This window comes from Larimichthys crocea, chromosome XIX (assembly GCF_000972845.2).
Source record: "Larimichthys crocea isolate SSNF chromosome XIX, L_crocea_2.0, whole genome shotgun sequence".
NCBI classification, from domain to species: domain Eukaryota; kingdom Metazoa; phylum Chordata; class Actinopteri; family Sciaenidae; genus Larimichthys; species Larimichthys crocea.
The window spans coordinates 11462627-11534715 of record NC_040029.1 but is presented as its reverse complement, the minus strand read 5'-3'; the positions used below and the strand labels follow the sequence as shown (position 1 = coordinate 11534715).

Below are 72089 nucleotides of genomic sequence, written 5' to 3'. Positions count from 1 at the left end.
CTAACATGCACTGTTAACTGTTAGGCACCTCAGCGCTAACATGCTAATGTAACCATGCCAATGTTAACTGTTAGCACATCAGCGGCTAACACTGCTAATGCTAACATGCTAATGCTAACATGCTCATGTTAACTGTTAGCCCATCGCGCTAACATGCTACTGTTAACATGCTAATGCTAACATGCTAATGGTAAACATGCTAATGCTAAAATGTAATGTTAACATGGTAATGCTAACATGCTAATGTTAACTGCTAGTGCATCAGGCTAAACATGCTAATGCTAAAATGCCAATGGTAACTGCTAGCCCATCCAGTGTTAACAGGTAATGTTAACATGCTAATGTTAACATGCCATGTTAACTGTTAGCCCTATCAGCATTAACATGCTAATGTTTAACATGCTAATGCAACATGCTAATGCTAAAATGCGAACTGTTACAACATGCTAATGTTAACATGCTAATGTTAACATGCTAATGAATTTTAACTGTTAGCCCCATCAGCGTCTAACATGCTAATGCTTAACATGCGAATGCTAAAACAAAAATGCTACTGTTAACATGCTTAATGTTAACTGCCCTGCTAACTGTTAGACATCAGCGCTAAACAAGAATCTAATGCTAACATGCTAATGCTAACATGCTAATGTTAACGTTAGCCCATCAGCTATGCTAACATGCTAATGCTAACATGCTGAATTGTCTAACAGCTGCTACATTGTTAACATGACATGTTAAAAACTGTTTAGCCCCCAGCGCAACATGCTAATGCTAAAACTTGCGAATGTTAACATGTTAATGTTAACATGCTAATGCTAACATGCTAATGTTAACTGCTAGTCCATCATTGTTCATGCTAATGCTAACTGCTAACTGCTAGCTAAAAATGCTAATGTTAATTGCTAGCACGTAAGCGCTAGCTGCTCCTGTGTCTAATAAAACATGTTAAAAATGACTCTTTGAGGTGTGCTTTTTGAATACAGACCCCCAGCAACAGCCCACTCGTCACTCTCAAAATTTCTTTCTAGTACTGAATTTGCTGAGCAGTGTCAGTAATAATGTATGGGGACGACGGGGCCAGAGTCAGGCACACCAAAATTTCTTTAGAAATTTTTTCTAGTTATAATTATTTCTTACGCCCTTTTTTCGGTTCGCTACTCCTCCCAGGTTTTTTGTCGCACATACACAAAACGGGTATCGAAACGTGCGGCTCGGCCGGGACATGTGTGCTATGTCTTTTCTAAGGGTTTCGGCAAACGGTTTGCCAAAAATCAGAAAAACGAAGCCAAAAAAATGAATGGGTGTGTATTGCGAGAACTCTCCAGACCTAGAGTGCGTGATGTCATCGTTAGAGTGAGAGGGGAGAGAAAAAATCAGTGAAAAAATAAAACGGATTTCAACCCTGGCCTCAAATGCCAGCTACAGACATGATTATCCCCTCAAATGTAGGAAATTCGAGGTGATCGCAGTGATACACTGTTGAAGCTGTCTCCTATATAGTTTTGGCTCCATACAGGCTGATTGATCGACTACTCCGCCAACGCCTCATAGACTCCAATGTTAAAAAGGAGCGAAATTTTCTGGAGAAAGGCAGAAGTAACGTTTCTCCTTCTTGCTCCTGAGGGCACATTTCTTCATTATACGACACAAAACGAATATGTAAAACGATCAGGAAGGTCTCATCGTGCCTAGGGTAAGCCGGTTCAATGATTTGAATTACGTTTGGCCAAAAGTCCTTCCTTTTCGAGAGGAGTTCTCAGCATTTTCTCTCAGTCTCTAACTGACTTCTAACAGGTGCAGATCAGCTGTGCTGTGATTAGGTCCTGGTTGCTTGGCAACCTCAGCCTGCGTGAAGGAGAAGAGGGGGAGGGGCCACCAGAAGCCGACGGCAGCCATTTTAGTAGTTCTTGGCACTTAATTTGAACTGTCTGTCTAAATGGCAGACAGAGACAGCAGAGCAGCTAGCTCGTTAACCTGCTAATGATAATTACCATTAGCCACTGGAATTAAATACATGCTAATATTAACATGGTAATGCCAACATGGTAATGTTAATTGCTAGTGCTAGCGTTAACATGCTAATGCTAACATGCTAATGCTACATGCTAATGCTAACATGCTATGTTAACATGCTATGCTAACATGACAATGCTAACATGTTAATGTTAACTGTTAGCCCATCAGCGTTAACATGCTAATGCTAACATGCTAATGCTAACATGCTATGTACTGTTGCCCATCAGCGCTAACATGCTAATGTTAAAATGCGAATGCTAACATGCTAATGTTAACATGCTAATGCTAACATGCTAATGCTAACATGCTAATGTTAACTGTTAGCCCATCAGCGCTAACTGCTATGTTAACTGCGATGCTAACATGCTAATGTTTACATGCTAATGCTAACATGCTAATGCACTGCTCCCATCAGCGTTAACTGCTAATGTTAACATGTTAATGTTATCATGCTAATGTTAATTGTTAGCGCATCACCGTTAAAAATGCTAATGCTAACATGCTATGTTAACATGTTATGCTAACATAGTAATCATAACATGGTAATGCCAACATGTTAATGTTAACATGCTAAAGCTAACATGCCAATGCTAACATGCTAATGTTAACTGTTAGCCCATCAGCGCTAACATGCTAATGGTAACATGCCAATGTTAACTGTTAGCACATCAGCGCTAACATGCTAATGTTAACTGCTAGTGCATCAGCGCTAACATGCTAATGGTAAAATGCCAATGGTAACTGCTAGCCCATCAGTGTTAACATGCTAATGGTAACATGCTAATGCTAACATGCTAATGTTAACTGTTAGCCTATCAGCACATCAGCGCTAACATGCTAATGTTACCATGCTAATGTTAACTGTTAGCCCATCAGCGCTAACATGCTAATGCTAAAATGCGAATACTAACATGCTAATATTAACTAATGTTAATAGCTATTATTATTAGCTGTTATTAGCTAATGTTAACATGTTAATGTTATCATGCTAATGGTAATTGCTAGCGCATCACCGTAAAATGCTAATGCTAACATGCTAATGTTAACATGTTAATGGTAACATAGTAATGATACATGCTAGCCATCAGCGTTAACTGGTAATGCTAAATCTTAATGCTAACATGCTAATGCTAACATGCTAATGTTAACTGTTAGCCCATCAGCGCTAACATGCTAATGTTAACATGCTAATGTTAACATCCTAATGCTAACATGCTAATGATAACATGCGAATGCTAAAATGCAAAGGTTAACATGTTAATGCTAACATGCTAATGTTGACTGCTAGTGCATCAGCGCTAACATGGTAATGCTAAAATGCCAATGCTAACCGTTAGCCCATCACCGTTAACATGCTAATGATAACATGCTAATGTTAACATGCTAACATGCTAATGCTAACATGCTAATGTTAAAATGCTAATGCTAACATGCTAATGTTAACTGCTAGCCCATCAGCCGTTAACATGTTAATGCTAAACATGCCAATGCTAACATGCTAATGTAAACTGCTAATGCTAACATGCTAATGTGTAAACTGCTAGCCCATCAGCGTTAACATGCTAATGTAACATGATAATGCTAACATGCTAATGCTAACATGTTAATGCTAAAATGCTAATGTTAACATGTTAATGCTAACATGCTAATGTTAACTGCTAGTGCATCAGCGGTAACATGCTAATGCTAACAAGCTAATGCTAACATGCTAATGCTAACTGCTAGTCCACAGAACAGAATGGAAAAAGCATATGTGACACAAGCGCAGCGCCCGTCTCAAAAAAAAAATGACTGTTTGAGGCTGAATACAGACCCCCAGCAACAGCCCACCGTCACCCAAAAGCTTCTAGACGAATGCGAGCAGCAGGAAAGCGGGGACGACGGGGCCAGGCACGCACACCAAAACGAGAAAGGCAGGCTGTAGGGGGGGGGGGCGAAGCGCCCACACTAGACCTTACCATAAGCCGCCGTAGGTGTGGGCCCGCACTACGCTACAAATTGTGGGCCCACAAAAAAATAACCATCAGATCAGGCATCCAGCCACAGCTGCTATACTCCAACACTAAATCACAAAATTCAACTTTTCTGCAAATATTCCTATAAAATGCATACACAAACTCAAACATTCTACAAAAACTCACAAACTTCTACAATTTCAACAAGTTCACTACTCTACAGACTTCATTCAAATTTCAAATTGTACACAAATTCTTCAATTATTAAACTCGTATTTAACTTTTTTCAAAATCTTTTACCGTTTTTAAACTATCAAGGCTCAAATTTGAGCAGGTTTTTAGTCAAATTTCTGGGTTTATAATGGGTGTGTATTGCGAGAACTTTCCAGAGCTAGAGTGAGTGATGTCATCGCTACAGTGGAGAGGGGGGAGAAAAATCAGTGAAAAAATAAAATGGATTTCACTACCCTGGCCTCAAATGCCCCACTACAGACACGATTTCTACATAAAAACGTAGCAAAATTTGTTGTATCACTCACATTCGCCTGCCAAAGCTGTCAGACATATAGTTTTGGCTCCTGATGGGCTCTTTGATCGACTACTCCCGCCAACAGCCTCATATACTCCCATTTTAAAAAAGGAGGGAAATCTTCTCGATGAAGGCAGAAGTAACGTTTCTCTCTCTTGCTCCTACGGGCACATTTCTTCATTTATCGACACAAAACGAATATGTAAAACGATCAGGAAGGTCTCATCGTGCCTCAAGTTAAGCCGGTTCAATGATTGGAATTACGGTTTTGGTCAGAAGTCCTTCCTTTTCGAGAGGAGGTCTCAGCATTTTCTCTCAGTCTCTAACTGACATTCTAACAGGTGCAAACTTCTCCCCTGATTACAGTTGGTCCTGGTTGCTTGGCAACCTCAGCCTGCTTGAAGTAAGAGAGGGGGAGGGGCCACTAGAAGCCGAGGGGCAGCCTTTTAGCAGTTCTTGGCACTAATTCAACACATTTCAACAGAATCTTGTACTATTACACTTTTATTCAACTTTTTTTTTAGATTCAACTCATTTAGAACATTTCTACACACACACACACACACACACACACACACACACACACACAGTAACACAGACACACAGACAGACACACACACAGACACACGCACACACACACAGAGACACTGAGCAGACGCAAGCATGCACACACACACACACACACAGTAACACAGACACACAGACAGACACAGACACACGCACATACACACAGAGACACTGAGCAGACGCTCAGTAAACAGATCGACATTATCGTGTTCAAACAATAAAAATCTGCTGATCTACGATCAATACAGGCTAAGCTGCACACCTGGACAGGTGAGTCAGGACAGTCTCAGGACAGTCCTACAATCCTTCTACACTTTAAAATACTCCCTTTACTACAGACCTCAGTTAAACTCACAGGTCACCAAGATCTTGTACTATTATTTTACTAAATTCTACTATAATATTCTACAAAATATTAAACTTTTTCTACAAATATTTTACCATTTCAAATACATTATACAAACTTCAATCTATATACAGCCTACAATTTAAACTACCTCTCCTTCTACTACAGAGTTCAGTCAAACTACACAGTTCACCAAGATCTTGTACTATTACTATTACTCTCTACAATTCTACCTTTTCATCTGACTTTCTACAGTGTTACACAACATTGTATCACTTCATACTATTCTACTCTTTTCAACCAATTTCAACATTTTTAAGATATATCCCTTATGGCCTTTTCAAGCTTTATAGTATAGAGACAGCTGAAGAGCGACAGGAATGTGAGGGGGAGAGAGAGTGAAAGAGACAGGGAAAAGACATGCAGAAAAAGGTCAGCAGGTGGGCCTCTGGGGCCAGCGGCAGCAGAGGGCACCCACACCGCACTTTCCGCAGGAAATGCAGTTTTCTAGTTATTATTAATCTTACGCCCTTTTTTTGGTTCGCTACTCCTCCCCGAGTTTTTTGTCGCACATACACAAACGGGTATCGAAACGTGCGGCTCGCCGGACAGTGTGCTATGTCTTTTCTAAGGGTTTCGGCAAACGGTTTTGCCAAAAATCCAGAAAAACGAAGCCAAAAAAATGAATGGGTGTGTATTGCGAGAACTCTCCAGACCTAGAGTGCGTGATGTCATCGTTAGAGTGGAGAGGGGAGAGAAAAATCAGTGAAAAAATAAAACGGATTTCACTACCCTGGCCTCAAATGCCCAGCTACAGACATGATTATCCCCTTAAAATGTAGGAAAAATTCGAGGTGATCGCAGTGATAAACTGTTGAAGCTGTCTCCTATATAGTTTTGGCTCCATACAGGCTGATTGATCGACTACTCCCGCCAACAGCCTCATAGACTCCATGTGTAAAAAAGGAGCGAAATTTTCTGGAGAAAGGCAGAAGTAACGTTTCTCTCTCTTGCTCCTGAGGGCACATTTCTTCATTTATCGACACAAAACGAATATGTAAAACGATCAGGAAGGTCTCATCGTGCCTCAGGTTAGCCGGGTTCAATGATTGGAATTACGGTTTGGCCAAAAGTCCTTCCTTTTCGAGAGGAGTTCTCGCATTTTCTCTCAGTCTCTAACTGACATTCTAACAGGTGCAGATCAGCTGCTGCTGATTAGGTCCTTGTGCTTGGCAACCTCAGCCTGCGGAAGGAGAAGAGGGGGGGGGCCACCAGAGCCGAGCGGCAGCCATTTTAGTAGTTCTTGGCACTTAATTTGACATGTCGTCTAAAATGGCAGACGGACAGCAGAGCAGCTGCTCGTTAACATGCTAATGATAATTCCATAGCCACTAGGAATTAAATACATGCTAATTAACATGGTAATGCCAACATGGTAAGTTAATTGCTAGTGCATCAGCGTTAACATGCTAATGCTAACATGCTAATGCTAACATGTAATGTAACATGCTAATGTTACTGCTAATGCTAAATGCAATGCAAAGTTATGTAACTGTTAGCCATCAGCGTTACATGCTAATGCTAACATGCAATGCTAACATGCTAATGTTACACTGTTAGCCCATCAGCGCTAACTGCTAATGTAAATGCCGAATGCTAACATGCTAAGTTAACATGCTAATGTAACATGCTAATGCTAACATGCTAATGTTAACTGTTAGCCATCAGCGCTAACATGCTAATGTTAACATGCGAATGCTACATGCTAATGTTAAATGCTAATGCTAACATGCTAACATGCTAATGCTAGCCATCAGCGTTAACATGCTAATGTTAACTGTTAATGTTTATCCATGCTCATGTTAATTGTTAGCGCATCACCGTTAAAATGCTTTATGCTAACTGCTAATGTTAAATGTTACTGCTAACATAGTATCATAACATGGTAATGCCAACATGTTAATGTAACATGCTAAAGGCTCACATGCCAATGCTAACATGCTAATGTTAACTGTTAGCCCATCAGCGCTAACATGCTAATGGTAACATGCCAATGTTAACTGTTAGCACATCAGCGCTAACATGCTAATGCTAACATGCTAATGTTAACTGCTATGATCAGCGCTAACATGCTAATGGTAAAATGCAATGGTAACTGTGCCATCAGGTAACATTCTAATGAACATGCTAATGCTAACATGCTTAATGTTAACTGTAGCCATCAGCACATCAGAACAGCTAATGTTACCATGCTATGTTAACTGTTAGCCCATCAGCGCTAACATGCTAATGCAAAATGCGAATCTAACATGCAATTAAACATGCTAATGTTAACATGCTAATGTAACTGCTAAGCCCATCAGCGTTAACATGCTAATGTACATGCTAATGCTAACCTGTTAATGCTAACTGTTAATGCCTAAATGCTAATGTTAACATGTTAATGCTAAACTGCTAATGTACTGTAGCCATCAGTGTTAACATGCTAATCTAACATGCTAATGCTAACATGCTAAGCTAACGCTAGTCCATCATTGTTAACATGCTAATGCTAACAATGCTAATTGGCATTGCTAGCACGTAAGCGCTAGCTGCTCCTGTGTCTAAATAAACATGTTAAAAATGACTGTTTGAGGTGTGCTTTTTGAATACAGACCCCAGCAACAGCCCACTCGTCACTCTCAAAATTTCTTTTCTAGTACTGAATTTGCTGAGCAGATGTCGACGGGGCCAGAGTCAGGCACCACTCAAAATTTCTTTAGAATTTTTCTAGGTATACTTATTATTATTCTACGCCCTTTTTTCGGTTCGCTACTCCCCCAGAGTTTTTGTCGCACATACACACAAACGGGTATCGAAACGTGGGCTCGGCCGGGCAGTTGCTATGTCTTTTCTAAGGGTTTCGGCAAACGGTTTTGCCAAAAAATCCAGAAAAACGAAGCCAAAAAATGAATGGGTGTGTATGCGAGAACTCTCCAGACCTAGAGTGCGTGTGTCATCGTTAGAGTGGAGAGGGGAGAGAAAAATCAGTGAAAAAAATAAAACGGATTTCACTACCCTGGCCTCAAATGCCCAGCTACAGACATGATTATCCCCTAAATGTAGGAAATTCGAGGTGATCGCAGTGATACACTGTTGAAGCTGTCTCCTAATTTTTGGCTCCATACAGGCTGATTGATCGACTACTCCCGCCAACAGCCTCATAGACTCCAATGTTAAAAAGGAGCGAAAATTTCTCGGAGGAAAGGCAGAAGTAACGTTTCTCTCTCTTGCTCCTGAGGGCACATTTCTTCATTTATCGACACAAAACGAATATGTAAAAACGATCAGGAAGTCTCATCGTGCCTCCGGTTAAGCCCGTTCAATGATTGGAATTACGGTTTGGCCAAAAGTCCTTCCTTTCGAGAGGTTCTCCGCATTTTCTCTCAGTCTTAACTGCATTCTAACAGGTGCAGATCAGCTGCTGCTGATTAGGTCCTGGTTTTCTGGCAACCTCAGCCTGCGTGAAGGAGAAAGGGGGAGGGCCACCAGAAGCCGAGCGGCAGCCATTTTAGTGTTCTTGGCACTTATTTGAACTTGTCTGTCTAAAATGGCAGACAGAGACAGCAGAGCAGCTAGCTCGTTAACATGTAATGATAATTACCATAGCCACTAGGAATTAATACATGCTAATATTAACATGGTAATGCCAACATGGTAATGTTAATTGGCTAGTGCCTCAGCGTTAACATGTTAATGCTTAAATGCCTCAGCCTAACATGCTAATGCTTACAATGCTAATGTTAAATGCTACATCGTTAACATGACGCAATGCTGAACATGCTATGCTAATGTTATGTTACTGTTATGCGCCACAGCGTCTAACAAGCAATGTTGAATTGCGAATGTACCATTAGCAATGTTAGCAGCTATGCTAACAGTTACCCATTAGCTGTTAGCCTTCGCATGTCAGCATTAGCATGTTAACATTAGCATGTTAGCATTCGCATTTTAAACCATTAGCCTTTAGCGCTGATGGGCCTAACAGTTAACATTATGGCATGTTCATTTCGCATGTTAGCATTCGCATGTTACGCTGATGGCTACCAAGTTAACATTAACATGTTAGCCTTGTCATGTTAGCATAAGCATGGTTACCATTAGCATTTTAGCATTAGCATGTTAGCATTAAGCAGGTTTGACATTAACATGTTAATTGTCGTGTGATGCACTAGCAATTAAACATTACCATGTTGGCATTACCATGTTTAATATTAGCTTGTATTTTAATCTAGTGGCTAATGGTAATTATCATTAGCATTTGTTAACGAGCTAGCTATGCTCTCTGCTGTCTCTGTCTGCCATTTTAGACAGCAAGTTCAAATTTAGTGCCAAGAAACTACTACAATGGCTGGCCGCTCGGCTTCTGGTGGCCCCTCCCCCCTCTTCTCCTTCACGCAGGCTGAGGTTGCCAAGCAACCCGGACCTAATCAGCAGCGAGCTGATCTGCACCTGTTAGAATGTCGTTAGATACTGCGAGGAAAATGCTGAGACAACTCCCGCGAAATAGGAAGGACTTTTGGCCAAACGTAATTCCAATTCATTGAACCGGTTTTTTTCTTAACCTGCGGCACGATGAGACCTTTCCTGCTCGTTTTACGTATTCGTTTTGTGTCGATAAATGAAGACGAACTGTGCCTCGGAGCAAGAGAGAGAAACGTTACTTCTGCCTTTCTCCAGAAAAATTTCGCTCTTTTTTAACATTGGCGGTCTATGAGGCTCGTTGGGGGAAGTAGTTAGTCGATCAATCAGGCCTGTATGGAGCCAAAAACTATCTAGGAGACAGCCTTCAACAGTGTTATCACTGCGATCACCTCGAAATTTTCCTACATTTGCGGGGATAAATCAGTCTGTAGCGGGGCATTTGAGGGCCAGGGTAGTGAAAATCGTTTTATTTTTTCACTGATTTTTCTCTGCCCTCTCCACTCTAACCGATGTTACATACGCCACTCTAGGTCTGTGGAGAGTTTCGCAATAACACACCCATTCATTTTTTGGCTTCGTTTTTCTGGATTTTTGGCAAAAAAAACCGTTTGCCGCAACCCTTAGAAACGACATAGCACTACATGTCCCGGCGAGCCGGCACGTTTCGATACCCGTTTTGTGTATGTGCGTACATAAAACTCTGGGGTAGAGGTAGCGAACCGAAAAAACGGGCGTAAGAATAATAATAAGAAGTAAACTGGACAAATTTCTTAAAGAAAATTTGAGTGTGCCTGACTCTGTCCCCGTCGACACTGCTCAGCAAATTTAGTACTAGAAAAGAACTTTGAGAGTTGCCGCGTGGGCTGTTGACTGGGGGTCTGTTGTATCAAAAACGCACACCTCAAACAGTCATTTAACATGTTTATTTAGAACAGGAGCAGCTAGCGCTTACGTGCTAAGCAATTAGCATTCGATTTAGCATTAGCATGTTAACACTGATGGTTCTAGCAGTTAAGCATTCGCATGTTAGCATAGCATGTTAGTATAGCATGTTAACACTGATGGGCTAGCCGTTAACATTAGCATGTTAGCATAAACATGTTAACATTAGCATTTTAGCATAACATGTTCGCATTAAACATGTTAGCATTAGCATGGGGTTAACATTAACTGTTACGCTGTGGTCTAGCAGTTAACATTAGCATGTCACCATTAGCATATTAATAATTAGCATGTTTAGTATTCGCATTTTAGCATTAGCATGTTAGCGCTGATGATTGGGCAACAGTAACATTAGCATGGTAACATTAGCAATTTAGCGCTGATTGTGATTGATAGGCTAACAGTTAAACATTAGAATGTTAGCATTAGCATGTTACCATTAGCATGTTAACACTGATGGGCTAGCAGTTACCATGGCCCTTTTACTATTAGCATGTTAGCGTGATGCACTACAGTTAACATTAGCATGTTAGCCTTAGCATGTTAGCGCTGATTGGCTAACAGTTAACATTGGCAGTTACCTTGCATGGTATCGCTGATGGGCTAACAGTTAACATTAGCCATGTTAGCATTGGCATGTTAGCTTTAGCCATTAGTTAACATTAACATGTTGGCATTACCATGTTATGATTACTATGTTAAAGCATTAAACATCTTAACATTAGCATGTTAGCATTAGCATTTTAACTGTGATGCGCTAAACCCAATAACATTAGCATGATAAACATTTAACATGTTAACATTAGCATTTACCGCTATGGGCTAGCAGTTAGCTGTTAGCATGTTAGCCTTAGCATGTTAACATTAGCATGTTAGCATTCGCATGTTAACATTAGCATTGTTAGCGCTGAGGCTAACAGTTCACATTAGCATGTTAGCATTAGCATTTTAGCCTTAGCATGTTAACATTAGCATGTTAGCATTCGCCATTTTTAAATTAGCATGTTAGCGATGATGGTGCTAACAGTTAACATTAGCATGTTAGCATTAGCATGTTAGATTAGCATGTAACGCTGCTGAATGGGGGCTAAACAGTTAACCTTAACATGTTAGCCATTGGTATGTTAGCATTAGCATTTAACAATTAGCATTGTTACCATTAGCTTTAGCATTAGCATGTTAAGCATTAGCATGTGACGCTTGATTGCCCAACTAGCAATTAACATTACCATGTTGGCATTACCATTTTAATATTAGCATGTATTTAATTCCTTAGTGGCTAATGGTTAAATCTTATTCATTAAGCATGTTAACGAGCTAGCTGCTCTGCTGTCTCTGTCTTTGCCATTTTAGGGACAGACAAGTTCAAATTAAGTGCCAAGAAATTACTAAAAATGGCTGCGCTCGGCTTCTGGTGCCCTCCCCCTCTTCTCCTTCACCGGCGGCTGAGGTTGCCAAGCAAACCAGGACCTAATCACAGCAGCTGATCTGCACCTGTTAGAAGTCCAGTAGGATACTGAGAGAAAATGCTGAGGAACTCTTTCGAAGAAGGAAAGGAATTTTTGCCCCAAACCGTAAGTTCCAAATCATTGAACCGGCTTAACCTGAGGCACGATTGATTGAGACTTTCCTGATCGTTTTACATATTCGTTTTGTGTCGATAAATGAGAAATGTGCCCTCAGGAGCAAGAGAGAAAACGTTAACTTTGCCTTTCTCCAGAAAATTTCGCTCCTTTTTAACATTGGAGCATGAGGCTGTTGGCGGGAAGAGTAGTCGATCAATCATCGTATTGAGCCAAACTATATAGGAGACAGCTTCCAACAGGTTATCACTGCGATCACTCGAATTTTCCTACATTGGATGGTATAATCATTTTGTCTGTAGCTGGGCATTTGAGGGCCAGGGTTAGTGAAATCCGTTTATTTTTTTCACTGATTTTTCTTCTCCCCTCTTCCACCTCTAACGATGACATCCACGCACTCTAGGTCTGGAGAGTTCTCGCAATACACACCCATTCATTTTTTTTGGGCTCGTTTTTCGTATTTTTGGCAAAAACCGTTTGCCGAAACCCTTAAGAAAAAGAATAGTACACAGTCCGGCCGTAGCCGCACGTTCGATACCCGTTTTGTCTATGTTGCGACAAAAAACTCTGGAGGAAGTAAGCCGAACCAAAAAACGGGCGAAGATTAATAATAAAATTAACTAAGAACACAAACTGCATTTCCTTTTCGGAAAGTGCTGTGTGGTGCCCTCTGCTGCCGCTGGCCCCAGAGGCCCACCTGCTGACCTTTTTCTGCTGTCTTTCCCTGTCTCTTTCACTCTCTCTCCCCCTCACATTCCTGGTCGCCTCTTCAGCCTGTCTCATACTATAATGCTTGAAAAGGCATAAGGGATATATCTTAAAAATGTTGAAATTGGTTGAAGTTGAAAAGAGTAACTAGTATGAAGTGATACATGTACTGGTAACACGTAGAAAGTCAGATTGAAAAGGCTAGACTGTAGAGAGTAATAGTACTAGTACCCAAGATTCTTGGTGGGAACTGTGTAGTTTGACTGAAAACTCTGTAGTAGAAGGAGAGGTAGTTAGTTTCAAATTGTAGGTCTGTATATAGATCAGCTTGAAGTTTGTATAATGTATTTGAAATGTAAAATATTTGTAGGAAAAGTTTAATAATTTGTAGAATATTAATAGTAGAATTTAGTAAAATAATCAGTCAAGATCTTGGTGAATGTGTAGTGTTTAACTGAGGTCTGTAGTAAAGGAGAAGTATTTTAAAGTGTAGAAGGATTGTAGAGACTGTCTCGGACTGTCCTGAGACTCACCTGTCCAGGTGTGCAGCTAGCCTGTATGATCGTAGATCAGCAGATTTTATTGTTTGACACGATAATGTCGATTGTTTACTGAGCGTCTGCTCAGTGTCTCTGTGTGTATGTGGCTGTTGTCTGTGTCTGTCTGTGTGTCTGTCGTTACTGTGTGTGTGTGTGTGTGTGTGCGCTGCTTGCGTCTGCTCAGTGTCTCTGTGTGTGTGGGTGTTGTCTGTGTGTGTGTCTGTCGTGTGTGTCTGTGTTACTGTGTGTGTGTGTGTGTGTGTGTGTGTGTGTGTGGTGGTAGAGAAATGTTCTAAATGAGTTGAATCTAAAAAAAAAAGTTGATAAAAGTGTATAGTACAAGGATTCGTTGAAATGTGTTGAATTAGTGCCAAGAACTTCTAAAATGGCTGCCCCTCGGCTTCTGTGGCCCCTCCCCTCTCTTCTTCAAGCAGCTGAGGTTGCCAAGCAACCAGGCACCTAATCAGGAGAGTCTGCACCTGTTAGAATGTCAGTTAGAGACTGAGAGAAAATGCTGAGACTCCTCTCGAAAGGAAGGACTTGCCAAACCGTAATTCCAATCATTGAACCGGCTTAACTGGGCACGATGAGACCTTCCTGATCGTTTTACATATTCGTTTTGTGTCGATAAATGAAGAAATGTGCCCTCAGGAGCAAGAGAGAGAAACGTTACTTCTGCCTTTCCACGAGATTTCGCTCCTTTTTTAAAATGGGAGTATGTATAGGCTGTTGGCGGGAGGAGTAGTCGATCAAAAGCCATAGGAGCCAAAAACTATATGGGACAGCTTCACGAACTGTGAGTGACACAAATTTTCTACTTTTTAGAGATAATCTGTCTGTAGTGGGGCATTTGAGGCCAGGGTAGTGAAATCCTTTTATTTTTTCACTGATTTTTTCTCCCCCTCTCCACTTACGATGACATCACCACTCTAGTCTGGAAAGTTCTCGCAATACACACCCATTATAAAACCCAGAAATTTGACTAAAAACCTGCTCAAATTGAGCCTTGATAGTTTAAAAACGGTAAAAGATTTTGAAAAAAAGTTAAATACGAGTTTAATAATTGAAGAATTTGTGTACAATTTGAAATTTGAATGAAGTCTTGTAGTAGTAGTAGAACTGTTGAAATTGTAGAATGTTTGTAGAAGTTTTGTGAATGATTTGAAGTTTGTTGTAATGCATTTTAAATAGGAAAATATTTGCAGAAAAAGTTGAATAATTTGTAGAATATTAATAGTAGAATTGAGAAAAGTAATAGCAGCTGTGGCATGAATGAGCTGAATCTAGTGGTATAATTTTTATTTTTGTGGGACAAAATTTGTAGGAGTAGTAGCGGGACAAAAAACGTACGGAAGAAGAAAAATAATAATAAAGATGTAGGATAACAATAGTGTGGGAGCCCTTCAGGCACCCACACCAATAAGAACTAGAAAAATTTCTAAAGAAATTTTGAGTGTGCGTGACTCTGGCCCCGTCGTCCCCATGCCTTTTACTGACACTGCTCAGCAAATTCAGTACTAGAAAGACATTTTGAGAGTGACGAGTGGGCTGTTGCTGGGGGTCTGTATTCAAAAAGCACACCTCAAACAGTCATTTTTAACATGTTTATTTAGACACAGGAGCAGCTAGCGCTTACGTGCTAGCAATTAACATTAGCATTTTAACATTACCATGTTAACAATGATGGACTAGCAGTTAGCATTAGCATGTTAGCATTAGCTTGTTAGCATTAGCATGTTACCGCTGATGCACTAGCAGTTAACATTAGCATGTTAGCATTAACATGTTAACATTAGCATTTTAGCATTAACATGTTAGCATTAGCATGTTAGCATTATCATGTTAACATTAGCATGTTAACGCTGATGGGCTAGCAGTTAACATTAGCATGTTAGCATTAGCCAGTTAACATTAGCATGTTAGCATTGGCATGTTAGCATTAACATGTTAACGGCTGATGGGCTAGCAGTTAACATTAGCATGTTAGCATTAGCATTTTAACATTAGCATGTTAGCATTAGCATGTTAGCATGTTAACATTAGCATGTTATCATTAGCATGTTAACGGTGATGGGCTAACGGTTAGCATTGGCATTTTAGCATTACCATGTTAGCGCTGATGCACTAGCAGTCAAACATTAGCTTTTAGCATTAACATGTTAACCTTTGCATTTTAGCATTCGCATGTTATCATTAGCATGTTAGCATTAGGATGTTAACATTAGCATGTTAACATTAGCATGTTAGCGCTGATGGGCTAACAGTTAACATTAGCATGTTAGCATTAGCATGTTAGCATTAAGATGTTAGCATTACCATGTTAACGCTGATGCGCTAGCATGTTATCATTACTATGTTAGCATTAACATGTAACATTGCATGTTAGCATTGCATTTTACGGTGATGCGCTAGCAATTACCATTAGCATGATACATTGAACATGTTAACATTAGCTAATAACAGCTAATAATAATAGCTATTAACATTAGTTAATATTAGCATGTTAGTATTCGCATTTTAGCATTAGCATGTTAGCGCTGATGGGCTAACAGTTAACATTAGCATGGTAACATTAGCATGTTAGCGCTGATGTGCTGATAGGCTAACAGTTAACATTAGCATGTTAGCATTAGCATGTTACCATTAGCATGTTAACACTGATGGGCTAGCAGTTACCATTGGCATTTTACCATTAGCATGTTAGCGCTGATGCACTAGCAGTTAACATTAGCATGTTTGCGCTGATGTGCTAACAGTTAACATGGCATGTTACCATTAGCATGTTAGCGTGATGGGCTAACAGTTAACATTAGCATGTTAGCCTGGCATGTTAGCTTTAGCCTGTTACATTAACATGTTGGCATTACCATGTTATGATTACTATGTTAGCATTAACATGTTAACATTAGCATGTTAGCATTAGCATTTTAACGGTGATGCGCTAACAATTAACATTAGCATGATAACATTAACATGTTAACATTAGCATGTTAACGCTGATGGGCTAGCAGTTAGATTAGCCTGTTAGCATTAGCATGTTACATTAGCATGTTAGCATCGCATGTTAACTTAGCAGTTGCGCTGTGGGCTAACAGTTAACATTAGCATGTTAGCATTAGCATGTTCGATTGCATGTTACATTACATGTTAGCATTCGCATTTAACATAGCATGTTAGCGTGATGGGCTAACAGTTAACATTAGCATGTTAGCATTAGCATGTTGCATTAGCATGTTACGCTGATGGGCTAACAGTTAACATAACATGTGCATTGTCATGTTAGCATTAGCATGTTAACATTAGCATGTTAGCATTAGCATGTTAGCATTAGCATGTTAGCATTAGCATGTTAACGCTGATGCACTAGCAATTAACAATTACCATGTTGGCATTACCATGTTAATATTAGCATGTATTTAATTCCTAGTGGCTATGGTAATTATCATTAGCATGTTAACGAGCTAGCTGCTCTGCTGTCTCTGTCTGCCATTTTAGACAGACAAGTTCAAATTAAGTGCCAAGAACTACTAAAATGGCTGCCGCTCGGCTTCTGGTGGCCCCTCCCCCTCTTCTCCTTCACGCGGCTGAGGTTGCCAAGCACCAGGACCTAATCAGCAGCAGCTGATCTGCACCTGTTAGAATGTCAGTTAGAGACTGAGAGAAAATGTGAGAACTCCTCTCGAAAAGGAAGGACTTTTGGCCAAACCGTAATTCCTCATTGAACCGGCTTAACCTGAGGCACGATGAGCCTTCCTGATCGTTTTACATATTCGTTTTGTGTCGATAAATGAAGAAATGTGCCCTCAGAGAGCAAGAGAGAGAAACGTTACTTCTGCCTTTCTCCAGAAAATTTCGCTCCTTTTTTAACTTGGAGTCTATGAGGCTGTTGGCGGGAGTAGTCGATCAATCAGCCGCATGGAGCCAAAACTATATAGGAGACAGCTTCACAGGTTATCACTGCGATCATCGAATTTTCCTACTTTTAAGGGATAATCGGTCTGTAGTGGGCATTTGAGGCCAGGGTAGTGAAATCCGTTTTATTTTTTCACTGATTTTTCTCCCCCTCTCCACTCTAGCGATGAATCACGCACTCTAGCTCTGGAAAGTTCTCGCAATACACACCCATTCATTTTTTTGGCTTCGTTTTTCTGGATTTTTGGCAAAACCGTTTGCCGAAACCTTAGAAAAGACATAGCCACATGTCCCGGCCGAGCCGACGTTGATACCCGTTTTGTGTATGTGCGACAAAAACTCTGGGAGGAGAGCGAACCGAAAAAAGGGCGTAAGAATAATAAAGTAAAATAATAAGAATAAGCGGGTGGTAAATTAGTGTGCGCTTTGCCCGCACACTCAATAATAATAAGAATAAGCGCGGTGGATAACATATATGTGCGCTTTGCACGCACACTCAATAATAAGAATAAGCGCGGTGGATAACATATAGTGTGCGCTTTGCACGCACACTCAATTAGCCCATCAGGAGCCAAAACTATATGTCTGACAGCTTTGGCAGGCGAATGTGAGTGATACAACAAATTTTGCTACGTTTCTATGTATGAATCGTGTCTGTAGTGGGGCATTTGAGGCCACGGTAGTGAAATCCGTTTTATTTTTTCACTGATTGTTCTCTCCCCTCTCCACTCTAGCGAGTGAATCACTCACTTAGCTCTGGAAAGTTCTCGCAATACACACCCATTTCATTTTTTGGCTTCGTTTTTCTGGATTTTTGCAAAACCGTTTGCCGAAACTCTTAGAAAAGACATAGCCATCGATTCCCGGCCGAGTCCGGTCGTTTTGATACCCGTTTTGTGTATGTGCGACAAAAAACTCTGGGAGGAGAAGCGAAACCGAAAAAAACACGGAAGAAACGAAGAGAATAATAATAAGCCCGAGGATATAAAGAGTGTGCTCCTTCGGACACTCAATAATAATAATAAGCCCGAGAGATAATAAAGAGTGTGCTCCTTCAGGCACACTCAATAAAGCCCGAGAGGTTTTAAAGAGTGTGCTCTTTCAGGCACACTCAACTAGAAAAATTTCTAAAGAAATTTTGAGTGTGCCTGACTCTGGCCCCGTCGTCCCCATACATTATTACTGACACTGCTCAGCAAATTCACTACTAGAAAAGAAATTTTGAGAGTGACGAGTGGGCTGTTGCAGGGGGTCTGTATTCAAAAAGCATACCTCAAACAGTCATTTTTAACATGTTTATTTAGACACAGGAGCAGCTAGTGCTTACGTGCTAGCAATTAGCATTAGCAGTTTTAGCTAGCAGTTAGCATTAGCATTTGCATTTTAGCATTAGCATGTTAACGATGATGGACTAGCAGTTAACATTAGCATGTTAGCATTAGCATGTTAACATTAGCATTTTAGCGTTGATGGGATAGCAGTTAACATTAGCATGTTAGCATTAGCATGTTAGCATTAGCATGTTAACATTAGCATGTTAGCATTAGCATTTTAGCGCTGATGCGCTAGCAGTTAACATTAGCATGTTAACATTGGCATGTTAACATTAGCATTTTAGCATTACCATGTTAGCATTACCATGTTAGCATTAACATGTTAACATTAGCATGTTAGCGCTGATGTGCTAGCATGTTAGCATTAGCATGTTAGCATTAGCATGTTAGCATTAGCATGTTAGCATTAGCATGTAGCATTAGCATGTTAACTAAGCGCTAGCTTAACATTAGCAAACATTAGCATGTTCATTACATGTTAGCATGCATGTTAACATAGCATTAAGGGATGCGCTAGCTATTAGCATGTAACATTAACATGTTACATAGCATGTTAACGCTGATGCATAGCTTAACATTACATGTGGCATTACCATGTTAACATTAGCATTTTAATTCCTGTGGCTAATGGTAATTATCATTAGCATGTTAACGAGCTAGCTGCTCTGCTGTCTCTGTCTGCCATTTTAGACAGACAAGTTCAAATTAAGTGCCAAGAACTACAAAAATGGCCGCCGCTCAGCTTCTGTCTGCTGGCCCCTCCCCCCTCTCCTCCTTCAAGCAGGCTGAGGTTGCCAAGCAACCAGGACCTAATCAGCAGCAGCTAATCTGCACCTGTTAGAATTAACATGAGCATGTTAATTAGTCGCAGGTGCTGCATGCACTGTCTGTTGTTGTGGAGAAATTGCTGAAGTCAAAGGTCAATGGTGAGGTCAGGAGGGAAGAAAGTGTTCAGGAGCCTCTGATGTCTTATGCTGTATTATTTATTGACGCTTGGCCAAGGAGAACTAGACATACTCTCAAAGTGCACCTGAAGTGCTTGAGTCGGTCTCGCATTCTGATGAACTAATGCTGGTGGTCACACTTTAAACCCTCATAGATGACGCCACAAATACTTTACGCCCAAAACAGTCAAAGGGAATGCATTTACCCATGTTCGTGTTCACCTTCAACACATTCTAGTCTGGAGACACTGTTGTCTGTTAATGCTAATGGAACGTCAACAGTTAGCTATCTATTATGTCTAGGAATGCAGCAACAGGTCTCTTCGACCCTGGCCACCACAGTGTTGAGATATGGTGGCACCTAGTCAAAGACAAACAATTAATACTGCCGAGGACCACAAGGCTCACACGTGACCTCAAGTAACCTAAGGATAGAAAATTCCATAACAATCCCCTCTTATTGATCATAAGATCAATACTAACTACCGAATAATAATAATTACCAAATTTAGAGACCACCAGGGAGTACAGTCAGAATGGGATTGACACACACATTATAAAACATTCGTAATCACACAGAATTATTCAAAAGGCTGTCCATAAAAATCATCTTTCAAACAAAGCAGTTGGTTTAGATTAATTCATACAATCAGTGAAAAATCTTAAGAGCCCTCTTATGTACCCCATCATCCCATTCCCATGATGTGTGAGTTCCACTTTCAGGTCAACAAGGGCCTTTAAGCTAGCGAGGATCCCCTACAACACAAAGGTGTTAAAGAAGGTCATCAGGGAGGTCACAGATCATGTGCAAATATACCACTGGGAGAGGAGAAATATCAGATTTATTATTTCACCTAGTAGATAAAACCCTAGCAATTAGAAGGGGTTCCATAAAACAATTAATTTAACATTTTTAGAGCAAATTTCTTCTCTCTTTTTAAATCAATCACAACAATCATCGTTGAAATCAAGATATTGCAAAATCTTCAACCCATGTACATTATGTACAGTTGAGGGTCACCACCATGGAGAGGTTACTAGCACATACAATGCATGGTGGCGTGGAATCCATCTTCGTAGAAGATTTCCATGAACAGTCGTTATCCATCAGTTGCATATCATCATAACATAGTTGTAACTTTGAACTTTGAACATGTATTACATTACTGTGAAAACCATCATTGAAAATTGATTTTAAAACTGATTCATAAAATGGCAAAATGGCAAATGATTAAAAATCACATCTCTTAGAATACCAAACAACCAGTAAAGCCAGAATTATCACATAAAGTTAACCTAAAATGGAACACAGAAAACTGATTTTATCCCCGAAGATAGAAAATATTTCTTCTCAATTTTATTTATTTTTATTCATCCAATTAACCCCCTGTTGCTCCACAGACACCATACATTTATAGACCATAGGTCTCATCTCCACCAACTTCCCCAAGAATCAAATCAAATCAAATCAATTTTATTTGTATAGCCCAAAGTCACAAAGTACATTTGCCTCAGAGGGCTTTACAATCTGTACAGGGAGTGACACCCTCTGTCCTTAGACCCTCGGTTCGAGTGAGGAAAAACTTGCCCACAAAAACCCTTTTAACAGGGAAAAAATGTGGAAGAAACCTCAGGAAGAGCCACAGAGGAGGGATCCCTCTCCCAGGACGGACAGACGTGCAATGGATGTCATGTGTACAGGACAAATTAACACAAACATATTGTACAATTACAATGACTGACAATGACAATGAATCACAATGAATGATAATGATTACCGTCACAGATATGGTAACAATAAAGACAGTAATATTATATGTAGTGGACGTCGACAGCAGCAGCCACGATCCATCAGAACCTGCTGGACGACAGAGCACAGAAACTCCAGGGAAGAAGTTTAGTTAGTGACATGCATTAATGAGACATGTATGTTTACATATGGTTTACAGAGAGAGAGGGGGGGGGGGTTTCGGTAAGGGAGATGTGACTGCATCTTCAACCAATACCGTGCCTGGCTAGGCATAACCCTGGGTGGGGGGTGGAGTCCCCCGGCAGTCTAATCCTATGGCAGTGTCGGTGTCTGTGTCACTGTCACCATGCATGCTGCTTTGTTGTCTTCCACTATCTTCTCCACGGGCAACAGTACCTCGACCAATGGGATAAGTGTATGCTGTATTGTCGTACTCGTGTGTGAATATGCTGTCAGCTCATTGTTCACAGAGCAGGACAGGGCCTGGGAACAAGCTTACCGTAAATTTTCATATAAAGCGCCCTGTTATTCATTTTCCATTGGCGTTTTACTGACTATTTTTTGACTCATAAAGTCAAAGTGCGTCCCTTTTCAGCTTAATACGGGACGGGTGCTTTTGTTTCTAAATACGGGACGATTCCATTTTTCAAGGGACAGTTGGCAACCCTACTTGTGACCCTTCAAAAGATTACTCACTATCAAAGTATTCTCTCTGAGTTATTCTAACTTGTGTTATGCTTGAGGATTTCTAATCAGGGTCAATGTTTGTAATCTTGCAAGGCAGCTGGACTGGACCATGCCAGAAACTCTTAGTAGGCTTCAAACTATGCATTTGTGTATGAGCACAGTCAGCTGTGTCCAGTCCAATCAGCATCCTATGACAAACTGCTGTCAGCTATGGCATGAGCTATGGCCGTGGTTTATCACTAGGTGTGTGAGAAGCAATGAAAGTATAAAGAAAGGACAGCTTCTGTGCGACATTGCCTACAGGTTTCTGAAGAGCTGTTATGAAGCTCAGAATCTACTGCTATGTTGGTGGTCCTGCCTCTTTTCTAACTCCCAGCTAATCTAAAAATGGGCAAAGAGGTGGACCATCGGCAGACCTGAGGTGTGCAAACCAAACCAAAACTGTTTTTTGTACCAGGCTGTAAACATGTTTATTTCTGCTGTGAAGTTGGCCATTTGAACATGGGGAACTGCAGTTTTTGGAACTTCCACATTGGCTTCATTTGACACAAAGTGTTGCTGCTTAGTAACAAGTGGCTGCTCAAAAACAACAATGGTGGCTGCTAACGAGGTTAGTGTACATTCTGCTAGCATCACTATCAGAACTGTGTAACCAAATGCAGAATTTATGCACTGAAAGAAGATCAACAGCACTGCAGGCTTTTCTTAATTGTTTTTGCTCTTTTCCAATTTAGTAAAAGTTCGACCATCTTGATTGTTTGCCAGTGATAGATGGTGATTGATGGCTCACCCAATCTAAATAGTATTCTCAACTTTTCCTGTAGCTAATATAAATGTTTTTGTTCTAGTGACAATATCATCTCATATATTATGAGACTATGAGAGCAAGCCTCAAGCCAGTGTTAGTTGTCTTTCTGTTGTTCTTATATTTCAATGTTTGAAATCCATCCTTCTCTTCCTCCTCCTCATCATCCTCCTCTCCTACATCCTCCTCATCATTGTTCTCCTGCTCACTGTACTCATCATCCTGCAAGAGTGAGACAGGGTTATACTGATCACCAGAAGAGAGATAAAGTTTATCCATGTTCTTGTCACTTTTAATTCAAAATTCAAAGTAGTTTTCCTTGTGATCCAGCAGAGGGCACTCCACCAACAGCTTGATCTATTGCATGTCCTACTGCCCTATCAGTAAACTAAGCTAGTAAAGTTATTTTGTTTACTATGAAAATGGAGGACACTGGTGAACAAAGCCGTCCTGAGTGGACAATTATGAAACCAAAGCATCAGGAGAAGCATGAGCAGCAGCTTGTGGAAGTACTTTGGATTCCACACTGTAGAGGGCAAAGTTAGTAACAAAAAGAAGTCTGCTTGTTGACTTGTACTAAGCAGCCTAAACTCTTTAGCGACAACAAATCTGCGGATTCACCTGCTGGCTTGTCACCCAACTGAGGCAGCAGAGGCACAGAGGCAAGCAGAGCAACATTAAGTGTACATCTTCATTTTACTTCCTACTATTCAGCACACTTTTAGCAGGCCTCAAGTCAGAAGTAAAAATGTTGTCACTGATAAGAGAGCAAAGTTTATATGCAAGGACATACAGATATACTGCCCTACTGTGGTGAGAGCAAGAGTCTTTCCTTGTTTGTCCTTTAGTGTAGACTTTGTGTTTTTCCATGTCATACTGTCATACTGTGTGTTTATGTTAGCAGACAGCTCTGTGTTTGCTCTACATGACGGAGGAACAAGAGGAGCTCTTCTAAAGTTTTGCCGTTGGCAGCAGCATATTCTCCATTCTCTGCTTCTTCAGTTTGTTTCTTTTTCTTCTTCTTCTTCTTTCAGCTCCGCTTACTGGTCAGATCTCTCCAAGTTTCTCCAATCTCCTACTGGCAGGCTTAAACCTGACACAGTGGGACACTGCTGCAGTTAATTCAGAGTGGAGCCTTGCAGGTAAACTGACTCACAGACACACTAGTGCAAAGACTGTGTAATACTATGTTTTTTTCTTATGACAGAGCTGCTCAAACAACCCCAGGTGTCTAAACTTCAGTTAAATGGACCTTAGTGAGTTAGTGATCGACACACTATACTACATGCCTGCCACTATTATATGAAGGTATGCTCACAGGGCATCTTTGTTGTACCACTTGTCTAAATGGTACAGCATCCTACATAAACATAAGAATTCAGGAGGCATAGGGATACCCAATCCCTGTGACCCTGCTGCTTAAACTAAGTGACGAGGAGAACACAGATTATATTGATGCAAGTACAGAGTCATGTGCTGCCTCTTATTGAAATGAGACAAACAAAACAGAATGAACAATAACTGTCTAAGCATCCCTCAGCAGAACCAGAAGGTCCAAGAAGGACAGCAGGTCGGAAAACCATATCAAACAAACAAACTAACTAATAAACACAACAGAAGATTATTGCCATCATTTACAGCTACATCCTGGATAATAGCTAACTATGTCAGTCTGTACAATCATGGATTAGCAGCTCATGACGTTTCACGATTACATGATGTCCGATTCAAAAAACTTAATTTGAATATTCATTTAGTATTCTAGAGCCAAACAATGTAAGAACACACACACAACAACTTAAGAACATAAGCTGTGACTTAAAGCTTATTCTCAAATAACAGTCAATATTTGATAGTTTAAATCAAACAAACAGCAGTGTTTTATTGTTCCACTTTATTCTATCATTTCAAGCATCCTTCATACAAATGTCACTTTCACTCAGACTGCTTCATTGACGCTCTACATCAGGGATGTCCAAAGTATGGCCTGGGGGCCAGTCACAGCCCACGATCAGGTTTCATGCGGCCCAAAACTTCATTTTTATAATATATTTTTTATGGCCTGCTAGGATTGTCAGATACTGTATGGCTGGCAAATTTGGCTGTTTTGGTTGACATAATGAAGCATTTTGAACCTCTAAGGACATAACTGCTGGTGTTATATATCTGTAGATGTGACACAAAATATTACTTTCTGAATGATTTTGCTAAAGACAAGAGCAAGAATAATGATTATAACAGACTTTGCATTACTCATAATAAGTCATGTTTAATATGAACATGAGGCAAAGATTTGTATCAACGTCATGCAAGTTTAACGTGTTCCATACAATTTGTTCTGTGTTATCTGACTCCAGATGTGATAGAAAAGAAGAACTGATTTTTAGATTTGTTCACGCTTGGCTTAGATTTGGTTACATTTAACAAAAAAAAAAAAAGAAAAGATAATTGTAACAATGAAAACAAAATTGTTAGTTAACTTTTGTTGACGATTTTTTTATTTTTATTTAAAACGTTAGTATTGTCTTACATTGTCTTACATTACAGTTGTTTTACATTACAATCTTCACATTGTCAAATCTGGCCCTCTGTTTGTACACTGCTGCTCTACATAGACAGGCAGCACGGACATAGTGTGTAAAGTGATGGACAGACTTGCTAGCTCGTGTTAGTGTCTCTTCTGTGTCAGTTAAACAAAAAGACATCTGGGACTCGACCCCACTGAGGAGCTCATACATTTCTTTTCTTCCAGCTGTACCTGAACAGCTCATGTTCTCCTCCTTCACATACACAGCTGCTTTACCACACACGTTTCAATGGGCTTCAACAGTGTAAAGTTTGTCCAAATGGAACATTTTGAACTAATGATTTGGATGTTAGGCTACTTAAGAAATGAAGAGCCTCCTTTAGAAACTATAGGTCTACTTCATATAGGCTAACTAGTTATACAAGCCTGAATGGAGGCAGGAGTTAGATAAAGCATTGTGTCTGTCTCCTTCTCTTTTCCTTACCTTGTCACTTAGTTCTCCACTGTTTTCCACTTTGCTGTGGCCATGTTAGATATAGAAATATATAATAATATCCAGTCACTATTTAATTTACTACTGCTAATAGAAAGGCTTTAATTTAGAGAGTGTGGAAGAAAGCTGTTCTTTTGTGAGTCTAGCATTTGGAGCTACCACCTTTATAGACCACCAGAGGGAGGATAAAGATGTCTGGGAATATGCTCTGATTGGTGGATTAGTGTTGAAAATATTCAGCCTGCAAGTGGCCAGAGGGAAACAATAGATGACCCTTGCTTGCGCGCGATTGTCTGTTTGTGTCCTTCCCATCCTGTCATTGATCCATCCGTGACACATTTCATTGTAATGAGCATGAGTCAGTGATCAGTTCGCAGGTCAGAAAATCAAACCAAAGAAATCAATAGATCAGAGTTATTGACTAAAGATCAAGCAGAGCAGAGCTTCAGTTGCACTCAAGCATAACAAGATATGAAGCAGATTTCATCCACAGCAAGTTTAGAGTTCTATTATTAAAGTTCTATTTTTTAAAGTCTGTGTAAAGACAATTTTAAGATTTGTTTTCAAAATACATTAAATATGTTGGTTGGAAAATAGTTGCTGAAAACATGTGAAAAGACTTTAAACGATATATTACTGAAATATGGAGTTAGAGGTTAAAATGTTTTTTACCAGTTTTCAGTCCAGGATTTTGTGGGCAGTCCTAAAAGGTGGCTCGATGACACACTGAGGCCACCACTAGCAGAGACATTTATTAATTTCGTCATGTCATTTTCCAAACTCATCTGACATGCTTCAGTCATTTCAAAATGGCTGCTTGGCTGCTCAGCGAGTAGGCGTGACTTTAGCACATTCAGCAGACTGCCACCCTCCAGTACCCAATGGAGACACAATGATTGAATGCTGACTAGAATTGGACGGTTTTCAACTTTACCTGGTGCCAGTCAAATATATTTGATTCTTGAGAATCGATATGTTTCGAAAATTACATATTTGTGATAACACTACCGGCCTCTACTAAGACACAAATCACAAACATCTGCAGTTCTACCAACCAGGGCCGGTTTTTGCTATCGGCAATGTGGGCGACCGCCCAGGGCACAATCTATGTGAGGACGCACGAGCGCCCTGAAAAAAAAAAAAGAAAAACTCGCCAGCTTTCTATACCGCTCATTTCCACGTCAAGTTAGTGGAGTGGGCGCCCTCATTGTCACGTAAACTTACTACTGAGAGTCATACAGGTTGTGTGTGTGTCAGAAGAGGGAGGGGGGCGGGGGATCAACTTGCGACTGCAGAGGTTGGCAAGGTGGAGGGTGGCGAGGGATAGACTGATCCCAGGCGCATGCCACACAACACAAACTGCTTCAAATAAATTGTATTTCATTCCTAGAATTGACATAGACCCATATACCTGCATGGAATTAATTGGGTTAATGTGAAAAATGAATGGTTGATTGACGGGCGAACCGACGGTGTTGGCAAAGGTATAGTGGTTAATAATGTGGAGTCTTCATCATGGACTTCCACTGATGCCATGACCCTTCCAGTGACAGTAGCTGAAGCAGAGAGGAGTTTTTCCAAGCTGAAGCTTATTAAAACGTACTTGAGGTCCACTATGTCACGGACTTGCCATCATCAGCATCAATTATACAGTAATGATGTAATTGATGATTTTGCATCAAAGAAGGCTAGAAAAGTCAGTTTTAGATTGCACTTCACACCTGTAGTTAATGTTAATGCCAGTTAAACAGGGTGAAAAATCTGCTACAGTCTGGAACTGTTCAGATGGTATTAGGATGAATCTTGCAAACATGGTGGATCCTGTGATGAAGGATTTGTGTAATTTACATTGGTGTTTAAATACTGTATTTCATTTATTTAGTATTATGTTTATCATGCACCAAACAACATTAGTAATTAATAAGTATTTATAACTTGTACAAATACATTGCAGTTCACAAAAATAATAATAATAAAAAGGCCGCAGTATCACGATAATACCCAGAACTGTGATACTTTGTCTGGTATAGTATCGTGGTTACTCATTTTGGTATCGTGACAACTCTACCAACCTCTTCGTAAAGTTTGTGGATGACACTACTGTGGTGGGGCTCATCAACAACAACGATGAGTCAAACTACAGGGATGAGGTGAGCCAACTGGCCATGTGATGCAGAGACAACAATCTCTAAACGTAGAGAAGACAAAAGAGATTGTTGTCGAGAGCCTCCAGCCAGCACCATCCACTGACCATCAACGGTGCTGCTGTGGAGAGAGTGAGCAGCAGCGAGTACCTGGGTGTGCACCTCACTGAGGACCTCTCCTGGAGCAACAACACCGCATCACTGGCCAGAAAAGCTCAGCAGGGCCTCTACTTCCTCCGCAGACTGAGAAGAGCCAGAGCACCAGTCCCCATCATGCACACCTTATTCCGTGGAACCACCGAGAGCATCCTGACCAGCTGCATCACTGTGTGGTACGGCAGCTGCACTACATCCTGCAGGAAGACCCTGCAGCGCATAGTGAGAGCAGCTGAGGAGATCATATCATATCATATCAAGATCAGTTTTTTTATGTTTATGCTGTCTGCACCGGGATAAGGGGGAAACGAAATTTCAATACTCTGTATGTCCTGTACATGTAGCACGTTGACAAAAAAGTTGACTTGACTTGACTTGACTTGACTTCATGATCATCATATACAGAGAGCGCACAGAGACTCCTCCTGATTCTCTGAATGTTTGATGATATTTTACACTGTAGATGGTGGGATCTTCAAAGTCTTTGCAATTTTATGCTGACGAACATTTTCCTGAAATTGTTACACAATTTTAAGATGTAGTTTGTTGCAGATTGGTGAACCTCTGCCCATCTTTACATCTGAGAGGCTCTGCCTCTCTGAAATGTGCCTTTTATACCCAGTCATGTTGATGATGATGTAGTAAGTATGTAATCACATAGCCACCTATTCATCTTAGGCTGCCTAATGTGTCAAGTAAATACTCCACAAGACTGACCGCTGCTGTGAGATCCAGTGAGGGAGACTGTCGCATGTCTGATAAAAACTTGGACTGACCCAGAACTTTCTTGAAAGTAACCAAAAGTCCAATAAAGCTAAGATCAATTTGAGCTAGTAAGCCGCGGGCACCTACTGCCCGATCACCATGACATTCCAGCCCAATTTCTTGCAGTAAACGGTACACTGCTGGGAGTCTATCAAGCAGATTGCGGCAGGCTGTGTACCTGCAAGCCCACCTAGTGTCACTTAGCTTAGGAAGTTCACGAGGCTGACCATCATACATTTCTCTCTGAATGTCAATGCCATTCTGTGTGCACATATGATCCAGACAAAAAACAATGTAGTTTTTGAAGAAGTGAGAAAAAGCAATCCGCCTCAGAGACTGACTTCACACTATCAACAATCACAAGGTTCAAACAATGAGCATTACAATGCACATAAAAAGCATATTTGGCAACTTCCTGAATCGTTGTGCACACACCTTGTGTGAGTGCTTGCCACTCATGACGGCAGCGCCGTCAGCGCCGGTCCTGGCCACATTTGCGCCCCCCCCCGCCCCGCCAGTGCGCCCCTGGATGCGCCGTGCGCCTCCATCAGTCTGTCCGCCGCACCCCTCTGCCTTGTCAACACCCCGCTCCCGGGGCGCTAACTTAATGAGCGGTATCGAAAATTCGCGAGGTTTTTCTCTTTTTCAGGCGCTCGGGGCGCCCCCCACGAAATGGCGCCCCAGGCGGCTGCCCTGTCCGCCCGTACCTAAAACCGCTACTGAGCGCCGTCGTAGCCCTGACCAACCAGGTTGGTGCGATATTCTAGCTCATGTTTTTCAAGGCATTTTATGATCAAAGCAGTGAGCCCTGCTGCATCTAGACTGTCAGCTTTCATGAAGTCAAGAAAGCCCTGATGTATGACCTCTTTGTAATAATATCTGATGAGCAGTGACACTTTCTTCTGAAGGTCTTTGGTTTTATCAGCTTACACTGAAGACCTTACTCTGTTTTACCTACCTTATTATATCTTGTTGAACCATTTCTGCCAGGAATTCCAACATTTCATTTTGAATGGTTTTGCTGGTGTATTTAGCATTACCATGAGCTTTCATGGCTTCTCTGGAAACAAATCATGCTTAGCTATCTCTTCTTTTTGTGACCATTGTAAGTAATCAATCGGATCGAGTGGCTATGACATGTCCTCAGGGGTCAATTCTTGGACCCCTTTTGTTCAGCCTATATATCCTACCTTTGGGTCAAATTCTGCAGAATTCTAATGTCAACTATCATAGTTATGCAGATGACACACATATATCTTGTGCTGTCCTCAGATGACTGCAGTCCTATAGAGTGATTGTGTAACTGTTTAGAGCACCTCAAAAATTGGATGAACCAAAATTTTCTTCAATTAAATCAAGATTTTTTTTTTATTAAAAATTATATCACGACATTCAGCTCATTTTACTTCTACACTAACCTTCTACAATCCTTCTACACTTTAAACTACTTATCCTACTACTACAGACATCAAACTACACAGTTTACCAAGATCTTGTGCTATTATTTAACTAAGTTCTACTATTAATATTCTACAAATTATTCAACTTTTTCTACAAATATTTTTTTTAGTACCTATGACACTCGTCAACTATTGTTCTTCTGCGTGTTTCTTTGTCTTATTATTAGTGACGAATGCCTACGACACTCGTCAACTATTCACAGAGCTAGCAAGCTCTGTAAAGTATTGTTCTTCTCTATCTTTCTTTGTTTTATTGGTGTGGGTGCCAAAAGGGCTCCCACACTATTATTATCTTACATCTTTATTATTGGTGTGGGTGCCCAAAGTCCTAATTAACATTAGGCCACTAGCTAATGTTAATTGCTAGCGCGTCAGCGCATCAGCACTAACATGTTAATGTTAACATGATAATGCTAACATGCTAATGTTAATTGCTAGCGCATCAGCGTTAACATATTAATGGTAACATGCTAATGCTAACATGTTAATGTTAAAAGCGCTAGCTGCTTCTGTGTCTAAATAAACATGATAAAAATGACTATTTGAGGTGTGCTTTTTGAATACAGACCCCCGGCAACAGCCCACTCGTCAGTCTCAAAATTTCTGCAGGAATTTTCTAGTACTGAATTTGCTGAGCAGTGTCAGTAATAATGTATGGGGGCGACGGGGCCAGAGTCAGGCACACTCAAAATTTCTTTAGAAATGTTTCTAGTTCTTAAACTTATTGAATGTGCCTAAAAGAGCACACTCTTTGAAACCTCTCAGGCTTATTCTTCTTCCACTTATTCGTCTTCTGTTTCTTCCGTGTTTTTTTCGGTTTGCTACTCCTCCCAGAGTTTTTGTCGCACACACACAAAATTGGTATCAAAACGACTGGATCAGCCAGGAATCGATGGCTATGACTTTTCTAAGAGTTTCGGCAAACAGTTTTGCCAAAAACCACACCAAAAAATGAATGGGTGTGTATTGCAAGATCTTTCGAGAGCTAGTTCTTTTATTTGCTTTTAAGGCCTTGAATGGCCTTGCCCCACCCTACCTCTCTGAGCTGCTGCACCCCTACATGCCTAGCCGTTCTCTCAGGTCAGCTGACCAGCTGCTCTTGACTGTCCCTAAAGCTAGACTTAAGCTCAGAGGGGATCGAGCATTTGCCGTTGCAGCCCTGGAGCTCTGGAACAAATTGCCGCTGCACGTGAGGCAGGCCTCTTCTCTGTCTCATTTTAAAACCCTTCTTAAAACCTACCTCTTCTCTTTGGCTTTTAACACCATGTAGATGGTTGATTTTATGTGCATACATGCTTTTTGTTATTTATGTACTTATTTTTGTCTATTTTTTAAATTTATTTTATCTAGTGCCTTTTATTTATTTTATTTTTATTGTTTTCTAACTTTATTTATCTACTTGATGTTTTGTTGTGTTTCTATATTGTTATTCATTGTGTTCTATCGTATTGTGCAGCACTTTGGAAACCCTGTGTTTGCTAAAATCGTGCTATATAAATAAAGTGGATTGGATTGGACATACATATAGTATACACACACACACACACACTCACACACACATACATACACACACACACACAGACTAATACACACACACACACACAAACACACACACACATAATATATAATATATATTATATATATATATATATATATATATATATATATTAGTGCTGTCTCAAATTAAACGCGTTAATTTTGTCGATTAATTTTAAAGAATTAACGTGTTAAAAAAAATTAACGCAATTAACGCGGTTTTGTTTACTTCCGGTGGCGGCCGCCATTTTGGATGTGGCAAAGTAGAGCTTTGTTTCCCAGATATATTAGTGTGTGTGTGAATGGGTGTATAAGAGGCATTAACTTAAAGCCCTCACGGAGACTGCGCCCTGGGCGGTCGCCCACATTGCCCATAGCTAAAACCGGCCCTGCTTATATTAGTTTACGGGCAGATCTGCCACATCCAATATGGCGGACACGTTAACGTATCGCAGCAACGGACCAACCTGCTCAATGAGGCGTCTATGTATACAGTGGTCCCTCGTTTATCGCTGGGGATATGTTCTAAAAATAACCCGCAATAAACGAAATCCGCGAAGTAAGTTTTACAATTATTATACATGTTTTAAGGCCGTAAAACCCCTAACCACACACTTTTATACAGCTTTTTACACGCATTTTGTACAGTACTCCCTTAGTTAGGGTTCAGGACGCAGAACACATGTGCGGTTCTCCCTGCGTTCATACTGTACAGTACGCTGTAAAAAAAAAAAAAAGCATGCAAAATTACACTGAAAAAAATCCGCAAAACAGCGAGTCCGCGAAAAGTGAACCGCGATATAGCGAGGGACGACTGTATATGTCTATGATCTGTCCTAACTAAAGGAGAGTCTATGGCGTAAAGATGGATAAGGACGGACCTTTAGGGAACATTTCATTTTAAAAAGTTGCCCGACGGCTCGTTGGACAAAAACAAGGCAATTTGCACAGTTTGCAAATCCGAATTTAAATTCCACAGAAGTAACACGACTTTAACATATCACCTCAAAACAAAACACCCAGTCTACACTACAGGAGTGTGGCACTCGTCAGTATATTTCCTCATTCTGGCTTTTTTCTATTTGCACTGTGCATATGTGCACCGTAAGCCAATAAAATGAATGAATTTAAATATACTTTCTCTGTGTTTATTCTACATTAATTGGATCATTTTACATAAATAAATATTCATTATAAGTTTCAGTCTCAGAAAAATGCATTTAATTTATTGATACATTTATTGATAGATTAATCGCGATTAATTACAGAAATTTTTGCTATTAATTAGTAAAAAAAAATTTATATGTATATGTATATTGTTAGATCCCGAGTTACCCCTGTACAGGTGGTACCGGTCCAGCTCTCCGTCTCACGGGTCCGATCCTCAAGCCCCTCTCGGGACCGTACAGAGGACTGTTTAAGCTGGTGGCGAGGAGATTCGCCTAGCTTCTAACTGCCTTCATCCGCACGTCTACCCTGCTTACTCTAGTATAGCACCTGACCGAATAGCCCATGTGGGCCAAATACTACACTAGCCGCGTGCGTTCACGGCAGCTCTCCTCTCATTGATCTGTGCACTTGGTGTGGTTGCTTTGATATTCTTTAGTGGCTCGGACAGTGAGCCCCAAGGGTCTGATAATTTCTGTAGGCTAGAGTAACCTGTAAGAACCTTATTAGATGTTGAACACACTATACCTCATGATTACACCCTGTAGGAGATGTTATAAATGTGAGGTCCACAACTTAATCTTTAACTGCAGTGGATATATTTATTGCAAAGTTTAGCAAGGGCAAGCATACAGTTTAATTCATTCAGATATGATCAGTCCTATTTTCTAAATCACTATCCCTATATTAATAGATTTGATAACCTGATTTGAAGGCTGTTGCTGAGTTACTGAGGTTGGTCCAATTTGAAGAGAGGGAGGGGAAGGGTGAAGCGGTAATCAGTCGATCCAATCCTTTCACGACTGCCGTACTGCTGGATTTCATCAAGAGCCCCTGGCTTTGTCCAAAGCCCAGAAAGTCCCTGATGTCCACAGTCTCTCATCGGCAGGATGAACACTAAAAGAATTCTGGTTGGTCTAGTCGAGACCCACAGCTGGTTTGGGGGTGGTTATCCTCCTTGGCTCGGCTCCCTCTTGCCAGCTCTGGCTCACCGGATTCTTCTTTTGAGATGTTGGGCTGTTCGTCTGTTCCTTCTCTGTGGTTTGGAGTCTAAGTCCGTAGATTCAATGCTCCTGATGTGGTCTGTCGTCCAGCATGTCTCAAACTTGGGTGCCGGCTGACGAGGATAACCCCGATCTCCGTTGTGCAGTGGCTCTTATACTCCCTGTTTGTATGTATGTATGTATGTTTGTGTGTGTGTGTGTGTGTGTGTGTGTGTGTGTACATGTTCATCAATGTGAATATAAAAACGATTAATTAAAATCAGTTAAATGTAAACACACACACACACACACACACATAGGACAAGTCTTTCAAAATAAGAGCCCATTAAAAAGGCAATGATGACACAGCTTGTTGTATTAATACTGAATTTACTGAGCAGTGTCAGTAATAATGTAAGGGGGTGACGGGGCCAGAGTCAGGCACACTTAAAATTTCTTTAGAAATTTTGTAGTTTTCATTGTTATGCTGATGACACCCAATTATATTTATCGATAAAGCCTGATGAAACCGTGAGTTAACTAAACTTCAAGCATGCCTTAAGGATATAAAAAGTTGGATGACCTACAGTTTTCTTATGTTAAATTTAGACAAAACTGAAGTTATTGTAATTGGACCCAAACACCCCAGAAACTCTTTCTAGAGACCTAAGTTGATATATATCTCACTGTGTATACTGTAAATACTGTTAATTCTGTCCATACTGCCATATAGCCATAAATATACTTATATTTATACTGATAATTCTGTTTACATTACACTGTGCCATATTGCCACACGGATGTCTTTAGCTTGTATATATTTTTATATTTGTCTATTTTATTAAATTTTTTAATATCTTTTACTTATATTTTATATATATGTCATGTTTATGCTGTTTGCACGGGATAAGAGGAAAACGGAATTTCAATACTCTGTACGTCCTGTACATATAGCAGCATTGACAATAAAGTTGACTTGAACTTTAGATGGGATCACCCTGGGCTCCAGCTCCACTGTAAAGAATGTAAAGTTGTTTTGGATCAGATTTATCCTTTAACATCCACATAAAACAAATTTTGAGGACTGCTTTCTTCTACTTACGTAACATCACTAAAATCAGACACGTATCTCAAGCGGATGCAGTAAAACTAGTCCACACATCTCTTTGTTATCAGGCTGCTCCAAAAAGTCTCTTAGGACTTTGCAGCTAATTCAGAATGCTGCTGCACGTGTTCTGACAGGAACCAAGATCAGAGATCACATCTCTCCCATTTTGGCTTCCTTGCATTGGCTACCTATTAAATCTAGAATAGAATTTAAAATTCTTCTCTTTACTTACAAATCTCTTCATGGTCAGGCACCATCATATCTAAAAGAGCTCATAATACCTTACTACCCCTCTAGAACACTGCGCTCTCAGGACGCTGGGTTCCTTGTGGTTCCTATAGTTTCCCAAAGTAGATTGGGAGCCAGAGCTTTCAGCTATCAGGCTCCTCTTCTATGGAACAAACTACCATTCTGGGTTCGGGAGGCAGACACGGTCAACACTTTTAAGAGTAGACTTAAGACTTTCCTTTTTGATAGAGGTGAAAGTGGGCTGGCTCAGGTCATCCCTTAGTTATGTTACTATAGGACTAGAGTAGACTGCTGGGGACTTCTCTATCTCTCTCTATTTATACTTCAATAATTCTTTCCCTCCGTCATTAAATGTACAGACTTAATAATTAAAGCATTTTTTTTCCTTTTTCATTTTTCCAAATATGGGAAGCTTGACAACAGTGACAAGGTGATAGAAGCCAGACTCAGAGATATTGTCAAAGACTAAAAAAAAGGGTGATATATTTACACTATGCAACCATTATACACAAGTAAATCCAAAAATTGAATACACAAGTCATATCAAACATATGGCAGCATCACATACATACACAGACCTACACGGACATCTTTCCTTAAATAGGTCCTACAATCTACTGAATAATCATTCTAGGTTAAACCACAGGGCTGGTTACTTACTTGTATCAGTTAACATTATCAGTACAAACAAGCCTTCAAGATTCAGGTGAGCACATTTTGACAATGCAATCAATTGTGACTTTGTGTAAACTCCTAGATCATGTCACTATGTCAAAGAGTTTTTAGAGGTCAATTTTAAACAACATACACATAACCTTACTTGAAAGTAACCCAATAAAGACCACACACACACCAACATCATGTTATTACATTGGATGACTTTAATCCACAATTTCTGTCATATTAAAAACACAAGTCTATGTTACACAGCTCAGTTACCAGCTAACAAAAAAGAAAAAGACATGAACGCAGTGAATTGAATAGGAAGTTAAAAATCTAGACAGGGCTGCATTAAAGACCTCAAGCAGCTGTTAACATCTGGGTCTAGTTGGGATAAAATTCTAAACATTATAAACTACCGAGAATAAATGATGCATGTCTTGGTCTACACCTGTTGATTTACTTTAAGTTGAATATTTTGAATGTGAGTACATCTCTGAAAGTCAAGAACAAGCACATCAATGAATGTAAAAAAAAAAAAAAACCCTCCTCTTTGCTGTTCAGTGTCCCTCAAACACAGTGCTTTTCAAACAGGTGTCGTGACAGTGTGCAGGTTTTCATTCCAAACAATACAGACAATATATCGAGGCAATCCAGTTAAACCAGCAGCTCTGGAATAAAACGGGTTCTTGGTCCTCCATCACATTACGCTGAAAACCAGTATTCTACACTAGGTCATGTAGTCAGTTTCTACCACCTAAACCTTTCCTGTTTTTGGTGTCCCACTTCAGAGGCAACTTGCAGAGGTGTGTCCTTCAGAGCACTAAGGCTCAGCATCAGTAGTTCCAATACTTGGCCTCACAGAGACCACCATTAACATTGCCTGCATCCAGGCAGTCCTCGTCAACTGATGAAAGTGGTCATTTCAGAGTTAAGTTATTGGCTGACAAAGTAAATATGTCCGAATATGTATGTATAACCTAAAATTCTTGAATAATTGGCAGAACCATTTTCTGACTTTACAAGCAGACAGAATTTTGGGATATTTGGGACTACAAACAATACACCTGTTGTGTTCTTTAAATGTACACAAAGCATTTTACTGGGCCTCTGGAACGTGACAGCTTTGTTTACCCATGATGATAAACTCTGTCAGGAAATACAGACTTCACAGTAGCCTCTGGGTTGGGACAGCTTGAGGAAATTTGATCTAGTGTTTTACGATGAAGACTTTTTGACATAGCTCAGGAGAGACACTGAGTGCAGCGTTCCTTGACACTGACATGCAGCTTGTGTTTATGACACATGGAGAGCAGTGTTTCCATATTCAGACAGAAAGAAGATGATCAGATCAAACAGGTTACAAGTCTGCTATTCTGTTCCTGAGTAAATGCAACCTTGGAGTGAGAGAGTAGAATTTTAGGAAACCAGAAAGAATTGTGTCATTTCAGAGTGGCTCTCTGGCTGACTAGAGATCAGTGATAACGTATTTACAGTAGAACAGTCTGGAGGGTAAATACAGAGAGAGCTGTTTTTGGAACAGAAGAAACAACAGGGTGCTCTCTCCTCCTCCTCCTCCTATCCCCTCCCAAGGTCTAGAAGAAGTTTTCAGGTTGAGACAAAACAAGAGAACAACCAACACAAAGCTCACTTCACTGATTTGGATTTCACCCAAATGTGCTTATCCCAAGTCAGCAATGAGGTTTTTACTGCTGCAAATGGTAGCTAACCTTGGTTATTTATAGACCTTGGCAGGACATCAGCATATTGGAAAGTAGAGTCAGAGGTCAGACGTAGAAAAGTCGTACCCTGGAGGTACTGACATGGAGGTCATCATCGTAGAACTTGGTCTCTATGATCACATTACCACTGGAATACAAAGACAACATGTCAAAGTTAACTTAAGTATCAAATACATATCAAATCTCTCCAATATAATCACTTCCAGAAAAAAATAATACATAATACACAATAGAACATGTCAAAGTTACAGGGAAAATTCAATTGATTATAACTGGGCTCATAATCCTGTAATTTTCATTCCTGTCAGTGATTCTAATTCTGTACTCACAAGTAAAGTAAATGGTGAGATCTTAAAGACCTCTGAAGTGTCTTAAAATAGTAAAAATGCATAAAATTATTGAGTTCAAAAACAGCTAATTTTGCCGTTCAGACCACTTCTCAAGACTGTAGGTGTGACACATGATTTGATTTGATCAATTTCCATAATAAATGTCTGAGAATAACCATGCTCAATCCAAACCCAGTATCAGAAAAGAGACTTTAATTAAATGACAAAATTATTTCAAATTTGGATTTAAGTTAATTTCCAATACTTAATAGAATGCTCACTATTATGTGCATAAGAGCCTAAATTACATAGTTAGAAGAATGCTGTGGATTTGGGATTCCAGTGGCTTTAAAGTCTATGTAAAGGCAATTCTGAGATTTATTTCAAAATACATTAATATGTTGGAAAATAGTTGCTGAAAACATGTGAGAAGACTTTGAATAATATATATATGAAATGAGGAATTAGAGGTTAAAACCAGTTTTCAGTCCAGATTTTTTGGGCGGTCCTAAAGGGTGGTTCGATGACATGCTGTAATTGGGTCAGAATTTCACCATTAACCTTTCTTAAAGTTTCTCTAACCCGTCTGATCATTTGACTGCTCATGTTTCCTGAGTTACATGACTTCATTGTGTTGATGTTACTGTATTCTCAGATCTCAGCTATCAAATTGGTTTATAATAATGTATTAGTACTGACAAATGATGGGTAAGACTATGCAAATAAGACCCATGTTGTAATAAATTGGAATCATTCTTTAGATATTCCCAATTTGTACAAATTTGGCCAATATTTCCTTAAAAAATATCACATCATTAATCACTATTATAATATTGGTGCATTAAGTTAACACTGGATAGGTTAATTCTAACATGTATTGTACATTTTGTTTTGTTAGTTACAGGTCATTTCTGAGTCACTGCATGTTGGTTTTTAATGAAGCATAAGATTTGATTAAAACAGCTGTGTAAGATTGAGAAATACAGATACAGTGCATGTATGAGCAGTACAAAGACATAACAGAGAAATTACAATCTGAGTGGAGACTCACGTTAAAACATTGGCTGGCATCATCTGGGACTCTGGAGCTGCTTCTATCAGAGACTGCCATGTGTTGGTGGAATTGGGGATAACAAAACCAAACTCAAAGAACCATTCTGGACAGAGAGACACAGAGAGACAGAGCTCAGTGCTGCCTTAACATACAATAACATCACTACCATTCCTGCTTCATACAGTGCGTTTGGTCCAAATACTGTTACAAATACTGAGAGATGTTTCCCTCTCTGATGGAAAGCAGCAACACAAACATGTTGTGTTGGTGTGGATTGTGTGTTGTCCCCTGGGATTCTCTGTAACCTCACCTTTGTACAGTAGGGCCCCAGGGACAATACTCCAAACACACAGTAACAGGGAAGTGACAACATTGACAACAACTTAGAAAATATCACAGCTCTATTGGTGATAGGAGAGGATGAGCCTTTTCTTCTCAGATCCCCATAATAACCAGCTAGGCCAGCACCAAGAGACTCAGCAAGAGCTTCCACCAGACAACTAGGATCCTAAATGAGGACACTGCCTAGGACTATTTATTCCTTATTGCTACTGTTGTTATTATTATTGTTATTATTATTAAATATGCTTCCTGCAAAACATTTCCCTTCACCTTTCTTTGTTAAATCTTTTGTTTAATCAGACCCTAGAAGCTCCTTTTTTTTAAAATCAACTTTCTCTAAAAAAAAATGTTTATCTAGTGAGTTTTTCCTGTTTTGTCGTTTTTGTGCTTATGTTCATAAGCAATACTTTATCTGCTGTTATGAGTGGGGCTGCAAATAACGATGCATGATTTCATTGCCGACTGACCACTAAAAGGAGAAAAATACTGGAAAGTAAAAGCAGTAACAGGATAGTACCAAATTTATTTTCTATTGAACAACACACACTTTAACAATAGATTTTTTCTCTTCACAAGTTCGTCATAATGACCAGGATGATGGAATGGATTAAAGGAATGTGATTTGGCAAAGTGATTTATAACACCCAGGATGACCCTGGGTGTTATAAATCACTTTGCCAAATCACATTCCTTTAACACTACAAATTGAATCTGCCATTTTAAGAGCCACCATCCTGGTCATTATGACGAACTTGTGAAGAGAAAAAATCTATTGTTAAAGTGTGTGTTCTAAGAGTTTCTAAGAGTTTCTAAGAGTTTGGGGGCCCCTCTTTTGTCAAACTCTGAGGGAGAGATTCCTAACCTTTTCACATGATCTGTGGTGATGTAACAGTCTGTTGCATTTTAAGAGGAAAACATGCTGAAGTACATGAATAAATGCAACAGATGCAGCATGTTCCTAAAAAATGTTTAGTAAACTTTGAAAACAAGGTGACATAAAAACTCACCCCACCAATCTAAAACAGTAAAAGAGAAATAAGAGAAATAACTTCACTTACTTAAATGAATACAAATACAATGGACCAGCCTCCATATTAATGTGCAAACAATAAAAAACATACTGATACTGATGTTTCAAGTAGTAAAAAACATTTACATGGAACACTACAAACGACAAACAAAGTCTGTTTCGATGCCATGATGCAACTGTTAATGGTGCCTACTGTTGCTGAGTGGCTGTCATTCACCCCATCATAGCTGTCAGCAAATGTCACTCACTGCGTAACAGTCTAATGAGTTACAGCCCATGCATTGGCTTCTAACAAATGAGTCTAAGGCAGTGGTCTCCAACCTTTTTAAGCCCAAGATCCCTGACCTCCACCTTGGTTAGAGGCAAGATCTACCTATTGAAGCGTTAAAAAAAAAAAAAAAAAAAGACAGCCCAGATTGTACTTCCAACTTGATGCCTTTTATTCAGGCTAATTGTATTTGAATTGCATGAAATGCTTTGGTCCAACGTTCAAATTAATGCAACAAAGAAAACACTGTAACTTGCATATCAAACTGGCCATAGCTTCACATCAACTTCAATTCAAAGTTTTTTTTTTTTTTTTTAATTTCATTTCAACACAAAAAGAAAAGGAATGTGGAATTTGTGGAATTTTCCACTTATGAGGACAGTATTTTGTTTATGGTAAACAATTAGATCACATGCAGTGTTATGCTTATCCACTCAAGCTTCATACAAGTTACATAACATCAGCATTTTAGAAAATATATATATAAATAAAGTGTATTATTATTATTAAAATAGAACTGTAACACTGTAACATAGAACTGTTTTGACAAAATTCTCAGTCAGTGTAAATAAGCTCAGTGCAGTTATGTACCATCTTATGCATCATCACTTTTCACATTGCCATCAGATGTCAAAACTGGCATGTTACTCACCCAGGTTAGTGAGATGGCTGTGACTGAATACTGTCTGTGAGCGCTTTGTAGTTTGGCTCATAGCTACTGACAGCTAGTCTGAGACAGTCTGTGAGGTGTTTGTCAGTAAGGCGGCTCCTGTACTTTGAATTAATTATTTTCATCTGTGAAAACGTCATTTCACAGAGGTAAGTGGATCTAAAGTAGGCACTCACTCTTAGTGCACATGAGGTGAGGAGAGGAAACTTCTCCCTGCTGAGTCCCCAAAAAGTCCCCAAAAAGTTACTGTCCCCTGATCTTACTTTCAGCTCAATGTCATTTTGCAAATCAACCATCTCCATGTCAACCCCACTAGGCAGAGCAAATACCTGCTGAAATTTGGCTGCTACTTGTTCCACATCAATGGTCAGGAATGGGTTTAAGACGAATGCAGCAACATCTTCCATGACGTCCAATTCACCAAAACGCCTACTGAACTGAGCTTGGCCTGCCACTTTGTCCAGGTGAACAGAGTATTGCTCAGGGTGAAAAGCGCCCTTGTCACCGATGGCCTGTGACATTTTCTCCAGGTTTCCCAACCTGAGAAAATGTCACCCCACCAGTGTGTCAGCCTCCCGTTTTTCAGTTGTGTGTTCCAAACACCGAGCTTGGCCTTGAATGCATTCACTGTGCTTATCATGTGGGGCAGGTGTCGGCCTTTTCCCTGGAGCACGTTGTTCAGTGCGTTCAGTTTTGCCATCACGGCATCAAGCTCATCCAATAACGCCTTGAATAAGCGGTGCTGAAATGCTTTTGCTCTAATCGTGTTGATCAGTTTGACCACCAGAGTCATAACATGAGGAAAGTTCATGACCTTTCCCGCCAAGGCCTGCTTGGTGAATGACACAGTGATAATTCACTAAGTCGGGAAAATCACGGTCATTACGGCACAGTGCAATAAATCCAGAGTGCGTACCGCGCATCGCTGGGGCCCTATCAGTGGTAATTGCCACCAGATGTCGTTATCACGGACATATTTTTTAAATGTGTTGTAAATATCCTCACCTCTGGTTCTCTCCTTTAAGTGCAAAAGAGTGAGGAGATCCTCTTTTGTTGTAGAGTCCGGGAACGCCATCCTGACAAATACAACCAGCTAAGCTGTGTCCATTACATCGAGGGATTTATCAAACTGTAGTGAAAAATATTCACAGTGTGACAAGTCTTTTAGCACTTCTCGATCCACGTCCCCTGACATTTCCTCGACCCTCCTCACAACTGTATTGGGGCCGAGCTGGACACTGCGGAACGCGGTTTTGATGTTCTTTGTTTTTGAAGCCACTGAAAACCGTCTCTGCGGTGATGGCCATTGCCTCCTTGAATAAATCGCCATCTGTAAAAGGCTTCTTGTGTTTAGCCAAAAGGTGACTAATGCGGAATGAAGCTTCAGTCGCAGCCTTATTTTGAGCAGCAGGTTTTGTGAAAAGTGACTGCTGGACCTTGAACCCCGCTTTCAGCTCAGCAACTTTCCTAGAGCGGATTGCGCTCTTGGCGGGGAAACTGTCTTTGAATTTGTGGTGGTTGGTGTTGTGGTGCCGCTCCAGATTTCCTCTTTTAGACAGCGCTAGAGTTTGGTGGCACAGCATACAAACACATTTGTCTTTCACCATGGTGAAAATAAATTCCACCTCCCATTCCTCATGGAAATGATAAGTTTTCGACTTCTTTCTCTGAGCCTCCGCCATGCCGTAAAATGTAATTTTACGAGAGTTAATGTGCCAGTAGATCTTATTGGTCAATTTAATGCCGCCTGTTACGCTGGATTTTTCATCTTCATCTTTTCATCTATGCACTCTTACTTATCTCGTTATCTCGATATAACAAAGATTGTTTTCTCGTGATAACGAATTAATTAATAATGTGTTCCTCTTGATTTCAACCTACAAAAGCTGCCAGGAACGGCTTCCGTAGCCTAACTAACTTTACGTTAGTTTGTTTACTTGACTGGAAGCCGTTCGTGGCAGCTTTTGTAGGTTGAAATCAAGACACATAAAAAAAGAAAAATCCATGGCTTCCGTAAGATAGCTTCCGTAAGATAGAGAGAAAGAGAGGTGCTTGCAAAACTGAACATTAATCAGCCATAATGTATTTGTGTAATTATTTTTCTATTATTTTCGGGATCTACAGGTAATGTTTCAAAGATCGACCAGTCGATAAGGCATTTCCTTCCTTAAAAGTTACATCTGCAAAGCCCACTTTTGGACAATTTAGACAGTGTTTGCATCCATCTTAACCTGTTACCAGTTGTCTTCCCTGCCTTTGTTGGCACATTGCTCTGTTTCTTGGCACATCACTGACCCCACTTGATCAGCTGAATAGTGTGAAGCCATTGGCAGGAATATACATTGTGTTTAAGCAAACAAACATAACATTGATCCATTGTGCCGCTAACTGAGTAACTTTGGGTTTTTTCCCCTGTAAGCAGTTTACCTTCTAGACACTGTCCTTTGAAGAAAACTTTCTGCTCCAGTCTGAATTTTTCCAGTTTTTCTGAGGAGGAAAAGTTCAGCTCTCTGGACACTGCTTTACACTTCAGGATCTTCTTTGGGACACGAGCTGGAGAGACAGTGAGAAAATACAATGGAATTAGAGCCTTTCTAGTCTTCCGACCACTCAAAGTGCTTTTACACTACATATGGCATTCACCCATTCACACACTGATGGCATTGGTTGCCATGCAAGGTGCCAACTGTTCATCAGTTTTAGGAGCTAACCATTCATACACACAGCTTTCGGGAGCAGTTTGGGTTTCAGTATCTTGCTCAAGGACACTTCAACATGCAGACTGGAGGAGCTAGGGATTGACCTGCCGATCATCTGATTAGTGGATACCCCTAACTTCTTTTACAGATCATGATTTTTTTGTTCAGTAATGATCATGAGTAAAAACACATAAAATGCTGATATCAGAGCTTCTTGCGGCATTTCCCATCATTTATTCTGTCCACAATATGTATGATCATTTGTACAGTTTTCACTAACAATAGTTAAACTGGTAAAATATAAAAACTTTATGTACATAAAGAGTTTGAAGCCATTTTCCACTGTATAGTACCGGGCAAGTATTTTCCGTTATGGATATTACCTGGTACTTTTTTTGGTACCACCTCATATGAGTTTCCAGCTGATACTGAAAGGTGATGTGAGAAGACAGCAGACCACTGAATGGTCATGCAACACAGGACATCCTGCACAAAACCTGCATCAATAAATACCACCTTGTTTTTAATTCCCTCAAAAATGGTAGCCTGGAAGATGCTGTGGTCAATTGATTAGGGCAGTCTAATCAATCCAATGAAAAAAGAAGGAACCAGAGATATCCCTGTTCAACCTGTCACGACCCGGCTCTAGAGCCATGACAAAAATAAAAGGGAGACACGGCTTGAAAGCCAAAATTGCAGTGATTTATTGTAAAGAACTAAACAACACAAACATTTTTTTACCAAAAACAAACCACGGAAACAATGGGGTGTGTTAATCAGTGGTGAAGGTGCATGTATGCATGAGTGAAAATGTGTAGATGTGAGATATTATGTGCCCTGAGAACAAAGAAACCAAAAAACCATGAGGCAGCCTGGAGAGGTGGGTGGAGCCTGCCAGAGAGAGAGAGGGAGAAAGAGAGTTAATGGGTGGAGCTTTATACTCTCCCTAACTGGGGGGCAGGGGTTTCCACCAATCAGCTGGGTATTGGAGCTCACACACTCAATTACACAGGGAACCGTCACAAACCCAACCAACTAATCTGGGAGTAAGAAATATGTCCATGTACTCAAAATGTCAGTTGCATTGTAAGACTGTGTTTACCTTTAATCCTTAGCCTTGTCTGACATATTGTCTGTGATATTGTCTATTGTTTTATATTTGCATTGCCCTTCACATTCTGCACTTGAGAGCATACTAAATGTTATTGTATAAGTTTCCTGCAAATTGAACATTTTACATATATTGTTAATATATTGTTATATTTTACATGAGTCCAGCACGTCACATTGCATTTCACAACACACACATTTCTGTATGACAAATAAACCTTTGAATCCGTGTAGATAACTACAAAAAGAACGGTGCATGAAAGATGAAATATATCAAACAAATCCAGTTCAAACAGAAAGGTTTGGGTGATAATACTTTAATGATTGTGTGACAACATTCATCTTTGTCCACACTTCTAAATAACTGCACTCATATAAACCTGTCAAATGGTTTGTATGGTCTTCCCCTGTACTTCATTACAGCCCCCACATGCACAGAACTCAGCAATGTAGCTAATGAACATATGCTATCTTGACTGTTGGAAATATTTGCCAAGCTAGTGAGAATAAGATTTTAAAGCCTTCAATTGTTCTGCCACAATACCACTTAATCTGTATATGTGTGTGATTTTAAGTTTGACTGTACCTTCATGTTCAACTCCTGGAACAGAGAGGTCCTCAGTTCCCTGCCACAGCACTTTGCCCGTCTCTGCATCTCGAAGATTCATCCAGTTTCTGCCAGAAAAAGGTTAAGTTGCAACAACAAGACTAAAGAATATATACACTAATAAAGTTAGAAATTAAAATGGTTTTAGTCAGATATAAATTGTCAAACAATATTATATAATATTCTGTGTGTGTGTGGGTTTATTATATATATCTATATATATATATATAATATAATTTATATATTAATTATTATATCATATATATATATATAATATATAAAATAAATAAATAAATAAATAAATAAATACTATCTCTATATAATATTGTTTACTAAATATTATTTAGTAAAAAAACATTCCATACAACTGTTTACTCATTTCATTTCCAGGCCTCAGGAACAGGTAGGATGAGGCTGTGATGGAATGCTAATCAGCCCACAGTCATTCAAATGGAACAAGTAACTTCTGTTCAGGTTAACATGAAAGGACAGAGATTTGAACTGGCAACCATCGGTAAACTCACAAAAAAATACTATCACAATATGCTGCCCATAATAACAGTGGCATCGCTATCCAGGTGATTCTGTAATATTTGACATTTTGCACGATAGTCATCAAAGATACATTGATGTCTGTGTAGCATTTGCATGTCATACAAAAGATTTTTTTTGCTGGACCTCTTTCTTTTTCCAGACAAAGCAGGGCTCTAAATGTACACTCTAAACCAACTGAGGTTTCAATTTGCCAAAATCAGCTACAGAGCTGTAGAATATATGAACCAACTATGTAGGCCTTGGTTGCAGATATAGAGTACTGTGCAAAAGTCTAAGGCAGGTCTGAAAAAAAGTTGGACACTAAGAATGGTCTCAAAAATATAAATAATTTCAAATCAATTAACAAAATGCAAAGTGAGCAAACAAAAGAAATCAAAATCAATATTTCGCGTTACTACATTTAGCCTCCAAACCAGCATCAATTCTTTCAAGCAAAGTATTTTGTAGGATTATAGTCAGGTGTATGGTCAACCAAATATACCAAAGAGGTGCTAATGGTCATCAATTCCACATATAGGTTGAAAAACAGTCATTAACTGAAACAGAAACAGTTGTGTATGAGACTGAAAACTGGGTGAGGAACAGCCAAACTCTGCTACCAACTTGAGGTTGTGGAATACAATTACACGTCACAGGTCATACACCATGGCAAGATTGTGTTGATTAATGATGCTGAGAAATACAGGCAGAAACTTATCCATCATGCAACACCATCAGGGATGATGGACATATGATTGGCCCTAAATTTATTCTGCAGTAGGACAATGACCCCAAACATACAACCAATGTCAATAAGAACATCTTCAGTAAAGAAGAACAAGAAGTCCCCCACAGTGCCCTGATCTCAACATCAAGTTTTTCTGGGATTACATGTTAATTGATGAAAATAAACTATTAACACTTCTATTTTTGAAAGCATTCTTAGTTTACAGTATTTTTTTCACACCGACCTAAAGCTTTTGCAAAGTACTCTATATACAGACATTCAAACATCTAGGACAGTGCTGAAGTTAATATCTAAATATCAGTGACATACATAACATGCATTAAATAGTGTACCTTGTAATCACATCTGTTTACACTACTGTAGACACCTCACTGACAGTTGTACATGAGACAGAGGCAAACAGAGAAACACTGAAGCTCACAATACACTACAGAAGGAGGTAGAAATCCAGCTAAAGTTCAAACAGAAAGATTGTGTGACAACATTATTCTTTGTCTTCAATTCTAAATAACTGCACTCATATAAACCTGTCTGATGTTTGCATGATTGTCCCCTGTACTTCATTATAGCCCCCACATGCACAGATCTCAACAATGTAGCTAATGAACATATGCTACGTCTCGCATACGTCCAGGATTCTCGCATGATCTCGTGATCTCGTGTGAATATGGCCGGTTTGCTACACTGCCAAGATGCGCCCGGTGTGAGTTGATGCAGGGCAGAGGACGCAGCTAAAACGCGGCGCAGCCGTTACTAATCTAATAGAAGGGTCTACTTGAATCATCATACTGATATTATTTTTTGCATCAAAGGGTTAAATATAACATTCATGGTGATTTACAGGAGAAATAAAAATATCGAGATATATATCGTGTATCGCGATATAGCTTAAAAATAGAGATATTGGTTATAGGCCATATCGTGCAGCCCTACTTAAGTATAACACTCCAGCAAATAAAATCATGCTTCATAAAGCCATATTGGACAAAATTCAGCCAGGGTTGAAGAAATCCTGCTAGCTTATAGGTGACAACAAGGACAACAGTTTGTAACAAAGAGGAAACTGCAGAAGCCTTTGTGTAGGTGATTCTTGCTATTAGCTGTCCCATCAGTCTGTCATTTCGTCAGCTGTTCCTGACCTCCACATTCACTATAAACACAATGCAACTGTCAATCACAGAGTGTGTAAGGACCTAGTCACTGAGTTTACAGCTTCTCATCACAACCATTTTAACACTTCTGGGGCCATATTCACGGAAAGTATGCGCAACATCAATGCTACACATTGCCAGTACTACTGATCTATCAAAGTAACCACAGAAACAAAGTTTTTGTACAAATACACATGATACAACCTTATTTACTCTGTGTGTAAGGTAAGAAGAGAGGCTGCAGGAGTGGGACTAACTTTTCAACTAAATATGCTCGTACGTTGTTTTTCTTGTAGCTTTTACCCATTTTGACATTCAAACATTAACTTTTGGCCAGTGGCTACGAATAAACTGTCAGGCCAGCGCAGTACTGTACTAATGATCAAGCCACATCATTTTGCACTATGTGTTGTTTTATTTAAATCAGTGTCATTCTTCTAGATTGATACCACAGCAACCACATAAATTCATTAAAGCATAAGTTGCATTCAGGAAATGTTTGGTCATTGATGACAGACAGAAGTACAGATGAATACCAACTAAAGTGGAGTAAGGCTAATTCGATATCACAGTTCTTTGTTCTACATGATTCTCCACTTAGCATCCTGTCACACTCAGACACTACTTAGTGTCACACACATTTGACTCCACACCATCTGCGAAGCCCTTCATACCACCTCACTACCATCATTAACTGCCTCAAAACACACAGCTCCAAAAGCTCAAGACTCCCAGATGATCTCTGACTTGCCATGTTAGCATACTGTTGCATTAGTGAGGAAAATAAAGTTGTATACAGACTACTAATACACTATTCTAAACTACTGCGCATAATCTACCTGATCAAAATGTTAAGGGAATTTATAAAATTACATTAATTAGTTTATTTCATTTGGATTTATTTGTCTCACTTTATGCAGCTGTTTGTTTCTTCCATCTGCATCAACAACAGCAAAAAAAAGTCTTCCCAACACTGCCAAGTACCAATAGTAGTTGTAGGTTGTAGGTGTGTGTAGGTTGTGTGTGTATGTGACATCATCTTCACACTGTGTGTACAGTGCAATTATTTCTGTGAAATGATGCAACCTGCATATCCATATACTTGAAAGGTGTTTATAGTGTATATAACTGTTTATTTCATGATGATGATGATGATGATATAATATTTTAATAATTCACCTATCAGGTGCTTAAGACCAGTACAGCACATGTATGGCATGGATTTAAGACACCTGTGCATCATCCCCCACATCTTCCTCTGGCTTTCCCATGCTGAGTTGAATGGTTTCTCTAATCCTCTCAAGTCTAACTAAATCCAATCTCTTACATCGACCTTGCACAAAAGTCCAGGCCATACTGTGAGGTCTGCTCATCTAAAGAATTTAAATCTCTACACAGGTCACTGTAAAAAAAAAGAAAAAAAAAAAAGAGAGAAGACACAAAGACATGCAGTGTTTTAGCAGAACTTCCATAAAGACAAAGGCACTGAAAGGAGTCCCTTCTAAAAATCTTCCAACATCACCACACCACAGCCTCTTCAGGGCAGGCTGTGTATATATAAACCTGTCAAAACACACACACACACACACACACACACACACACACACACACCTAATGAGGCCCCAGTGGAAAGCTGCTGTCACTGTTTAGTCTGCATTTATTTTTAAAGATGCGCTAATGGCTCAAAGAACAGGCAGCTTCCTAACCCCAACCTTTACGCACCACAACACAACCATAACCCCTAACCTTTACACACCACACCACAACAATAGCCCCAGCCTTTACACACACCACACCACACCACACCACAACACAACATGAGCCCCAACCTTACCTTAATAAATAAATCCCATTTACTGGCCAAGTACCTATAGCAAAGTACCACCACCAGTAACCTAGTGAAGCTAATCCTTTTGCATTACCTTATGTCAGCGGATGACAAAGATTTTCGAAAGTAGTCAAACCACTTTCTTACAAAAGGTTATTCAAACATTGATAACTGTTTGATTGGAAACTGCAGGTTAAGGTAAGTGTACATTTGCCAGGCTAAACCAAAAGTTTTCTATTCAGAACACTATGATAAATCTGGTACCAATTACTCTGACTCTGACTCAGAAGACATAGCAAAGTCAGAGAATCTTCTATTTTAACTCCTGCATTCTCATTCCTTCTCTCCACCGAAACATTTAAAATGACAAATGGCCATCTTATATAGGTAGCTCTAAAAAGAGAAAAAAAAACCATGTGCAGATTCAGCCTGACTTTAAATTAGAATGTTTTATATTGAATAGGTCTTACTGCTTGTGTGGGATCTTCTTAGAGATGCTGTAAATGCTCTGTTCTGTTCTAGAGAATAACTGACTAAAAAAAGAGAAAACTTCACCACATTAGATGGTCTATTATCTTTGCAGTAGTTTACAGAAATGTTCATGGGCACTCTAGGTCTATTTTTATTCATGTTCCGTTATTAAGGATTCTGGATAGTAATGTTTGGTAGCAACCTTAGTCTAAAGAAAAAGATGTGGTTCAGTCTCTCCGTTGGCTTTAAAAAGGCTGTACAGTAGACAGACGGTAGTAAATCCCTGTTCCACTAAACCATGGATTTAGGTATTACCACACAACAGCAAGAGGCCTGACCTTACCAAGAATTATACACAAACACTTAGACCATCTTTTGTATACAGGGCGATAAAGGAAAAAGTTTCATACATAGTTATAATGTATAATATAAATAACAAAAATAACATTTTATCTTAGCTAAGCTAAAAGATGTATGGTTGTGTTGTCAGTGACTGGAAGGCTCTGAGCCTTCATTGCAATAAGTATAGCATGCTGCAGGGCTCTTCTGCTCATCCTAGAAGGCATTACTGGATCTAATTCAGTCCTACATGGTCACATGAAGCTCCATTCCATGAAAAGCACCCCCTCCCAACCATTTCTAAAGGCACAGCAAAGGCCGTGGGGGACTGAAAATCTTAACTGGTCTAAAATGTCAAATATTCAGGTGTGATAAAGGTTTAATATTAATCAATAGTCCTGTTCAGCTAAGATGGACTGACTTCAAGGCACATGTGTACTATAAAACACACTGCCTATGTGATTCTGTTTATATTATGTTTGATGCCATACAAAGATGTGTTCATGTATGTTTGTCGGCATATATGGTCGGCACATTGAAGAATTTTTGTCATAGAGAGATGACAAAATATGTCATGTAGACCCTTGTGAGCTAGATAAGTCCAGTATGGACAGTAGTATAAATATGAACACACTACAGCTCAGATATATACACTATGGTGAGTATTATGAATATGCATGGGTAAGTGAGAGCATATATAATGCAGGTAAGGGTATACAGTATTGGGTAAGTCATCAGCCAGTGAGGCATTCATTCTTTTGGTAGCTCCATCTGTGCTTTTTAAAACATAATAGAACAACATATGCCCCAGCATTATAAAAACAAATATCAAGTCTTCTGCATCATCACCACACTGCAAGGTTATCTACTGACAACGAGAGTTAAGTGGCTCAGCAGGGCCCCATTTCCTGAAAGTATCTTAAGGCTGAGATGGTCTCAGACCAGCAGCTTACAACGATACAAGGATACACTCCACTCATCGAGAAGATTAATTTTTCAGTGTTAAGGAAAGACAAGGGAACAGACTGCAGTTAGTGTCTCAGAAAAAGTGAGTGGCCAGCTTGATGGCTAATGGATGTTTGTAAGAAATGGATCCTCTTGTCACTTTGTCCACAACACAGAATGAAAACAAAACTGATCCCTGCCTATTTCATCTAAGATGGCCCAACAAAGTATTTTTTCCCCCCACAGTTTAAATTCTAAGTTTAAGTTTGCATAAAAACAGAGCCGACAGCTGGTCTTTGGAAAGTTCTGCTTTAAATGAAATTATATACAAAAAGGATTTTGTAGATGGTCTTACCCTAATTTGTCAAGCAAACACAACCAGACAAGTCTTGTAAAGATGAATGACTGCTACAACACTAATAAAGACAATATCAGCAAACTAACAACATTCTGGAGGCCTGCTGGTCAAGGACAAGTACAATACGAACACAGTACGATTGAATGGAAAATGATCGCAAGTAATATAAAGCATACGCGACATTTGGTGGACAGGATGACACATTAAAGTGGCAGGACTTCCATACAAGACAGGGACGCGCCTGTGTTTGACAGCTTCCACTGTGTGCATCACATACAGCAGACACGCCAAGTTACAGACCTGACGCTAGCAACATTTCTGACTTTTACTTTGAGCTGAGAGCTTACTAACAGCAAGTCAGGTTATCTGACAGCCTGCATCATTCTTCACGTTATCTCCATCGCATGTCACTGTTTAACATTACAGCTACCACACAGCACACCAAGCGCACTAAGCAGTTAGCCAGGCAAGTTAGCCACAAGGCAAGGCCACTCATTTTAGATGTCAGGCCCTCAATCACATGTGAACAAACGTGATCTAGATTCGTAGCAACATAGACATTTTGTTTGTCACAACGAACAAAGACAAACATCAGCTGTGATTGTTAGCTGACGTTGTTAGATGAAATAAAACTGACACGCTAGCCACAACTGCTAACCTGCACCAAGTCAACAACAGTCACCAGCAGTCTACCATATTTGCTAGGACACACTGGATTAAAGAGGACAGACAGCAAGCCTAAACCTATTACTGTGTATGGAACCTTCGCACACCAGCAGCCCGCCTCAGCAGCAGAAAGGATACAGTTTGAAGCCCTTCAAAATTTCCTTGGCCCTGTCTTCGTCTGAAGACATGTCAGAAAGCGTCTGTTCTCGTTCCTCCTTCCTGAAAACCCGGGTTCTGCTCAAACAACTGCGGCTGCTGTTATCTTAGCTCGTTAGCTGCCAGCTATGGCTTCGCTGAAAATAGCACAAACTATGTGTACTTAAGTCTATATTGTTGGACTGCAGGTTAAATCTAATCCGATAATGTAATCAGCTTAATATACCTTGCTAACTAACAGACAGCTCGCTCAGCCAGTCAATGGCACGGTCTTAATCCTAACAGCCAATCATAGAGAAGCACTGGTGGGGCTAAACTGATAGAGACGCGTCACCAGGGGCAACACACTGGGGTTTATACTCGCTGCAGTGTCCCCGACGCGAGGGTGCGTGAGTAGATTGTGGGGGTATCGGCCGACGGCCTGTATAGGTCCGTTAGCGGTACCCTAACACTGCTTTCTGTAAGCGGGTGTAAAATGGAGAGAAAGGAGGTGGACGGAGATAGTAACAACTGTATGGAGATGAGTGAAGAGGACTATGAGATTGATTAAGGGCGAAGTGAATGGGAGCAAGTGGGGAGAGGAGGAAGGTGTAGAAGTGGGAGAAAGAGAAAGAAGGAAGATAAAGATAGTGTGGAAGGCACGGAGAGTGAGGGGCAGGGAGATGAGGTAAAGAGTGGGAAGAAGGGTTCACTTAATATAGTGGCGAGATTTGAGGGAGAAGGGGGAGTAAAGAAAATGGATCCACTAAAAATCACAAAAATAATCAGAGCACAAGTAGGAGAAGTTATGTATGCTAAAGTGTTAGGAGATGGGAACTTGCTAATTGGGTGTAACACAGAAACACAAGTAGAAAAAGCTCCGAAAATGTGCAGGAAAAATGAAGGTTACAAAAACAGTGAAAGTTGGAGAGAAGAGAAATGACGGATGTAAGGGAATGATAACAGGGGTTCCCCTTGGTATCAGCATAAAAGATCTAGTGGGAAATCTAAGAATGAGAAATACAACAGTTAAAGATGCTAAAAGAATGACAAGAGGACCTGAGAAAAAAGAATCAGAAACAGTAGTGGTAGAGTTTGATGCAAGAGCTATCCCAAGAGAACTTTATTTTGGATTTGTAAAATATAATGTGAGAGAATTTGTCCCAAAACCAACGAGGTGCTTCAAATGTCAGGAATATGGACATATTGCTAACCAATGCAAAGGGAAAAGAAGGTGTGCTAGGTGTGAAGGGGACCATGAATATGGGAAATGTGGGACGGGTGTGAAACCAAAATGCTGTAACTGTGGAGGAGAACATAGTGTAGCATACTGGGGATGTGAGGCTATGAAGAGAGAAATAACTGTGCAAAAGATAGAAGTAAATGAAAAAGTATCTTATGCTGAAGCTGCCAAGAGAGCGGGACAAGGGAATTTCAGTGGCAAACAACAGAATAAAGAGAAACAAGTGATGTGTGAAGTGATGAGTATTGTACAAGAAGTTGAAAAGAAAATGTTGGAGGAGAAAAAGAGGTTGGTGACATTCATAGCAGGAGTCATAAATGCGACCGCAGATGTTAAATCTAAAACAGAAAGAATACAGATTATAGTCAAAGCAGCAATACATCATCTGGATATGAGAGGGATAAGATGGGAAGAGGTAAGAGATGAGTTGAGTGTTCAGGCCAGTCAAGAAACATCATGTATTGGGTAATAGTATTAATAATGATAATTATTAATACTATTACCCAATACATGATGACTTTGTGACTTTGGGCTATACAAATAAAATTGATTTGAATTGATTTGATAATCCTTCAGTGGAATGCAAGAAGCTTAATTGCTAATAGTAAGGAGTTTAACAATTCATCTATAGTCAGCAGGAAAAACCAGACATATTGTGCATCCAGGAATCCTGGTTAAAACCAAACTTAGATTTCATTATTAAAGGATATGTGGCAATCAGAAGAGACAGGAGAGAAGGGACAGGAGGTGGATGTATCACGTTTGTAAAAGAGGGCATTTCCTACAGGGTTATTGATATTGGAATTAAGATGGAGAGTATTATAATAGAAGTATGGCTAGGAAAGAGGAAACTGGCAGTAATACATTTTTATAACCCATGCAGACAGTTGGACATTATGAAATTGGAAGAAATGGAAGGTAAAAGCAACGGGAACACAGTGGGGTGTGGAGATTTTAATGCTCATAATACACTATGGGGGAGTGAGAAGAATGACCGCAATGGGGAGATAGTGGAGGAAATGTTAGATGGTAAGAATCTGGTTTGTGTGAATGATGGGAGAGGGAAGAGGATAGATGTAAATACTGGAAAGGAGTCGGTATTAGATCTGAGAATAGTGACCAATGCATTAGCTCCATTATGTGAATAGAATGTGTATCAAAAAGGGACTATAGGAAGTGACCATTATCCTATATATAATATAATAAATATAACAACAGTACAGGCCACAGAGAGAGTAAGGGGAGGATGGATATTAGAAAAGGCTAATTGGGATGAATTCATGAAGGAATGTGAAAAAAATCTGTCTCAGATTGGTGATAATATGGAAGTGGAAATGATGGATAGGGAAATAAAGTAGGGGATCATATCAGCAGCAACCAGCTCTATACCTAAAGGTACAAGCAGGAAGATGAATAAGGCAGTACCATGGTGGGATGGAAAATGTAAGCAAGCAGTAAAGAACAGAAACAAACTGTTTAAAATTTTTAAAAGATACCATAACCTTCAACACCTGATCCAATATAAGCAAGCACAAGCAATGGTAAGGAAAACAATAAGACAAGCAAAGAGGTCGTATTGGAGGAAGTTTTGTGGATCGATTGGGAGCACCACTAAGATAGAAGTAGTCTGAGGAATGGTGAAAAAAATGGGTGGAGATAGAAAGGATTGGAGTTATCCAGTCCTGAGTTCTGGAAATGAAGTGGCTGTAACCAATAAAGAAACGGCCGAGGTAATGTTTAAGACCTTTGTCGTGGTGCACAGCTCAAATAATTTAACAGAGGAGGAGGAATACATAGACATACATACATACATTTTTAGCCCATTTACCGAAACTATATTTAATTACTGTTGCAAACTTCAACAAAACAACACAACTGGTGATATAATGTGTATGTTTGTAGGACAGGATTTGTGGCGCCATCTGCTGGGTGTTAAAGTGTAGTGGGTTCAGTTGAGAGATTTGAGGATTTGCAAGGCATTTGGCACCTTCTGCTGGATGTTAAAAAGCAGCACGTGATGTCCCAGTCATCGTAATGATGGGAAAATTTTTACAAAATATTTAATAATTTGTATAGTATTAATAGTAGAGATTTGTAAAGTCCTAGTCGGAATGTCCTGAATGAGCTGCATCTGGTGGTATTATTTTTATGTTTGTAGGACAAAATTTGTGGGAGCAGAAGCATGGCAAAAAACGTACGGAAGAAGAAAAATAAAAAAAATAACATTTAATAACAATAATGTGCCTGCCCTCTGGGCATCCACACTAATAAATATTTGAAGAACAATAGAGGGCATCCACACTAACTAGAGTGTGCCTGACTCTGGCCCCGTCGTCCCCATACATTATTACTGGCACTGCTCAGTAAATTCAGTATTAATACCACAAGCTATGTCATCAATGGCTTTTTAATGGGCTCTTATTTTGAAGGGACTCTTATTTTGAAAGACTTGTCCTGTGTGTGTGTGTGTGCGTGTGCGTGCGTGCATGTGTGCTTGTCCTGTCTGTGTGTATGTGTATCTGTCTGTCTCTCTATCCATGTGTCTGTATTTGTGTCTGCGAGAGAGAAGGATAAAATTGCCGACATTGAAAATGTAGTCTTGATAGTCATTGATATCATACAAAGACTTCAACAAAGTTAGTCAAAGGCAGGCTTGAGGTTGCCAAGCAACCAGGGTGAGCTGCAGGTCAGGTCATTCAAAAACACACCTCAAATAGTCATTTTAAACATGTTTATTTAGACACAGGAGCAGCTAGCATCTACACGCTAGCAATTAACATTAGCATGTTAGCATTAGCATTGACATGTTAGCACTTATGCACAGATGCGCTAGTAATTAACATTAGCATGTTAGCATTAGCATGTTAGCATTAACATTAGCATGTATTTAATTCTTAGTGGCTAATGCTGCTAGCTGCTCTGCTGTCTCTGTCTGTCATTTTAGACAGACAAGTTCAAATTAAGTTTAAATTGGCCACCACTGGGCTTCTGCCTGCCTGCTCTAATCAGCAGAGCAGTTACTGCACCTGTTGGCAGTTGGAATGTCAGTTGGGAATCCTGACAGATACAGAGAGAAAATGCTGAGACCACCCCTCGAAGAGGAGGGATTTCTGGCCAAACCGTATTTCCAATCATTGAACCGGCTTAACTTTGAGCAACTCCTGAACGTCTACATAGTTGTTTTGTGTCGATAAATGAAAAAGACCGGTGTGTTTACTGTGTCTAAAAATGCTGGCAGTGGACAGCATGAAGCCAAATAAATTAAGCAACACTTAAACACATTACACCCCAATCACCCTAATAAGCCGCTGGAGTTTTTTCAGCGAAAACATGCCGAATATTTCCAACAATCATCCCGTTTTGTGAATGCTCAGTGCAAAAAACCCCACACCATAGCAGAGGAGCTGATACTGCCTGCAGCATTAGACATGGTCTCTGTCATGCTGGATGACGCAAGTGCTGCAAAACTAAAAACTATCCCTCTGTCCAATGACACTGTCACCAGACGTATAGATTACATTGCTAACGATCTTCAAGAACAGCTGGTAGATAAACTCAAAGACAAACATTTTGCCTCACAATTTGATGAAGCAACTGGCAGCGACAAAGACTGTTTGTTTATTGCTTATGTACATTTTGACTTGACAGACTCCCTGTGTGAGGATCTACTTTTTTGTAAATATGTCAGAGACAGAGCCACAGCTGAGCTATTCAAAATGCTGGACTGCTTCTTGACTGAGAATGGGCTAAACTGGGAGAACTGCATTGGTGTTTGTAGTGATTGTGCACAAACCATGGCAGGGAAGAGAAACAGACTTCGGGCACTCATCAAGAAGGCCTCACCTCACCTCAATGCTGAGTGGACACACTGTATTATACACAGAGAAGCACTTGCATCAAGGCCACTTTCCCCTGAATTAGGTGAGGTTATGACTGATATTATAGGTGTAGTCAATTTTATAAAGACCAGACCACTAAAAACAAGAGTCTTCTCTGCTATCTGTGAGGAGATGGGAGCTGAACATCAAGCTGTGCTCTATCACAGTGAAAGCAAGGTGGCTGTCACGAGGAAAAGTCGAGTTTTTGAGCTCAGAGAGCAGATAAGAGTGTTTTTGAGCATGAGCACAAGTATGAAGTCACAGAAAAATTTAGTGATGAGAACTTCCTGGGAAAACTGGCCTACCTGAGTGACATATTTGGAAAGCTAAATGAACTAAATCTACAGCTTCAAGGGAAAGATAAACACCTCCCTCAGGTCACAGACAAGATCAGCTCTTTCACTCGAAAGCTTGCGATGTGGGGCAGGAAACTTGATGAAGGAAACACTGATTCCTTCGAGAACCTACATGAATTTGTGGACACTACTGACTATGATGCTACCTCACTGATTCCACACATTAAGCAGCATATTTCATCACTGATGGGATTCTTTAAAAAGTACTTCCCTGAAAACAGTTCCCAGTATGACTGGGTGAGAGATCCTTTCAGTGCACCAGCTCCAACTGGTTTCAGCTCTACAGAAGAGGACCAGTTCATTGACATGACGTCTGACTCCACATTGAGACTGAGGTTCACATCACAGACACTGAGTGAATTCTGGCTGAGTGTAGAGAGGCAGTATCCACTCTTAGGGCAGAGGGCTATAGGCATTCTGCTTCCTTTTGCAACATCTTACCTTTGTGAGACTGGCTTCTCTGCTGTTGCTGCACTGAAGACCAAGTACAGGTCTCAGCTAAACATTGAGCAGGAGCTGAGATTTGCAGTATCATGCTTCAAACCTCGCTTCGAAAAGCTGTGCACTGCAAAACGTGCTCATTGTAGCCATTAATCCTGACTTCCTCATTTTGATAAAAAAAAGAAAGGAAAAAAATCAGCACAAATTGTTTTATTAATTTTTGTTTTGTAGGTTAAAGTGTTTTATATATTGTGTTCCTGAGTTAATGTTGCTGAACTGAATTTAAATTTGTTATTATTTATTGATTTTATTAAATTTTATTTTTCAGTGTCAAATGGTGCAATAAGTTGGTCAAAAATGTTTACAGTTTAAACAAGGATTTTTTTTTTTAATTTCAGGCAAATTGATGCACTTAAAATCTTTTCTGTTACAGACTAAAAAACAATGTTAATAAAGTTATTCTTTGTTGTAAGTTGAACTATATTTCTTTCTTTTTTCTTTTTTCTTTTCTTTAATGTTAATAAGGATACAATGTTATGCAGAGGTGTACTTATAACAATTTTATAGACAAATGATATTATTTATAGACGCAGCGGAGAGTGGGGGGGCGCGAATTGTTTTCTTCTTGCTAGGGGGGGCGTAACAGAAAATAATTGAGAAGCACTGCTCTAGCTGATGATGTCATCCACAGTAGCACAAACATTCCGCCACATACACACCCATTATAGACCCAGAAATTTGACTAAAAACCTACTCAACTTCAAGCCTTGATCGTTTAAAAATGGTAAAAGCTGTCGATGAGTGTAGTGAATCCCTGAAGAGAAGGCAAGCGTGCCTATGTTTTAAAGTTTAAATTAGCATTAGCATGTTAGCATTAGCACGTTAGCAATTAGCATGTATTTAATTCTTAGTGGCTAATACTAATTGCACACCGATCCCGGCTGAGCCGCATGTTTTGATACCTGTTTTGTGTATGTGCGATAAAAACTCTGGGAGGAGATGCGAGCCAAAAAAGGGCGTAAGAATAATAATAATAAGAAGAAGAAGCACGGTGGATAACATATAGTGTGCTCTTTCAGGCACACTCAATAAGCAGAAGAATAAGCGCGGTGGATAACATATAGTGTGCTCTTTCAGGCACACTCAATAAGGATAAGCCCGAGAGATTTTAAAGAGTGTGCTCTTTCAGGCACATTCAATAATTAGCGGAATAAGCCCAAGAGATTTTAAAGGGTGTGCTCTTTCAGGCACACTCAATAAGATGTTGAAGAATAAGAACAAGCTCGGTGGATAACATATAGTGTGCGCTTTCAGGCACACTCAACTACAAGATGAAGTAGGAAAGGTAGGGTGTTGTGGAGGTAGCAGAGTGGAACAGGTGGTCATGAGGAGATTAAGAATAGGGCACAGTAGATTGAATAGAACACTCAATATAGTAGGGAAACATCCAACTGGTCGATGTAGCTGTGGGGAGAGAGAGACAGTGGAGCATGTAATTACAGCGTGTCCTAGATATGAAAGAGAGAGGGAAGTGATGAGTACAGGGCTGCTGAAGGCAGGAATAGTGGAAAATAACTTCAATAGTATAGTAGAATGTGGAAAATCTAGGGAAGGGAGGAGAATTATTGTGAGATTTCTTGTCTCAACTGGACTAATCAAAAGAATATAGCAGAAGAGGAAATAAGAAAGAAGTCCAGCAGATGGCAGTAAATGCAACATTAAGGATGCCGACTGCCAATAAACACCAAAGAAGAAGAAAAGAAAAAAAAAAGAGAGAGAGAGAGAGAGAGAGAGAGAGAGAGAGCATATATACAAAAAAAAGAAGAGAAGAGAGTGAGTTTGTTCTCAGAGTAGCGGTGAGTTTCTGATTTTTATTATCCACAGAAAGTAAATGCATGGTTTCTTGTGTTCTTTGTCAATATAAGTGCTGTTGTAGCAGTCGTTATAGAAGTCATTATGGCGCAAATAACCAAATGTTACATGTCGGTTTGGGTTGTTGTTTTGAAGCTAAGTTAGATGACTTCAGAGTTTACTTTCACCAATGGTGGTTACATCACCTAAGGATTCTTAACTTTTCAGTGCATAACGTAAAGTAACTGTTCGCATTTGTCTGTATGTAACGTTGTGAAACATTTTTGTAAACTCTATGCCCAACAAATGCACGAAGTTGAAAACATCTTTCTGAACTCATGAATGTGATCAACACGATGCAACACACCTAGATGTTTCAACAAGCTAATTAGTGATATCGCCTGTTAAAGTGCACAAGTGGAATCAAAATGTGGCAGAACTACATGACACAATTTTACTTCTTTTTTGCTAACTGAGTAATCAAACAGCGTCCAGGAATCACCCCAGACCCATGTCTAGGTCTTGAACCTTTTGCACTGCTCTTTTCATGTACTATAAACACATGATATATTTTTGCACTGCTCTTTTCATGTACTATAAACACATGATATATTTTATGTGCTTTTTTGGATGCATCTTTCAGTTATTTCATCAGATGGAATACCTGCAGTGGAACACTGCACAACATGCTGCAGTCAGTTCCACTGCCCCGTGTCCCAAACACCTTTTTAAACCAAGCAAGCCAGGCAGAGTTCGGCAGCATTTGGAGGTCCACACCAAAAATGCCATTACATTTTAAGGTAATGCCATTGCATTTTAGATTAAAGATACATACGTGCACACACACACACACACACACACACACACATATTATGAATACGAGTAAATGTGTGCACTGACCAAACCAAGTTTACTATACAAATAAAAACAATATATACAATAGACCGGGAATTGATAGATTTTATGTCATATTGTTTACTAATTAATTAATTTGAGGAAAACGATTCAACTGGAAGTGCATTCGCGATTTTATTTTGAAATGTATCCCTTTCTTTTCCGGGCTTGAGACTGAGTACCTGTGGCGGTAGGGGCCTCACAGTGGGGGTCTGCAGTTTTACTTTGAAAAATTTTCGGGCCTGACAGTGGAGATCTGCAGCCAGCATCTCTTGACGCAGTCTGGTTCAGAAGCGTCCCAGAGGCCACCTGCTGGCTCCACGGGGAATATGTGAGAAGCCCCTGGCTGCCGCCCGCAGATCATATTGAGCCACGCCCACTTGCCCCTGCATTGGATCGCCGAAGAAGAATGTGTGCAGACGAAGAAGAAGTAAATCAGTTTGCAAAATGGAGGTAAGCAAGGTATCTTTTTTGTTATGACGTGCTATTTTGCGATATTTGTGACAGACAAGGAAGGAAGTAACATTATTTTGTTTCTGAAACAGGTTATGCTCTGTATGTATTTGCGTTCTACACCTTGATGATTCACCGTGTTCTTCGTTCCTAGATTACCAGTCCGTAATCTGGTGTAGGCTACGGAGCATTTTACCGGTAGGCTGACATACTGTAGTAAAGCCAGTAGCTCCAACATTGCAAATGCAGATAGATTACAGACTGCAAATAGACGATTGAGAAAGTCAGCGCTAACTTACTACAGAATGTGGAAATGTCCGGTTTTCAAAACAAACGAGGACTGCCAAAATTTCAATGAAAAGCCGTGTCTCATAAAACAACTTTTCTACTATGCTCCTACACCCATTTTTAAATAAATATGAGAATTTAGTTCAATAGCTTCAAGGTCGTGTGTTTTTAATCACAATTTGACAGTCCTCATTTATTTTGAAAACCGGAAGTTTGCTGTAGTAGGTTAGCGCTGACTTTCTCAGTCGTCTCTGACATTTACTTATTACTTAGCTACTTTTATTGTCAGTGTTATTTTGTTGTGATACTTACATGGTAAAGTGCAAGCCTATTAACAAAGAAAAGCAAGTTTAACAATTCAGTTAATTCTGTGATAAGTAGATTTAAAAAGATGCCATTCATATAAGCATTAGCTCTAATATCAAAATATATATCATCAAATCAATAAATATCATCAAAATATTTAGTAAGTATTTAATAATCTACAGGAAAGATCAAGAATAAGTGCTTGTGTTTATTGAATAAAACAGAAGATCAGGATCTGGAAGAACGATCATATCACGATCGGGTGTGTGTGTGTTATATATTTATATATATATATATATTATATATATATATATAATATATATATATATATATATATTATATATATTTAGTGCTGTCAAAATTAACGCGTTAATTTTGTCGATTAATTTAAAAGAATTAACGCGTTAAAAAAAATTAACGCAATTAACGCGGTTTTGTTTACTTCTGGTGGCGGCCGCCATTTTGGATGTGGCAAAGTAGAGCTTTGTTTCCCAGATATATTAGTGTGTGTGTGTGAATGGGTGTATAAGAGGCATTAACTTAAAGCCCTCACGGAGACTGCGCCCTGCACGGTCGCCCACATTGCCCACAGCTAAAACCGGCCCTGCTTGTATTAGTTTACGGGCAGATCTGCCACATCCAATATGGCGGACGTAACGTATTGCAGCAACGGACCAACCTGCTCAATGAGGCATCTATGTATATGTCTATGATCTATCCTAACTAAAGGAGAGTCTATGTTTATGTCTATGATCTATCCTAACTAAAGGAGAGTCTATGTATATATGTCTATGATCTATCCTAACTAAAGGAGAGTCTATGTATATATGTCTATGATCTATCCTAACTAAAGGAGAGTCTATGTATATATGTCTATGATCTATCCTAACTAAAGCAGAGTCTATGTGTCTATGATCTATCCTAACTAAAGGAGAGTCTATGTATATGTCTATGATCTATCCTAACTAAAGGAGAGTCTATATGTCTATGATCTATCCTAACTAAAGGAGAGTCTATGTATATATGTCTATGATCTATCCTAACTAAAGGAGAGTCTGTATATATGTCTATGATCTATCCTAACTAAAGGAGAGTATATGTATATATGTCTATGATCTATCCTAACTAAAGGAGAGTCTATGGCGAAAAGATGGATAAGGACGGACTTTTAGGGGGAACATTTCATTTTAAAAAATTGCCTGACGGCTCGTTGGACAAAAACAAGGCATTTGCACAGTTTGCAAAGCCGAATTTAAATTCCACAGAAGTAACACGACTTTAACATATCACCTCAAAACAAAACACCCTGTCTACACTACAAGAGTGTGGCACTCGTCAGTATATTTCCTCATTCTGGCTTTTCTCCGTTTGCACTGTGCATATGTGCACCTTAAGCCAATAAAATGAATGAATTTAAATATACTTTCTCTGTGTTTATTCTACATTAATTTGATCATTTTACATAAATAAATATTCATTATAAGCTTCAGTCTCAGAAAAATGCATTTAATTTATTGATACATTTATTGATAGATTAATCGCGATTAATTACAGAATTTTTTCCGATTAATTAGTTAATTTTTTTTAATCGATTGACAGCCCTAATATATATATAAAAGGTGGTATCTGATCAGTTGTATTGGGTCAGTCTGGGCCAACAATACCAGGGCTGATTATTTGTCCCAGTCCAGCTGCAGCTGTCATGTAAGCAGACGGTCAGGTGTTCTTTCTCGTGGAGACAACCCTTAGCATCCATGAATCAACATTTTTTGTTGAGGTGAAAAATTCTTTAATATTTTTGGTCTTGTGGATTTCTATTTATTATTTTTATGTCTATTCTTTTCCTCTCTGATATGTAGAGACATGTCAGTATACTGCTGGAAGGTGATACAACAACCATGTATCAATGCACCAACAGTGGACTATTCCACTGCCCCTTTTGCAAGTATGCGGCTGCAACGAAACTGGTGGACTACCATATCAAAGATCATTCGTCAGTGAAGTACAGAGGTGCGTCATACATATTGTTTGTGAATCCAGTCATGTTTAGTTTGTTTTGTTTTGTCTATGTTCTCTTTTGGATACATATTTTATTTGGAAATGTATCTCTCTCTCTCTCTCTCCCTCTCATTTCAGGTGACTTGCCCCTTCCTCTTCCTGCTTTGATTGTTTCCACCTGTTCCCCACCGCCTTAAATGTGTATACTTTGTCTGCATTTCCCTTTGTTTTGTGCCATTCACCTTGTCCAGTGATCCAGTGTCTCCAGGCATGTCCAAACTATTCCATAAAGGGATGGTGTGGCTGCAGGTTTTCGTTCCAAGCAATTGCAGCATGCCAGACTTGGCTCAGTTAATCAACTAATCACAGTGTTCAGACAGTCAGACTGTTGTTGCTTTTGATTGGCTGGAAAAAAAACCCTGCTGCCACACAGCCCTTTGTGGAGTAGTTGGGACATGCCTTGTCTACTCAAACTTTCCCTTCCCCAAGTCATCTCGATGGACCAGAAAGGTTGCTTGTAGTGATGTGTCGGTCGTGAACGAGCCGGTTCAAAGAGCTGGCTGTTTTACAGTTTTTCTCCATTGGGTGGCTCAGTGCTTGAACTGAGGAGGACATTCTCATAACAACATAGACAAATCCCACAAACCAGGGGTGCCCAACCTGTTTTGACCCGAGTGTCCTTTCAGTAGCCAACCCCTACGGGTGGTCTACAGTCAAATACAAACATTCAACACACAAACAATCGTCCGCCAGCGTGCAGAACTTCACACAAACAATACTATTGTACCACTCTTACGTTATTGTCCACATAAGCATAAAGTCAGGCTACAAAACAGACTTATACGTAGCCTACATCGTATAAAAACATAAGTACAACAGATTTGGACCCAAGAACCTGCCATGCAATCCTAATAAGAACCGTCCATCACAAGTTGCAGGTGGCAGCAGACAGCCGCCAGAAAGCCAGATTGAAAAGTCCATTTACAAGTTGCAGAACACCATACGGGCAGAACAATACTTTGGCATATTCACAGACCAAGCAGAGACAACCAATACTCTCCAAAAAATGGCCGCTCTATTAATAAACAGACAGACAGACACACAGCCATAACTGCCTACCTGTGGGCTGGGTGAGACGAGGCGCTGGGCAGAGCGGAGGCAGCTAGTGGGACACCTGGCACTGGGAGGAGGAGGCGAGCTTTTCGTAGGCAGGAGTGTAGGTACTGATTGCAAGGCGTAGGCAGGCTACAAGGTGGTCGTCAGTCATTGTTGATCGGTACTTGGACTTTATAATTTTCATGTGCGAGAACGCACACTCGCACAAATAAGTGGAACCAAAAAGAGCTGTCAGGTTTAAAGCACATCTTCGGAAATTGGGGTATTTCTCATCCAACAGCAGCTCCCAGAACGCTGCGTACTTTCCAGGCAGGGCTGATGTTGATTTGGCTTTCATGACAATGTCATTTTGCAATTTTAGAATCTCGTTTTCAATCGCATCGCGTTCCAAATCGAACAGTGATTTGACTTTGTCAGCAATGTCACCGACAGCAACATTTGCACCAAACGGATACATTGGTTTGCTACAGGTTCAAGGGTCGCAAAGTCAGTAAAACGCCGCTCAAATTCTGACGAGACGTTCTGAACATGCTCCATATAGCGGTCAATATCAAGTTGCGTCAGCCTTTTACCTTGACTTTGTAGTTCAGCATGCATATTTGGAAAGTTTGTGTGCAGGTCGCGCTGCTGCAGCCGCCGTGACATGAGCTGTAGCTTGCTTTTAAAAGTGTTCACAGAACTCATCATCTGGACTACGTCTTTATCTTTACCCTGCAGGTCTACATTCAACAAATTGAGTTCGTGGGTGAGGTCGGTGAGGAAAGATAAATCTAAAAGCCACTGGTGGTCATTTAGCTTGTCATGATAATCTGCATGTTTAGACAGCTTCAAGAATTCCTTGATTTCTGGCAGCAGCTCTGTGAATCTCGCTAAAAACTTCCCTCTGCTTAACCACCTGACGTCTGTATGAAGCAGCAGCTCGGTGTGCTCAGCGTCGCTCTGCCGGTCGGTAAGCGTGCTTTCCTCCAGATGTGCACGGAAAAGCCTTCTCTGAAGACTCCTGGCGCGCACTGAACACACAATCTTCATGCAGATATCCATCACGTCTTTCATTTGAACAATCTTCCCGCTTAGTGCTTGCTGGTGGATAATACAGTGATAATTCAGAATGTCTGGAAAAGACTCACTTTGCTTGCACAGTGCTATAAATCCATTTGTGCGGCCTATCATAGCAGGGGCACCGTCAGTGGTTATAGAAATCAGTTTAAAGAGCAGCAGTTTTGTCTCGCGGGCGAATGTCATGAAGGCATTGAAAAAAATCCTCGCCTCTCGTTTGTCCTTTTAGTGGCAACATGGTCAGTAGCTCTTCCCTGGCGCTCATGTCTTCGAAAACCATTCTGATGAAAACACAAACTGAGCCACATCACCATATCAGTTGACTCATCAAACTGCAGAGAGAAGCATTCACATGCATCGATGTCCTTTCTTAGCTGCTCCTCCACGTCCACAGCCATTACCTCACATCGCTTTGTAGTGGTATTGCGGGACATTTGTACATCTTTAATCGCCTTCATGATCTCCGTTTTATTTTTAAAGCCGTCAAATAGGCTATCCGCGGCCTCCAGAAAGCCTTCCTTCCACGCCTCGCCGTCTTTGAATGGCTTCTTGTGTTTAGCAAGGATGTGACTAGCCCGATATGAAGCAATTGTTGCAGCCTTCGACTGTTCATTAGGTTGGTGAATTGTGCCTGCTGCTCAGACAGGCGTGCTTTCAGTTCCTTGAGTCTTGCGGCACGTAAAGGGGTTTTTGCGGGGTATTCCTTCTCGTACTTCCCGGCGTGCATCGTCTTGTAATGACGCTCGACATTCGCTTTTTTTGCCAATCCCACCTTTGCATTGCAGATCAGACAAATGGGCGGTTTATTAAAATAAACAAAAAAATAATCTTCCTCCCATTCAGAGTGAAAATGATAGGTCTTGGGACATTTCGGTTTGCTCGGGCCCTCCGCCATGTTAACCTGTTGCTGTTGCTAGGCCACTGCCGGGGTCAGTGGACCGGTCGCCCGGGCTATGTGGTGCACCACTGCCCCAACTATCTTGCAGTTTCTCACACAGAATGGCATTTATCATTGCTTTCATCACATTTCCAAATGATTTGTACATGTGTCAAGCCTTTAGTACATCCTTGCAAATAGCTATGTACAAGTATCCTACAGTTAACACAATCAGCCAACATTTAGTACATTTTTCAAATGAATGTATCTTGCTGATCTATCCCAATTGGTTGGTTTTCAGTGTCATGGTTATTGTCCTCAAAACATGTCAGCACATTTTCATCGTATAAGTCATCATATGCAGAATAGTCTGCTCAATTGTCAAAATAGTGTTAGGAAACTGGAATAGAATACAGTACATATTTTGGAAGATGTTATAGTAAATTTAGGATAATCAGGTTAGGTGAAATAAGTTTTTGACTAACGAAGTTTGGCCCTACAACACAGATAAACTCCGTTTCCTGGATCAATGTATCTTATCTCGGTCCCAGAAAATGAAGGGGTCTCGAAGGGCCCACCTACCCAGTTTGTAATTATATGGGACAACGTTAGTTTCCACCGGGGTCCACGCATCCGGGGATGGTTCAACATGCATCCAAGAATGACAATGTGTTCTTGCCACCATACTCTCCATTCCTCAATCCTATCGAGGAGTTTTTCTCTGCTTGGAGATGGAGAGTGTATGAACACCATGCGGAAAACACGAGGGCTCTCATGACTGCAATGGACGCTGCCTGTGAGGACATAACAGGGGATCAGTGTAGAGGATGGCTCAGGCATGCACGCTTCTTCCCGCGCTGTATCTCGAGACAACATCAGATGCGATGTGGATGAGAATCTGTGGCCGAACAGAGCACAGAGAATGGATGGAGGAAGATGAGGATGGTGACCAGGAGAAGAGGGAGTGACCGTGACTAAACAAAATGTCTTACAGTTTTTCTCCATTGGTTGGCTCATTTCTTGAAACTGAGATGACTTCTCATAACAACATGGACAAATCCCCAAACTATCTTGCAGTTTCTCACAACAGAATGGCATTTATCATTGCTTTCATCACATTTCCAAATGCTTTGTACATGTGTCAAGCCTTTAGTACATCCTTGCAAATAGCTATGTACAAGTATCCTACAGTTAACACAATCAGCCAACATTTAGTACATTTTTCAAATGAATGTATCTTGCTGATCTATCCCAATTGGTTGGTTTTCAGTGTCATGGTTATTGTCCTCAAAACATGTCAGCACATTTTCATCGTATAAGTCATCATATGCAGAATAGTCTGCTCAATTGTCAAATAGTGTTAGGAAACTGAATAGATACAGTACATATTTGGAAATGTTATTTAAATTTAGGATAATCAGGTTAGGTGAAATAAGTTTTTGACTAACGAAGTTTGGGCCCATACAACACAGATAAACTCCTCCGTTTCCTGGATCAACTGTATCTTGATCTGGTCCCAGAAAATGAGAGGGGTCTCGAAGGGCCCCACCTACCCCAGTTTGTAATTATATGGGACAACGTTAGTTCCACCGGGGTCCAGCATCCGGGGATGGTTCAAGATGCATCCAAGAATGCACAATGTGTTCTTTCCACCATACCATTCCTAATCCTATCGAGGAGTTTTTCTCTGCTTGGAGATGGAGGTGTATGAACACCATGCGGAAAACCAGAGGGCTCTCATGACTGCAATGGCGCTGCCTGTGAGGACATAACAGGGGATCAGTGTAGAGGATGGCTCAGGCATGCACGACGCTTCTTCCGCGCTGTATCTCAAGAGACAACATCAGATGCGATGTGGATGAGAATCTGTGGCGCAACAGAGCACAGAGAATGATGGCCAGGAAGATGAGGATGGTGACCAGGAGAGGGGGAGTGACCGTGACTAAACAAAATGTCTTCATTTGTGACTCTTTGTATTTACATGCTGATTTGTTGATTTTTTTCTTTTTTGTGGGTTTTTGTATTTTGTGTACACAGTATATTTTCCTTTTTTACGTTCCCTACCTACTGTAATGTGTACATTTACGTTAGTTGAGATAAAAAATGAAAATTCCTCGGCAGAATGAGTGCAGTGTGTGTGTGTGGTGTGAAAATGTTATGCCTATAGTTAGAAATATGCCATGACAAAGCGTCTAAGCATTTTGACTTGCAGTACTTACACAATACCAAAGGACAATGCCTTTTGGAGGCACTGACTAGTTATATGAGAAGGGAATGTAGTTTTGACTGAAGGGTAAACTGTTTTGGGAGCTGTACAAACATTGCCGGGATCCATGTAGTTGTGCAGTACCATCCAGTATTTTGACAGAAGTACTGAATTAATCAAAATGTGCCAAAGCAATTGAGAAGGATCCATGCCATTTTTATGGTACTGACTATTTACATGGGAAAGGGATTTCATTTTGAAGCATGGATGATAGTTTTGGGAGACAAATTACATTTTGCTGGTTATCTGAAGTGTTGTGCAGAACTGCAAGTCTGTTTGGCCAAATTGCTTTGTTTATGAGAATGTCATCTCCGTTTCAAGAATGAGCCAAACCAATGGAGGAAAAACTGTAAGTGACGATGGGAGCGGCTCCCATCTGTCCGCAAGCCGTTCTTCTTTTTTCTTTTTTTCTTTTTTAACTTTTCTCTTCAGGTAAAGCACCTGCAGGCACTGTGGGCATTGGCTACGGGTGTCACGTGCATGCTGTGCAACCAATCATGTGAGGATTGACAAGGGCATACCACCAAGCAGGGAGGGGCGGGGGTGGCAGCGCTGAGAGGTGACAGAGACAGAGGAGGGAGAAACGCTGAAGGAGAGAGAGGAGTGAAGACGAGACGGAGTGTGGTGCAAAAATATTTATTTTTTACACTATACCAAAAACATTTTGGTTTTATTTGTCCAGATGTCATGGTGGGCATTAACAAAGCACATTTACTTGAGTGCTGTTTTTAATTTCTCTTTTTTTCAGTACTTGTGTGTGTGTGTGTGTGTGTGTGTGTGTGTGTGTTTATATAAATATAAAAAAATAAAATGTCAATAGCTGTCCTTTTTTAAAATTTCTATGCTTAGGTGTTTATAGGCGTTTCTATCTGCTTTGTGTAGCAGAGTGGTTCTTTAAGCAAGTTAGTGCATTCATTGGGTGGTTTCAGGGAGTTACAAGGGATTTTACAACTGTAATTCAAGTGATATATGCGTTCAAATACAAATAACAAGTAAAAACAGCGCTAAATCTGCCTGAATTATAAAAGGTAAAATGAAGAGCCATTTGGGAGCCGAAAGAGCCGGCTCTTCTTGGTGAGCTGAGCCAAATGATCCGGTTCACTAAAAAGAGACGGAATTCCCATCACTAGTCGCTTGAGGGCGGTGAAACCATAGACATATATACATAGACGCCGCGTTGAACGGGTTGGTCGTTGGTCTGCCATATTGGATGTGGCAGATCTGCCCCGTAAACTAATAAAAGGAAATGGACTGAACTTCATAAAGTGCCTTTCTATAAAGTGCTTTAAGTTATTGCCTCTTATACACCCATTCACACACACACTAATATATCTGGGAAACAAACAGGCACCAAAAACAACATATGTAACTTTTAAAGTGATAATTATAAATGTTTACTCCTTATGTAAGCACCAAACCAACGTATGTATTTTTCTAATGCTGAGTGTTTACAGCTACTAATGTGTGTAACACTGTTACTGTGATGATAAATATTGAAATATTTATATTTAACATTTAATCTGTGTCTATAATAACCAGATCCTGAAATGTAGATGTGACATGAGGCTTTTCTGAATAAAGAGCACTGTAGGTGCCATATGCTGGGATGTTGATGTTTATGTTTGTATCGGTCTCAGCTATCAGTTTGACACCTTTCACGCATGTCACGTAGGGAGAGCGTATTTTTTGTTGACTGCGTAATTTAACTGCA

General features: G+C 40.0%; 1 protein-coding gene and 1 long non-coding RNA gene across 5 annotated transcripts; one reads left to right on the top strand and one right to left on the bottom strand.

Moving 5' to 3' along the window:
- Positions 1-36527: 36527 nt before the first annotated feature.
- pde6d (phosphodiesterase 6D, cGMP-specific, rod, delta) lies at positions 36528-53721 on the bottom strand. Its single transcript, XM_010755150.3, has 5 exons — positions 53359-53721; positions 46160-46248; positions 44192-44317; positions 39452-39557; positions 36528-38198 (listed from the first exon to the last, which is right to left on the bottom strand). The coding sequence occupies exons 1-5, from the start codon at positions 53406-53408 to the stop codon at positions 38117-38119; spliced, it is 453 nt and encodes a 150-aa protein (XP_010753452.1). The 5' UTR covers positions 53409-53721; the 3' UTR covers positions 36528-38116.
- A 6704-nt stretch (positions 53722-60425) lies between these two features.
- On the top strand, positions 60426-65675 carry LOC109139414 (uncharacterized). Of its 4 annotated transcripts, none has more exons than XR_003464240.1 (6): positions 60426-61129; positions 61768-61924; positions 62192-62471; positions 62564-62669; positions 64925-65075; positions 65202-65675. It is a non-coding gene; the product is annotated as an uncharacterized LOC109139414 (long non-coding RNA). The 4 variants fall into 4 exon arrangements; XR_003464239.1 differs by having other exon boundaries at positions 60428-61129; positions 62626-62669; positions 65202-65674; XR_003464238.1 differs by lacking the exon at positions 62564-62669 and having other exon boundaries at positions 60434-61129; positions 65315-65673.
- The last annotated feature ends 6414 nt before the right edge of the window (positions 65676-72089 follow it).

Coding starts and splice junctions, on each gene's coding strand:
- pde6d (XM_010755150.3), bottom strand. CDS start 53,408: ATGTCTTCAGACGAAGACAGGGCCAAGGAAATTTTGAAGGGCTTCAAA. Junction 44,318..46,159: donor TCCAGGAGTTGAACATGAAG/GTACAGTCAAAC, acceptor CTGTCTCTCCAG/CTCGTGTCCCAAAGAAGATC. Junction 38,199..39,451: donor ATGCCAGCCAATGTTTTAAC/GTGAGTCTCCAC, acceptor TTTGTATTCCAG/TGGTAATGTGATCATAGAGA.